Genomic DNA, 72089 nt, shown 5'->3' with positions numbered 1-72089 from the left:
CAATATCAAAGCATTTAAAATATATTTACAATGAAACTTATTACATTCGAACTTACCTCGGATGTATAAACAGCTAAATTGGTCAATTAGTCGAGAACTTTGTTTTTCCCTCGATCTAGATCCGAGTTTCACTTTTCTTGATCTATATGTAATCAAAATTAACTTCCTTAATCATCTCTCTATTCAATTTAGTCCAAAATTCACTTTAAGATACTTTTACACATTTGCCCCTAATATTTCACAACTTTTACAATTTAATCCTTATTTCATAAAAAAATTAATACAATTTAAGACTAACCCATTCTCTAGTACTCATATCAACCCATATTTTTCATTTATTTCACATTTTAACCACAAAGTTTTCATATTTCACAATTTAATCCCTAATTTGCATTTTCACTAAAAATCACTTTATAAAACATGTATAATTCACAACAAACATTCATAATCTATCATCAAACATCAAAACACACATGTATTCATCAATGGTAACATTCTAAATCTTTAACAACTTTGCAAAATAGTCCCTGGGCTAGTTAGACCCAGTTTCAACGATCTCAAAAACATAGAAATTATTAAAAACTGGACAAAAATCATACCTTAATGAGCAAACCATGGCCGAATGGAAAACCTAAATAATGGCTTTCTTCTCTTTAAAATTGGTTTAATATGATGACATTAGGTGAAGATTTTATTTTTTTTTATTTATTTTAACATAATTTCTAAATACCAAAATTAACCTTGGTTATATAACATAAAAATAACTTAATATTTGTCCATACTTGTCCACTTATATTTCAAATGGTATAATTACAACATAAGGACCTCCAATATTTAATTTCATAGCTAATAAACCCTTTGTGCTTATAGAACTCCAAATTTTCACTTTACACGATTTAGTCATTTTTATCAAATTAACTAATCAAACGATAAAATTTCTTAACGAAATTTTCACACAAACATATTATCATGCTGTAGAAATTAAAATAATAATAAAATAATAATTTTGATGTTGAATTTGTGGTCCTGAAACCACTGTTCCAATTTGACTAAAAACGGGTTGTTATAGTAGCTTATCGGTTGGCTTTGCTGTTAGAGTTGGAAAAGGTTCATAATGTATTTCATGTACCGATGTTACGATTGTATCGATTAGATCCTCACATGTGATTTCACCTGTAGATGTTGTGATTCAGCCAGATATGATGTATGGTGAAGAACTGATAAAAATTTTAGCTCGGGAAGTTAAAGAATTGAGAAATAAAAGTATTGCTTTAGTTAAAGTTCTCTAGCAATGATACGGGATTGAAGAACCCACCTGGGAATTAGAAGAAGCTATGAAATTTCAATACACAAACCTATTTTTTGGTAAGATTTTGGAGGACAAAAATTTCTTTAGGGGGAGAATTGTAATAGTCCATTTTCTGTGATATCGGAACAGTGGTTTTGGGACCACAAAATCGACGAGTAAATTATTATTTTATTATTTTTTAATTTTTACAGGATTATATTTAGGTTGTATTAAAATTTCGTTAAAGATTTTTGATGTTTAAGTAGTTAATTAAATAAAAAAGACTAAATCTTAAAAAGGGTAAAAGTTGAGTTTTAATAGCTAAAGGGGCCAAATAGCTATGGAATCTTAAATTAAAGGACTTAAATGGTAATTAGAACAGTGGATGTACATGGCATGGTATTATTGAAATTTTAATGGTTTTAAAAGGTTAATTTAGTCATTTGGTAATTAAAAGGAAAACTGAATAACAAAAGATGAACAAAACATTGTCATCTTCATCTTTTGCTAAATTGAAAACCTAAAAACACTATTAGAGAAAGGGGATATTCGGTCAAGCTAACATTGAGTGCATGGTATGTAATTTTGTCCCATTTTTAATAATTTTTATGTTTTTGAGGTCAGTTTAACTTAATCTAGCTAGCTCGGGGGTTAATTTGTAAAACTATTAAAGGTTGAGGGTTATGCCATGAATGATTCTTGAATGGTTTATGACTTGTTTATGATATTGAAAAAAGTTATGTTTAAATGTTTTTGGTTGTACGGTAATACTCTGTAACCCTAATTCGATGACAGATACGAGTTAAGGGTGTTACAAGTATAAGGCTCCAAGTTTTAGCTCAAGAACATATTAGCCTCAACCTTCTATAAAGCCCATTTGACAAGCCCAATAAAGCACACAACTTAAGGCTTAACATTGGATAGAATTCGGGCATCCTTGGACTTGTAAGATTTTTAAGATTTTGAACCAAGGTTTCAAGAGAAGCAAGAAAATAAATCTTGGTGTAAAATAGAAAGATTTGAAGATTTTGAGTTTAAAAAAGAAATCAAGATTCTAATTCTTGAAAATTTTAGTTTAAGAAAATATTCTTGAAGCAAGACTTGTTTGAATGGTCATCTATGAGCATAGTGGAGTTAAAGGATTAAAGAAAATGAGCTCAAACAATCCATATCAACCTCTATGGAGAGTTGATCCAATTTGAGCCTATTTGAACATTATTGGACTTAGTTTGTTTTTAGAATAGATTATTTTGGCCTAATCTAGTTTTGACCTATTATGAACACTTTTATTTAAGTCTTTTTGCTTTATTTTACGTTGTAAAATTTAGTCCATGCTCACATACTATAGGCTGGACAAATTTGTCTTAGCAAGTTAAGTTTTGTATTTAGTTTTGTTTCGTTATATTAGAACGTGGTAGGCGAGTAACTTAAGCCCAACAAGGAAATATGTAGCACTCTAAACCTGATCCTAAGGAGGATCCAAGAATGGTGTGTCATTGCCTTAAAATCATTTTTTTGGAAACCATATATGGCGTATACCAATTTACTACAGTTTAAGCTAGTATAAAATATAAACTATTTGCCAATCGAAGATAAATAAGATGATACACTTTGAAAACCATAAATACTTTACTGAAACTTCATTGAAATCATAATTTCATAAGCACAAGTTTAAATACAAAATTTGTTCTACGATTGTGAACATTTGCCACCACGCTCATGTCATGCATGATACAAAATACGAGGAGTCTCACGGCAACTATTGTCCTTTAGTGTAGTCTTTAAAGATTCTTTTACTTCGTTAGCAGGCCTGAGAAAGAAAGGTAACTAAGTAAGTTCAAAGAACTTAGTGAGTTACAAAAGAAAACATTGCAATAGTTACATATAATTCAAGTAAGCCTTTCCAACTCAACAAAGTACATAGTTCACCAATTGGCAAATACCAAACACAGATAAGCTATACACCGGAAACTATTCCTTTGGTGCGTACACTATGCTCATGTAACCATACAAACTACTTTCTTCATGTTAGCCATAAATCCTAGTCCATATACAGAGTCATATCAATCTTTCATTCATTTTCCTTTGTCATGATTTGCCAATCTAGTTTGTAATAACACTTGCCCTACCAAAGGCTAGACGACCATTTTCATGTATTGTGATCTGCCATTACAATGCTCATTTCATTGAAGGCAACACCATGAATTAATTTTCATGTATCAGATCATGTTATTCATTTCAGAAGCAATGGGTAGTAGCTTAAACACGAAAGAAGGTTATTGCATCTTAACACAGATAGACCAAACTAGACTGGTAACAACAAGTATTCATCATTCTTGAACAAACATTTCATCTTCATAGAATGTGTATACTTATCTTAAACCAAATATAAACAAAGGTATTATACACACATAGAGTAAGAAGAAACTCACCATAAAATGTAGCAAGTTCAAACAGCAAGACTCTTTCCCTTATCATGAGAACCTTCAGGAGTGTTTTGAGCTATAATATAAATAGTTAAACTTATTAGACTATATGCCAGAAAACTAAACAAACTTGCAAGTAACATCATCACAAACCCAAATCGAGGAAGTTTCCATCCTTAGTCTTAAAACTGATGCTAAAGTGTGTAGTTCAAAGATCACGCAAATAACCATGAAATAACCTAGGGTTCATCTGTATTTACTAGCTGCTAAAACAACGAAGGAGTTGGCTAAATATAGAAGGCTTCTATTTTAAGGTTTACCGAGAGACAAATGCAAAGAAAGTTTGAGAAGAAAATATGAATACAAGAGAAGACATAAAAGTTTGCTCAAGAAGCTAATACCAACTTTATACAGATAGACATGAAACTAATCTTCTCGATTCCTATGACTAAGAATTTTCTCTCTTATCATAAATGCGAGTCTTATCGGCTGCGATAACTTAGTTATACTCTAACTAATTCTCATTTGTCTAACTAAATTGTTCAACTAGGATAACAAAATAATAAATAATAAATGGTTTTATCAAACTAAGGACTTAACATATTCGTCTAATAGTTGGGCGGTGTATACTCTACAGGGGAGTCCGCCAAACCACCAAGCTCACCCAACACATACTTCGCCTCAAAGGTGCACTTATAGATTGGCATACTTAGTCACAACTAATACCTTACCCACTCAGAACTTGCTCTAAACACCATACTTCGATAAAAAATATTCAAACACTAAGACTACGTTGGGTGGGATGTTACAAAATATATTATTTTTTACCACCCGTAGGCTTTTAAAAATCCTAGTTCATTCAGGAAAACTTAATTTTAGCGTATTATTTCTCTTTGTTTCCCCTTATGTATTCACTTAATTCATTCATTCATCAATTAAAGACTCTTAGAGTATTTTCTTTGCAAGATCTCTTTCTTGTAAATTTTAGAAGGAGCTTTCAACTCAGTTTTCTTCAAGAATCATTGTAACAGTCCAATTTTGGGCTTACTTGGAACAGTGGTTTCGGGACCACAAATCTGAGGTTGAGAAATTATTTTTATTATTATTTTGGTGTCATAGCATGATTATTTGAGTGTATGAAAATTTTGGTGAAGTAATTTTAGTGTTTGTGAGCTTAATTGTGAAAAAAGGACTAAATCGCATAAAGTGCAAAAGTCCTGTTTACTAGCCAAAGGTGTCAAACTGCTGGAGAACCTATATTGGGGTATTTAAAGTGAAATTAGGCCAATAGATAAGTGATGACCGGCCAAGAGATAAGGAAAATTCAAATGGTCAAATGTTAGGTGGGTTTTGGTGGCTTAATTGATAAAATAGAAATAAAATAAAGAAAGAATGATATCACTTCATCATAATCTTATTCTTTATCGATTTTTCAACATCAAAAAGGGGGTTTAGAGAGCTCAAAATATCAGCCATTTGTATCTCTTACAAGTAAGTCATTTTGAAGGTTTTTCTTAATGATTTTTGTATTTTTGTACCCCTTGTAACATGAGCTTTCGAAAAAGGGGACTATTTTGTAAAATGGATGAAGGTCTAGGGTTTTTCCATGAAAGCATGTATGTTGTTAGCTGAAATTTTAGGGAAGAAAATGAATATTGGTTGTTAAACAAACAACTTTTGTGAAGAGGTTTTCATGGAAACCCTAGCTAAGGACCATTTTGCATAAGTTATAAATCATGTGGTGAATGTGTGAATTAATGAGAATTATGGGCTGATTCTAGTATAAAATAATTTTCTTAGGCTTAATACTTAAAGAAATCTGATAAAAATCAATTTACGAGCCTAAGGGTAAAATCATAATTTTTGCGAAGTTTAAGGGCAAAACGGTTATTTTACCAAAGTATGAGTCTTGAGTTGAATTGAATGATTTAGTATTAAATAAGCTAAATTTCAACATTTTAGATTAAGAGAAACGTGATTTGGGTTTTGATCGGGGAAAGAACAAAGTTTACGAGGATTAAGCTCGTTCTCATCATTTTGTACCGAGGTAAGTATATATGTAAATAATGCGTCATTGTAGCTTACATTTAAATGTGTTGATAATATATATATTTGAATGTTTTATCGTTTTCATGTATCATAATCTTATTTATTGCCATGACTGTATAAATAATGTGAAATAAGAGTAACTTACATTATGAGCAAGTGCGATGACAACGGGTTAGATTTGAAATCCCGTTGAACCTCAGGAATAGTATAGGATACACAAAATAGGTCATGAGAAACTAGGTGGTCTGAACTCATGAGTTATGTCTGAGTTCATGAGATGAACCTTATATGTAATGTGGGCCCGGGTAATGGCTTCGTGACTAAACCCATGAGTAACTCGTTGAGCGAGCATTTCATGTTAACGCTATATGGGTCCAGGTGCTGACTTTGTGTACAGACCCGGACCTGTGAGTAGCTTAATGAGTAGTCGTTGCATGATAGTGCTATGGGGTCTGGTCACTAACTTGGCAGAAAGGCCTGTGAGTAGCTCAAAATGCGAGCGTTACATAGCATGATGTAGCTCTGGCTACTTATATGGCACTTTAGGTGCGAACTTCCCGTGTATCCATTAGTATTCTATGTGTTCAACGAGTAACTCAAAAAGTGATTTGGTGATAATTCCAATGAGGTATGTCATTAGAGAGAATGAACTTGAGTAATTTTACGGGTGATTACAAGTATGTGTACTAAACTTATGAATAAGGCCTTATTATGTGACGAGATGTAGCAAGTATGCGTAAATGAAGTGAAAAGTAAGATGGAGAGGTCTAAATGATATACATCATTCAAGTTTAATAAATTATCATCTGATGAATGAGTTCCTACTTATACATTATTTTCATATATGTACTTACTAAGCTTTATGCTTACTCCATTCCTTTTCATTTTCTTATAGTGCTGTCAAGCTCGTATCGAGGATCAAGGGACGTCGGAGGCATTGATCACACTATCACTTGAAGCTTTTGGTATAGTTAATTTAAATGTTGTAGTTTTGGCATGTAGAGGGACTTAATCTTTGGTTTAGTGTCTTGTTCGATTAGCCACAAGTGTTGGCTATCATGATGGATCTGATAACATTTTGTATAGGCAATTAATGTTGGCTAATATTAATTATTATTAGATGCATTTGATGCAAATTTCCAATGATTGTGGCTGATTTGGTTATATATGTTATGCTTGTATTGGTTTGGTTGATCTTGTGTAAGTTAGTGCAAGTAAGGGTGGCAATGAGGCTTGGTAAATAGCCTTATTTTTGTCCACACGGGCAGACACACGGGCGTGTTCTAGACCATGTGTGACACATGGTCTGCCCCATGGGCGTGGAGTCCGGCCCTGCACTTCAATTTTACAAGTCAATATGCATGGTAGTAAACACATGGATAGAGACACAGCCGTGTGTCTCAGCCATGTGAAGGGAACGACCTAGCACATGAGTGTGTGCCTTGGCCGTGTGACCCTTAAGAGTTGATGAAATCAGAAACAGAATGTCAAGATTTTTACACACGGACTATGACACGGGCATGTCATGGCCGTGTGAGGGACATGGGCTGTAGACACGGGCGTGTGCTCGGTCGTGTGAAAACCCCTATCGATTTGAATTTGGAATTAAATTCACACGGGTTTAGGGCACGGGTGTGTTCCCTTGTGCTTAGACTATGTGAATCACACGAGCTTTTAGCACGGCCATGTCAAAATGTCCATACAGGCGTGTTGCCCTTTAGCACGAGCATGTGGCCCTGTTTCACGATGAAAATTTTCTAAGTCCTCAAATGTTTCCAAAGTCTTCGGTTTAGTCTCGAACCACCTCAACATATGATTTGGGCCTTATAAGCCCATTTAAGGGATGTTATACTTGAGAACAAAAAGTTTTAAATAGAACGAAATTTTCTTTATGGCCCGGTTTTGGCTGAGTGCTTATGTTAAAGTCTGGTAATACCTTGTATCCTATCCTGGTGTCAGACACGGGTAAGGGGTGTTACAATCATGATGATCGTTCTTCAACCTTCAATTTACTAAGTGACCAGCCTAGGGGTTGATTAGAGCTATTTGTGATGTTTTTTGAAGACTTTTCTTCAAAGGACTCCATAAGACATCGCCTTTCAACACATTCATTTCAATATTTTTCTTATCTTCTAAATTTTTTTCAATCTTGATTTAATTTTTATGAATCTTTTTCTAATGTTTGTGTTAGGGTTTTTTACTTGCTCGTTCCATGTTCTTTTAGAACGAGAATGAAATTTCTACTTAAGTCGTGGGCTGATTCGGCCCCATGGGTGTTTGACTTTTTTTTAACCTATTAAGGAGTGGCATGTTTTAAGAAACAATAGTTGGTTTTTAGCTAGGACTAGTTAGCTCTTTAATTGGTCATATTAATAAATTTAAAGTGACAAAAAATGTTTTTCCTTATCTTTATCCCTTGAGAGAATATTTCAAGTTGTTGGGGAACTTTTTCAGGAAGGCTATTGTAAGATAAATACTGAATATAATTAATGAGATGATTTCAGCTTTTAAATATGAGTTTAAAGCTTATAAAAGCTATATTGGATGATCTCTTGTATCAGCCTATAAATAAGCTGCTTGTGGCGTCACTTATAGAATAGTTTGCGAGTGTCTTTTTCGATAGCTTGATTGTGTTTTCTTGTGGTTATTTTATGACACTCTTTTAGTTATTCTTTTGAAAGGTTTATTGATTGTATTGTAACTTATTTTGGTGATTGATTTGTAACAATTGGGATTAGTATTAGGGTTACAATTACTTCTTTATTTAAGGGTAGATTGAGCTTAAGCTAATCGGTGATCCGCATGATTGTTGAATAAAATTATTCATTGGGTGAGGCTCCACAGATGTAAGACCCTTGTGCCTGAACTACATTAACAAATATTGTGTGTTAATTCTCTCCTTAATTTTCTCCTCATTACTTTCCATTTAAACTTTCTATTCACTTTTATTCTAACGGCAGATAGAAATAAATTATTTCTTCAAGTGCAAATTGAAAGCTTTTTTTAGTTTGTTTGGTCACTAAAATTATAAATTTCAAGATCCTAGCTCTTCTTGGTGAAAATTCAGTCTTGAAATTCAATAAACACTCAAACTCCAAACCAAACCAAATCAAACCAATCTATTTTTTCTTTTCTTTTTTTTTTTCCTTCAACTTGCTTTATTCTAGTTCTAAGTTGTTCATGTTCTTTTCAAATCAAGAAATTAATTTCCAAATTTGGTTCTTGCTTCTTGGGTTCCAAATCGACTTCTTTAAATGAGATTTTAACAATCCTTTAGTCGAATTACTCATTTTCGTAAGATCTCTTTGTTTTTCTTTGTTTGAGTCATTTTCTAATTTGTTTAAGTATTTTATATTAGATATTTTTTCAACATTAAAACTGTAACGCCCCCACGCCCGAGACTGTCGCCGGAGTCGAGTATGAGGTGTTACTAAGCTTAGTTTAACATTTTTAGAACTTTGGATTATTTGTTTCTACATTCACAGCTTTTAAGCTACTTGCGTCACAGTCACAAGAAAAATCATATCTCGAGTTACGAAACTCGAAATTAAGATCCGTAAATTTTCCCTGAATCTAGACTCATATACCTATCTACTAATTTTTTTCAAGAATTTTTGGTTGGACCAGTTAGTACAGTTAATTAGTTAAAGTTACCCCTATTTTAGGACTCGACTGGTCTGACCTCTGTTTACTACGAACCACATTTATCTCTGTACAAAATTCATATGACTATGAGAATTGTTTCTAATAAAACTAGACTCAATAAGTATTCTGAGGATATAAAATACACCACCTAATTATATCTTTAAAATTTATGGTGAATTTATAAAGTAGGAACAGGGGATTCAGAAACTGCTATGACTCTGTTTCACTAAAATTAAAATATCTTCTAACATATAATTCCTTTACTTGTTTTATTTGTTTCACGTGAAACTAGACATAATAAGCTTCAATTTTATATGTAGTACATAACCAAATTCAATTTCTATGATTTTTAGTAAATTTTCAAACTCACATTAGTGTTGCTGCGGTATTCTGTTTATGGTAAATTTCATCCTTTTTATGAGTTTTTTATGCACTAAGTATCTTAATAGTTTTCCTTAACATCAAACATAATCTAAACTAACCATTTTCATAATTTATCATTATCAAGCATTTTCTCAACCATTTCACAACCATACCATAAGATCATTTACACAAAATAGGTATATTGCTATACATGCCATACTTAAATTTACAAGCCATTTACCAAAAGTCTTCTGGATAGTGTGACTGAGCCTTCGACCTATCCCGACTCCTGAGCTGGCTTGTCCAAAACTACAATGAGTAAGAAGGAGGGAGTAAGCATAAATGCTTAGTAAGTTCATATGCAAATAATAAGTAACATAACAAACAGTCATACCAATCAACATTAGCATGTATCACTAAAACACATATCACATTTTTAATCATTTTTCATCATCTTATTACCTTATCGTGGTTGTATCAATACTCAACCCGAGGGTTAAATACATACCTGTCCAAAATATCCATTTCACATCACTTACCAATACGTTTCTTTACATCTCGAATATTCCTCCATTTGAGTAGAACTTTACCCGTTGAACACATCGGAATATAATTCGGATACATGGATAACTTGCACATAAGTGCCATATATGCAATCAAGCAATCATGTAACCCGCCCATAAGCGAACTCGGACTCAACTCAACGAGCTCGGGCGTTCGCATCCATAAGTGAACTCGGACTCAACTCAACGAGCTCGGATGCCTAGTTACATTTCACGAACTCGGACTCAACTCAACGAGTTCGGACATTCGCATCCATAAATGAACTCGAACTCAACTCAACGAGTTCGGATGCTCAACCATCCTAGTGACATGTCACTTGTATCCTAATCTATTCCTAAGGTTCAAACGGGCTTTTTCCCTTGATCTCACATTTGCCGTCTTCCATGGAATATCGGAACCGATACTCGGTAGCAATTCATATTTATCAAGTAGTAAACATAATTTGCATATTACTCAACATTAACCACAAAACATAATATTTCACGATTAAAAATCAGCATATCATATAATTAACATTAATAACTTAAAAATAGCATTTATGCTACATTATTTACACATGAACTTACCTTGGTACCAAAATACAAGGATTTTGCAATTTAGTCCACAATCTTTTCTTTTTCTCGATTGAGGTCGATTCGACGTCTTTCTTGATCTAAAATAACACATTTAGCTTATTTAATACTCACATTATGAAATTAATCCTTAACTCAAATTTTGGCAAAATTACAATTTTACCCCTAAACTTTTGCATATTTACATTTTTGCCCCTAGGCTCGGGATTAAACTTTATTCCTTATTCTTATGTTTTACAACATAATGATCACTTTTCTCTTCTATGGAAACATCAAATTCTCACTCTAACATGTACTTGTGACTATTAGGTATTTTTACCGATTAAGCCCTTTTACTCGTTTTTGCTTAAAATCGAGTAGTACAAGTTGTCTAACATAATTTAAAACTTCATATTCTATCATAAAACATCAAAATACACAAATTTCACCTATGGGTATTTTTCCAAATATAAACCCTAGGTTAAATTATTGCTAACATAAGCTTTATCGAGTTACCGGGATCTCAAAAACGTAAAAATCATTAAAAACGGGGCTTGAATCACTTACTATGGAGCTTGGAAGCTTGAAACAAACCTTAGCTATGGAGAACCCTTGAAATTTCGGCCTAATGAAGAAGATGGACAAAAATTGGCTTTTAATTTTGTTTTTAATTCATTTTAATAACTAAATGACCAAAATACCCTTACTACTAAACTTTCCAAAAATTCCTTCCATGTCCTAAATTTTTCCATGAACTTAAAATTGGTAAAATTGCTATTTAAGACCTCCTAATAAATATTTCAAAGCAATTTCATACTAAAAACTTCTAGAATACAAGTTTTGCAACTTATTCGATTTAGTCCCTACTTTCAATTTAAGCACTTTAGGCATAGAATTTCATCACGAAATTTTCACACAATCATGCAATCATATCATAAACCTCAAGATAATTATAAAATAATTATTTCTATCTTGGATTTATGGTCACGAAACCACTATTCCGATTAGGCCCTGATTCGGGATATTACAACTCTCCCCCCCTTTAAGGATTTTCGTCTTCGAAAATCTTACCTGTAAACAAATGTGGGTATTGATTTCTCATAGTTTCTTCGGATTCCCATGTAGCTTCTTCTACTCCATGCCTTTGCCACAACACCTTCACAAGTGCAACATTTTTATTCCTTAGTTGTTTGACCTCTCGAGCTAAAATCTTAATCGGTTCTTCTTCGTAGGTCATATCTGATTGTAGTTCAATTTCTGTTGGTGAAACTACATGTGAAGGATCCGAACGATACCGACGTAACATAGATACGTGGAACACATCATGAATCTTCTCTAATTCAGGTGGTAATGCTAGCCGATATGCTACCGGTCCAACTTTTTCAATTACTTCATACGGCCCAACAAAACGCGGACTTAATTTGCCCTTCCGTCCAAATCTAAGGACTTTCTTCCACGGAGTCACCTTTAAAAATACTTTATCACCAACTTGAAATTCAATGTCCTTTCGCTTTAGGTCTGGATAAGATTTCTGTCTATCTGAAGCAGCTTTCAAACAATCTCGAATTATCTTCACTTTTTCTTCAGTTTCTTTTATTAGATCAACTCCATAAATCTGATTTTCCTTGAGTTCAGTCCAATACAATGGCGTTCGACACTTACGACCATATAATGCTTCATAAGGTGCCATTTTCAAGCTCGTCTGATAACTATTGTTGTAAGCAAATTCTACCAACGGCAAATATCTTTCCCAACTTCCTTGAAATTCCAATACACAACATCTGAGCATGTCTTCAAGAATCTGAATTACTCTCTCTGATTGTCCATCAGTTTGTGGATGAAAAGTAGTATTGAAATTTAACTTTGTACCTAACGCGTCTTGCAACTTTTGCCAAAACCGCGAGGTAAACCTTGTATCTCTATCTGAAATAATCGACAATGGTATTCTGTGTAATCTAACAATTTCTCTAATATACAGTTCAGCCAACTTGTTAAGAGAATAATCCGTACGTACCGGGATAAAATAAGCCGACTTAGTTAATCTGTCAACTATTACCCAGATGGCATCTTTCTTTCCTGGAGTCAATGGCAATCCTGAAACAAAATCCATAGTAATCCGATCCCATTTCCATTCAGGAACCATAATAGGCTGAAGTAATCCCGAAGGCACTTGGTGTTCAGCTTTCACCTGTTGACAAATTAAGCAATTGGACACAAACTCTGATATATCTCTTTTCATTCCATTCCACCAATACATTTTCTTCAAGTCATTATACATTTTCGTACTACCCGGATGAATCGAGAAATAACCACTATGTGCTTCCTGTAGGATCTTTTGAATCAATTCCTCATTCTTCGGTACACAAATCCGATCTTTAAACATTAAGCACCCATCAGAACCAATTTTGAAATCTGACTCTGTATCTACTTCACACTGTTTTCTCTTGGCTTGCAAATCTTGATCATCTTTCTGAGTTTCAGAAATCTCTTGTAAAAACATTGGTTTTGCTCTTAACTCTGCTAGAATCGAGCTATCATTTGACACGTTCAACTGAGTGTTCATAACTCTCAAAGCAAACAACAACTTTCTACTTAAAGCATCAGCAACCACATTCGCTTTTCCCGGATGATAATCAATAACAAGCTCGTAATCTTTCAACAACTCCAACCACCTTCGTTGTCTCAAATTCAAGTCTTTTTGTGACATCAAGTACTTAAGACTTTTGTGGTCGGTTTATACCCGACATTTTTCACCATACAAATAATGTCGCCAAATTTTCAAAGCAAACACCACCGCAGCCAATTCCAAATCGTGAGTAGGATAATTCCTCTCATGAGGTTTTAACTGCCTCGAAGCATATGCCACCACTTTTCCTTCTTGCATGAGCACACACCCCAAACCATTTAGAGAAGCATCACTATACACCACAAATTCTTTACCTAATTCGGGTTGTACCAACACTGGTGCTTCAGTTAATAACTTTTTCAATTCTTCAAAACTCTGTTGACATTCTTCCGTCCATTCAAATTTAACATCCTTTCGGAGTAGTCTAGTCATAGGAGCAGCAATTATAGAAAATCCATTTACAAACCGCCGATAATACCCAGCTAGCCCCAAGAAACTTCTAACTTCAGTTACATTTTTCGGTGGTTTCCAATCAACAATGGCTGGAATTTTACTAGGATCAACCCGTATACCATCACCTGAAACAATATGACCCAAAAATCCAACTTCCCGGAGCCAAAATTCACTTTTACTAAACTTAGCATACAGCTGCTTATTTCTCAAAGTTTGCATAACTATCCTCAAATGCTCAGCATGCTCTGTCTCATCTTTTGAATAAATTAAAATATCATCTATAAACACCACAACAAATTTGTCCAAGTATGGCCGAAATATGCGATTCATTAAATCCATAAACACAGCAGGAGCATTTGTCAACCCGAATGGCATAACTAAAAATTCATAATGATCGTACCTTGTTCTAAAAGCAGTTTTAGGCACATCCGACTCCTTTACCCGCAGTTGGTAATACCCAGATCTCAAGTCAATCTTTGAAAACCATGTCGCTCCTTTTAGCTGATCAAACAAATCATCAATTCTTGGCAACGGATACTTGTTTTTGATTGTCACCTTGTTTAACTGCCGATAATCAACACACAACCTCATAGAACCATCCTTCTTTTTCACAAATAACACGGGAGCACCCCAAGGTGAAAAACTCGGTCTCACAAAACCTTTATTAGTCAACTCTTGCAACTGCGACTTTAATTCCTTCAACTCTGCTGGTGCCATTCTATACGGAGCAATCAAAATCGGAGCTGTTCCCGGTATCAAATCAATACCAAATTCTACTTCCCTGACTGGAGGCAAACCCGACAATTCTTCTGGAAATACGTCTGCAAATTCACACACAACCGACACTGATTCAACTTTCTTTTCAACTTCTTTTGTATTAATTACATACGCCAAATAAGCTTCATAACCCTTTCTAAGATATCTTTGAGCCGACATTGAAGAAATCACACTAGGCAATGCCTCTGATTTATCTGATTCAACCCGCAGAGTTTCACCATTTTCACACTTTAATTCTATAACCTTTTCTTTGCAATTTATTTTAGCATCATGCAATATCAACCAATCCATACCCAAAATAACATCAAATTCATCAAACGGTAACAACATCAAGTCGGCCGGAAAGTAATGACCCCGAATCATTAAAGGGCATTTCTTGCTTACTTTATCAACTATCACGCATTTGCCTAACGGGTTCGACACTCTAATCATAAATTCTGTGTTCTCAACAGGTATATTCATACTAGACACCAGTTTCATGCATACATATGAATGAGTAGAACCGGGATCAATCAAAGCAATAACATTAACATTATAGAGGGAAAATGTACCGGTAATCACATCAGGTGAGGAAGCATCTTCACGTGCTTTAATAGCATAAGTTCTAGCCAGAGCCCTTCCTTCAGGTCTAACTGGTGCATCCCTGGCTTCATTCTTACTGCTTGCTTCGCTCCCAGCTTTTCTTGGATATCTTCCTCTCGAATCTGCCTCACTTGTTTTTGTATTCTGAAATTTTTCTTTTTCAGCTCTCTTTGGGCAGTCTCTAATAAAATGATCCGGAGAACCACATCGAAAACATTCATTTGCTCTACACGGACCAAAATGATTTCTACCATACCGTTGGCACTCAGGTTTAACAAATCTCGAGTTCTCTACACTGGCTGCCGAAGTAGTCTGGGATTTAGGACCCACATTTTACTTCCTATAATTCCCATATGATTGCCCAGCTGAAGCTTGGGAACGAGGATTCATATTCCTTGACTTTCCAGGTTGCTGTGAAAATGAACCGCTCATCGGTCTTTTCTTCCAATTTCTAGTCTCAGCCTCTACCTTTTTCTTTTCTTTAAGTAATTCTTCGGCCTTACAAGCTCGATCAACCAATACTACCATTTCTTTTAATTCAAGAATTCCAACAAATACCTTGATGTCTTCGTTGAGCCTGTCTTCAAATCTTCGGCACATCTTGGCCTCTGTAGGAACATACTCTCTGGCATACTTACTTAATCGAACAAACTCTCTTTCATATTCTGTAACCGTCATATTACCTTGCTTCAGCTCAAGAAATTCTTTATGCTTCTGATCAATAAATCTTTCACTAATATATTTCTTCCGAAACTCTTCTTGAAAGAATTCCCAGGTTATTTTCTCTTTCGGTACCACCGAAATCAAAGTCTTCCACCAATTATAAGCTGAATCCCTCAACAAAGATATAGCACATTTCAAACATTCTTCAGGTGTACAAGATAATTCGTCAAATACCCGGATTGAATTTTCAAGCCAGAACTCTGCTCTCTCGGCATCATCATCAATATTTGCTTTAAATTCTTCGGCCCCTTGCTTGCGAATTCTATCAACTGGAGTTCTATGAAATTTCATCAGGTCTACACCCTGAGGCATCGGGGGTACAGGTTGAGGAATTGGGGGAGGTGGGGGAGGTTGTACATTTGGGTTCGTACGAACGAACTCAGTGTACCATGCACTCATCATTTGGAGAAAGGCTTCCCGACCCCTTTCTCCTCCTCCCTGACCAACAGTAAGAGGTGGATTTTCAGTCGGTACTGCTCCTTCAGCCGGAGCTGGGGCATTACTCTCTACTTCATCTGCCACAGCTGGATCGGGATCCATTTACTATAAAAGAAATCATTTAAAAAGGTCAGAAGTCGTCACACTATCACAATTTATACATATGGCATGTATAGCAAAATCTGTACATACAACACGTAGTCCGAGAACCGACTAAACCTGCTCTGATACCACTAAATGTAACGCCCCCACGCCCGAGACTGTCGTCGGAGTCGAGTATGAGGTGTTACTAAGCTTAGTTTAACATTTTTAGAACTTTGGATTATTTGTTTCTACATTCACAGCTTTTAAGCTACTTGCATCACAGTCACAAGAAAAATCATATCTCGAGTTACGAAACTCGAAATTAAGATCCGTAAATTTTCTCTGAATCTAAACTCATATACGTATCTACTAATTTTTTTTAAGAATTTTTGGTTGGACCAATTAGTACAGTTAATTAGTTAAAGTTACCCCTATTTCAGGACTCGACTGGTCTGCCCTCTGTTTACTACGAACCACATTTATCTCTGTACAAAATTCATATGACTATGAGAATTGTTTCTAAAACTAGACTCAATAAGGATTCTAAGGATATAAAATACACCACCTAATTATATCTTTAAAATTTATGGTGAATTTCTAAAGTAGGAACAGGGGATTCAGAAACTGCTATGACTCTGTTTCACTAAAATTAAAATATCTTCTAACATATAATTACTTTACTTGTTTTATTTGTTTCACGTGAAACTAGACATAATAAGCTTCAATTTTATATGTAGTACATCACCAAATTCAATTTCTATGATTTTTAGTAAATTTTCAAACTCACGTTAGTGTTGCTGCGGTATTCTGTTTATGGTAAATTTCATCCTTTTTATGAGTTTTTTATGCACTAAGTATCTTAATAGTTTTCCTTAACATCAAACATAATCTAAACTAACCATTTTCATAATTTATCATTATCAAGCATTTTCTCAACCATTTCACAACCATACCATAAGATCATTTACACAAAATAGGTATATTGCTATACATGCCATACTTAAATTTACAAGCCATTTACCAAAAGTCTTCTGGATAGTGTGACTGAGCCTTCGACCTATCCCGACTCCTGAGCTGGCTTGTCCAAAACTACAATGAGTAAGAAGGAGGGAGTAAGCATAAATGCTTAGTAAGTTCATATGCAAATAATAAGTAACATAACAAACAGTCATACCAATCAACATTAGCATGTATCACTAAAACACATATCACATTTTTAATCATTTTTCATCATCTTATTACCTTATCGTGGTTGTATCAATACTCAACCCGAGGGTTAAATACATACCTGTCCAAAATATCCATTTCACATCACTTACCAATACGTTTCTTTACATCTCGAATATTCCTCCATTTGAGTAGAACTTTACCCGTTGAACACATCGGAATATAATTCGGATACATGGATAACTTGCACATAAGTGCCATATATGCAATCAAGCAATCATGTAACCCGCCCATAAGCGAACTCGGACTCAACTCAACGAGCTCGGGCGTTTGCATCCATAAGTGAACTCGGACTCAACTCAACGAGCTCGGATGCCTAGTTACATTTCACGAACTCGGACTCAACTCAACGAGTTCGGACATTCGCATCCATAAATGAACTCAGACTCAACTCAATGAGTTCGGATGCTCAACCATCCTAGTGACATGTCACTTGTATCCTAATATATTCCTAAGGTTCAAACGGGCTTTTTCCTCGATCTCACATTTGCCGTCTTCCATGGAATATCGGAACCGATACTCGGTAGCAATTCATATTTATCAAGTAGTAAACATAATTTGCATATTACTCAACATTAACCACAAAACATAATATTTCACGATTAAAAATCAGCATATCATATAATTAACATTAATAACTTAAAAATAACATTTATGCTACATTATTTACACATGAACTTACCTTGGTACCAAAATACAAGGATTTTGCAATTTAGTCCACAATCTTTTCTTTTCCTCGATTGAGGTCGATTCCACATCTTTCTTGATCTAAAATAACACATTTAGTTTATTTAATACTCAAATTATCAAATTAATCCTTAACTCAAATTTTGGCAAAATTACAATTTTACCCCTAAACTTTTGCATATTTACATTTTTGCCCCTAGGCTTGGGATTAAACTTTATTCCTTATTCTTATGTTTTACAACATGCTGATCACTTTTCTCTTCTATGGCAACATCAAATTCTCACTCTAACATGTACTTGTGACTATTAGGTATTTTTACCGATTAAGCCCTTTTACTTGTTTTTGCTTAAAATCGAGTAGTACAAGTTGTCTAACATAATTTAAAACTTCATATTCTATCATAAAACATCAAAATACACAAATTTCACCTATGGGTATTTTTCCAAATATAAACCCTAGGTTAAATTATTGCTAACATAAGCTTTATCGAGTTACTGGGATCTCAAAAACGTAAAAATTATTAAAAACGGGGCTTGAATCACTTACTATAGAGCTTGGAAGCTTGAAACAAACCTTAGCTATGGAGAACCCTTAAAATTTCGGCCTAATGAAGAAGATGGACAAAAATTGGCTTTTAATTTTGTTTTTAATTCATTTTAATAACTAAATGACCAAAATACCCTTACTACTAAACTTTCCAAAAATTCCTTCCATGTCCTAAATTTGTCCATGAACTTAAAATTGGTAAAATTGCTATTTAAGACCTCCTAATAAATATTTCAAAGCAATTTCATACTAAAAACTTCTAGAATACAAGTTTTGCAACTTATTCGATTTAGTCCCTACTTTCAATTTAAGCACTTTAGGCATAGAATTTCATCACGAAATTTTCACACAATCATGCAATCATATCATAAACCTCAAAATAATTATAAAATAATTATTTCTATCTCAGATTTATGGTCACGAAACCACTATTCCGATTAGGCCGTGATTCGGGATATTACAAAAACTCCTCAATATTAGTATCTTTTCCATCAATAAAGCGTCCCTACTTCAAATATTGAGTTCTTTTCAACAACCTAACCGTTCTTCCTTTAGTTACTTTGATTTCCTTTTTATTTTTTCTTAATTTTTAATTTGTTTTGTGGTTTGTATTCTAGATCTGATCAAGTAGCATTGATACCTTCAAGAAGCATTCCTTTGGCCTTAAGAAGTCCCTAACGACTAGATCTAAAGAATTTTTGTCTAGCCAAGTCATCTTTGCTTGTTTACCAAGTTTTTTATTCAATTTTTTTTTGTTTTTCCTTCTGTTCATTACCTAATGTTAAATTTAAAATTTTCATATTGGTTTTCATCAAGAATGGGATTATGAGCTTGTTATCTTCTTCAAGATCCATTTTTCCATAGCTAACCAAGCTTGGACTATTTTTTCTTGTTATTTTGAAACTCTTTCTTTGTTGATTTAATTGTTTGGACCAATTGTTAATTTTTCCTTGATTGTTTGTTTCCAAATTTAAATTTGCCGTCAAGAAATGACTTTTCTTTCGAATTTCAATCTTCCCCATCACACAACTTGAGTGTTAAAGACCCTTGGCCGTTGCTTCCATCATCTATATTCGGTCTTACTCTAGATCGACTTAGGGTGTTTATAGAATGTGTCTTTTTGCTTAAGGCAAGGGCATATAACATTTAGATCTTCATAGGAGGTGGTTTAAAAGTCCCTATGGAACTAGGGTATCTCACTTCTAATTATTCAGTAATGAACTCTTTATTTTATTATTCCAAATAGATTTAAAAACTTAATAAGCTCTCTATAAATATGTATTACTGGTTGAACATAACATATTGATGAAATTAAAAAATCCTAATTGTCAATACACATTCAATTTAGTAGGGAGAGTTTTTTGTTTTTTTGTTTTTGTTAAGAATTGTTTTCTTAATAGTTTTTTGAATAATGTTTGTATTGGTATTTGGTACAATTTCAACACATTGTACTATCTATGACTTCAAAAATAGTGGAGAAGATAGAAAGATTTAAATAAAAAATTAGAGCGAGAAACTAAAACTGTAGGTTTTTTGAATCAAGAAAAAAAATGTGGTTAACTAATGACATGTAGAATTTTGAATTATCTTTGCAAGACACTTTGAAATGCCAAAAATCATTTTGTAGCCCTAGATACGATCATTTTTGTAACATCCTGATATAGGGCCTAAACGGAATAGTGGTTATGAAACCACGAATCTGAGGTCAAAAAATTTTATTCCAATTAAGTTTTAAGGTTTATTCATTGATTTAATAATTGTGTGAAAATTTCGCGAAGAAATTTTATGTATAAGTGCCTAATTTGATTATTAGGACAAAATTGTAAAATTAGCAAAATGTGTGTTCTAGATAATAAACGGGATTTAATTGAAATGGGTTCTTAAAGTGGAGGTCCTTATTTAGTAATTAGACCATTATATTTAAGTTTGGACAAAAATGGGCAAGAATAGGGCAAATTTGAAAGAAAAGCCTTTAAGAGCATTTTGGTCATTTAGTAATTAAAAGAATTAAAAAGGAAAAATAAAGCCAAAATTGGTACATTTTCTTCATGGAGGCCGAATATAGCATGGGCGAAACCATGGTTAGAGTTTCCAAGCTTTCCAAGCTCAATAGTAAGTCCGTTCTAGCCTTGTTTTTAATGTTCTTTACGTTTTTAGAGTCCCGGTAACTTCATTTAGCTTATTCCAGCAATAATTCATGCTATGGTTCATATTTGGAAAAATACCCATAGGTTTAATGTGTTTATTTTGATGTTTTATGGTAGAATATGAAGCTTGAAATTATGTTAAACAACTTTTGCTAAGCGATTTTAAGTGAAAACGAGTAAAACGACATAATCGGTAAAAATATCTAATGTTCATAAGTACATGATAGAGTGGGAATTTGATGTTTCCATAGAAGGGAAAAATGTTCAGCGTGTCATAAAACATAAGAAAAATGGATAAGTTTTAATTTCCGAGCCTAGGGGCAAAATCATAATTCTGCAAAGGTTTAAGGGAAAAATTGTAATTTTGCCAAAGTTTGAGTTAGGGAATGTTTTGAATAGTACATTAATTAAATAAGTGAAATATGATGTTTTAGATCATATTTGGACCTAGAACGGGAGAAAAATCGAAAATTAGGAAAGTTGGTAAAATGATCGTTTTGGTATCGAGGTAAGTTCATATGTTTAATAAGCATTTAATTATGCATATTTGAATGATAAATTAATATTTTGGCCATAAATACTTTAATATTGAGTTTCAGATATAATGATTAATGTTCGATAATAATTCGATATTAGAAAGAGAACTTGTATAATTTATATGTAAGAGCATATTTTGTATTATGGCTTTGTATGATGACAAGAAAGAGCATAGTTTGATGAGAATAAGTTAAGTTGATGATATGATGAGATTGAGAATGTAAGTATGTAAGTTGAGTAGCATTTTATTATTATGCAATTATTGTTATTGGTATTGTAATTATTGAGTTATGCGACTAACCTTGAGAATTTGAGCAAGTATGTTTCAGCTATGACTTGACAAAGCATTGATATCTCAAATTCCATGGTTGTACCATGGCAATTAAGGAAGAATTGACGGAAAAGTCCATGTTCATATCATGACATTTAAGGAGGAATTAACGATTAAGGATACCATGTAAGACCATGTCAAGACATGGCATTGGTAAGGCAAGGATCCTGTGTAAGACCATGTCAAGACATGGCATCGGCATTGATTAAGGACTCCATGTAAGACCACATCAAGATGTGGCATTGGCACTAAGACAAGGATACCATGTAAGACCATGTTTGGAACATGGTATTTGGTAAGATAAGGATATCATGTAAGACCTTGCCAAGGCATGGCATTGATAAGTTCTATAAGGCAAGGAAATCATGTAAGACCATGTCAATACATGGCATTGATGAGTTACTATAAGGCAAAGGTCCCATGTAAGACCATGCCAAGGTATGGCATTGGTGAGTTCATAAGGCAAGGATACCACGTAAGACCATGTCAAGACATGGCAATGGTAAGTTCAAAAAGGAAAAGGTTCCCGAGTAATCCAAAGAGTAAGTTAAAAGAAATGACAAGGTGAGAACATGAAGAAAGAGTACAGGTATGCATTTAAGGCTTATTTAATATTGAGATTGTAAGTAATTGAGATTATCAAGTATTAAGTAAGTGATGAGTTTTCAATTATGCTTGTGACACTTTATGACATGATTGGCAATATGCCTATATTATGAAAGAGTACTCATGTGTTAAGTGAGATGTTGCAGGTATGTAAGCAAGCTATTAAGTAAAGTGTCTTTTGTATTCTGAGCCTTGGTAAGGTTACCGATGAGTAAGATGGGAAAGTAAGAACTAAACATTATTTAAGCAAATTATGACAGCATAGTAGTAAGCTAAATTGATTGCTAATGCTTATTATCTTACATGTGAACTTACTAAGCTTTATAAGCTTACTTCTTTCACTTTCCCATGTTTCAGAGTACTTAAAAGCAAGCTCGGGTTGGAGGTCGTCGGAGATCACTTCACACTATCGACTATCAAGTTACCAAATGGGTATCTTCGTTTAAAAACATTCTAGTTTATGGCATGTATAGGGACTTAGCCATTTTGTGTGTATATCCTTATGATATGGCTAAAGAATAGTATGTAAATATTTGATAATGATTAGCTATTGAAATGGCTAATGAAGAACATTTTTCGGTGTTATGTTTGCCTAAATGGTAGTTAATACAAAGAAATCATGAAAAAGTGAAATTAGCATTAAAACAGTATTGAACAGCAGAACTGACGTGATCTTGAAAAATCACCAAGAACAGTAGAAATTGAATTAGGTGCTGAATGAGTTATAGAATTAAAGCTTATTGAGTCTATTTTCATATGAAAGAAACAGAGTAAGCAAAAGAAGTGTATATTAAGAGATATTTGAATTTTAATGAGACAAGATTAGAGCGATTTCTGGATCCCTTGTTCTGACTTTATAAATTCACTAAAAATTATACAAAAATAATTAGGAGTTATAGTTTATATTTCTAGATTCCTTAGTGAATCTAATTTCAAGAGAAACAAACGACATGGTTATTTGAGTTCTGTACAGGGAGAAAATTGATTTGTAGTGAGGAGAGGTCAGAGTAGTCAAACAGTGCAACAGGGGAAACTTTAACTAATAAACTGTACTAATTAGCTAGACCAAAAATTCTGGAAAAAAAAAGTAATAAGAAGATATATGAGTCTAGTTTCAGGGAAAATTCACGAATTTAAATTTTGAGTTTTGTGACTCGAGTTATGATTTATTTAGTGACTATGACGCAGGTGGACAGTTTTATAAGGAATAATGAAATAAATTGTTTTGATTTGTGTAAGTATTCGGAAAATTTTTAATATTCCCAGTTTGGTCCCGAACCGTTTCAATTGCATGTTTTAGGGTCTCGAGGGCCCTTTTTAGGGACATATTGAATGAATGTAAATAAATTAATTTTAAAAATAAATTTTATGCCCTAAATTAGTAAGTTAAGTCAGGTAACGCCTTGTGCTCGACTCCGATGACGGTCTCGAGTAAGGGGTGTTACAATTTTACAAAAGCAGAGCAAATATTGGAAAGGCACTTTAACCAAACCACAAATTAATTTCTTCAGCTAGCAAATTTGGGTTATGATATCGCTAGGTACTATATTATTAATAATTTGGCTATGCACACAATCTTATTTTTGCAACCATTTAATCTTTAAAACTTTGAATATGATCTTGATTTGGAAAGCTAAAAATAAGTGAAAAAGAGAAATAAAAAGAGTACTCTACCGTACCTTATATTAAGAAATAGAAATATTTGTTATACTATGAAAGGTGGCCGGAAGGAAGTGTTAGAGAGATCCGGAACCATTGGAAGGCTCTTATTTTATTTCTCCTCAGCTTCGCCACTTTACATCTCCTCTCACCGTTGTTAGAGGTATCCTCCTCTTAACCAAATTTAGCTTATTCGAAAGAGAAAAAAAAAGAAGAACAATCTACGAAACATAAAGAAAAGGAAAGGGAAAGAAAGAAAGAAAAAAAACACCAAGGGAAACCTAAAAAGTTTCTCCGTTTTTAGGAGATTGTTGTCATTGATGTTTGTTGTTTCCTTTTCCTCCTGCTTGGGTTTATGCATGAAAGGAATTGAACCCCACATTCCCACTCTGCCTTTTCGTTGGGTTTTTCTGGCATTGGAACATGCATCATTTTGTTGCAAGAAGTTTCCTGTTTTTTCTTGGTACCCTTGTTTCTTTTGTCCATTCCAAGACAGATTCCCCAGATGGTATGTATATAATATGCCCTATTAAACTTTAATCTTTAAGAAACTTTCTTTTGCTGCAATTCTTGATATGCATGTTATTTAAGAATTCAATCCATGTTTGTTGCTCCCTTTTTTACTCTTATTTAGAGTCTAGAGAATTCAACAAACATATTATATTTGGCAACAGTCATTTGCCTATGTTATGGGGATATTAGATGCTAATGTAAATGCTAATTATACATGTATGTAAATTCTTGAAATTCGAAATAGATCCCTTTGCTTCGTGAGAAAAAAATAAAAATAAAAGGCAAATACACTAATTTCTTCTTATATTATCATATGTTTGATCATTGTTTACATTATCTAGCACCGTGACACAAGCATTATCCTTTTTGGCTTAAGAACTCGGATGTCTAGTGCACTAACATAAACATAATTCCTTCTGCATGGCAATTTTGACGCTCGGTAATTGTATTCTTATAGTTTCTGCCCTTAATGTGATGTTTAAAAGTCTAAATAGTCCAGCCCAATTGAGTGGTTGGAAGGATAGTGGTGGTGATCCATGTGGTGATGGCTGGAAAGGGATCAAATGTTCAGGCTCATCTGTAACTGAAATGTAGGTTATTCCCATACTTCTGTTACTCTTCCCTATCTGTCCGGGGAACCAGTCTTGCATTTTCTATATTCAACAGGACATAATTGGATTAAAATCTTGCAGAAATTTAAGCGACCAAAAACTCAGTGGACAATTGGGGTACCAGTTATCGAGCTTGTCTTCAGTAAAGATCTTGTGAGAACTTGCCTCCAGAAATAAGCAATCTTTAATGTTATATTTTCTTTCTTTAAAAGAAATTACCTATTGGAAAACATAATATGAAGGCTATGCATTTTTTGGTCCTGATACAGTGATTTGAGCAAAAACAATCTCAATGGTGATATTCCATATCAACTACCTCCCAATGCTCAACGCATGTAAGTCAGCTGATCTAAGTTAATCAGCATGAAAGCTTTATTTTTTTTTTCTTCTTTTCTTTGCAAGTCATATTCGGAATATAACTAATGGAGTTCCCCAGTCTGATCTTAATTTTGTGGCCATTGGTTTTCCTGTTTTAAAGTCATGTTGCTTGCAGCTTTTAAAAATGGTGTAAATTATTATTTAGTTTTATTTCTTAAACTTGATTAGTTAAAATATTCCTCTTCTTCATTGTCGGTAATATGTAAAGGTCAAGACTAACACTTTGTCTTTCTAGCTTTACTTAATCAAATGATCTAAGTAAGGTTAATTTGTTTTAAGGCAAACACCATCTGCTAGAGATATATCTTCCGAATGATGGGAAAGTTTCTTTTTGATCACTTTGATCTTCACAGCATATCCAAGTTGCATTTATTTCTTTCTCTATAGTATCTCATATATCTTATGAGCTCAATTTGCAGAGACCTTTCTGAAAACAATTTTAATGGTAACGTGCCTTACTCGATATCTCAGATGACCAACCTTGAAGACATGTAAGTGAAGTAGTTTCTTTCTATTTTCATTACAATTTCATCAGTTGTTACCATGTCTAAATATTTGGTTGGTTGCTGCAGAAATCTTAGCCACAATCAACTCAAGGGTCAGTTGAGCGATATGTTTGGCAAAGTCCAAAAACTTAAATCATTGTAAGTACAGCATAAATCTTAAAATTGTATGTGAACTTGAATACTTAAATTTAATGTCGATTTTAATATATTAACTTTGATTTTGGATAATTGTATATTTGAAACTTTGATTTTGATTTTGATTTTGATTTTGATTTTGATTTTGATTATAATTTTAATTTTAATTTTAATTTTCGCATCCATTAACATTATTACTGACAGTAAGGTGACATCATTCTAAATTTATTTATTATTATTATTATTATATAAATTTTTACAATTGAATCAAGATTGAAGTTTATGCTTACAATTCAACTAAAATCAAAGTTCCACATGTATGGTTGCCCAAAATTAAAAGTTTATGTATGAGATTGAATATTGAAACAAAATTTAACTATATTTTTGAGATTTATCCAAATTATTGGTGAAAAGTTGCAAACGTTAGTGCTTAGTTTCACTAACTTATGAACTGACTTACAGTGATGTATCCAACAATCAACTGTCTGACAAGCTTCCAAATTCATTTGCAAATCTTACAAATTTAAACACTTTGTAAGTGGCAAAATTTTCTCATTCCGTATTTTATTTTTTCTCTTTACTCTTCCAAGTGCTTTACTTTTGACTCTGTTTTCACTTATACAGGCATCTACAGAACAACCAATTCACTGGATCAATAAATGTCCTTACTGACCTTCCCCTCAATGATCTGTACGTGATTAGCGGATAAAACTTGTTGAAAATGATAGTCTTCTGTTCTTTTTTTTTTTTCCTTTTTCTTCCGACATTAATGCTGATGAAAAATTAGGGAGACCTTACACCTCTCTGTCACTTTCGTTTCTTGCAGGAATGTTGAGAATAACGAATTTACTGCATGGATTCCTAATGAGTTGAAGGGGATTGACAATCTAAAGTGGGTATCGTACAATATTTCACTCTTATAATTCTTTTAGTTCCCTGAAAGTTGTTTCCTGACTTGTAATCATCACTTTGGAAGAACCGGAGGAAATTCTTGGTCAACTGGGCCAGCTCCTCCTCCACCCCCTGGTGTACAACACCGTCGCCGTCCCGCTACAGAAGAGAAGAAAAGTGAAGGTCCAAAGAAATCTCTTCAGAATGGATTAATTATAGCTTTTTCCTGTTTAGGTGGACTTGCTCTTCTCCTTCTCCTTCTCCTTATGTTTGCATTTACAAGGAGAAGAAGGTCACCTCCCCCATCCTCGCTTTTCCTCGATGATGATAAGATGAGTGGGCGTAAAGGTTTTACTCCCCTTCATTCACAAGAGTTAGGCGCTGAATCATATGTTGGCATTTTGAAAGAACCCAAAGGTATACATTTGTTTGTGGTTTCTGCATGTAGCAATCACATGTAGAGTTGCCTCCCTAACTGTTTGAATTGTGCTCATTTAGCATAAGCATGAAAGTATCCATGTTTCAAGTGCAGTATATGCTTCTTTCCCTAAATGCATGGTGCCAATCAAAATATACTTTTATGTGAATATATACATTTATACATATACACATATTTTTGGGATTTGCAAAAAAGGCTGGACAAACTTTTCAAGCAGATATTTGTTACTCTCACTCTTAAGAGTTTTGCAGAGAATAGGGGCATGTTTTATATATATCTTGATCGGTAACTTCCTATTTTTTTTTGCCTTTTGGGCATCTTCTGATTGCTTGCTAACTAACTAATAATTGTTTTCCATTGATCAATTTAACTGATTAGTCATCTGTTACAGATTTTAAGTCAATGGATCCAGGTAATGGAGATATTAAGTCTTTGCTAAAATCTCCATCAATGGGCCTTAGACGTTCGGTTTCAGGTCGTGTGTCCTTCAGTGAAAATGAGTTTGCAAACCGTCTGAAAGGAAGAAGAAGCACTTCTGTTCAAGCTATACCTTATTCTTTGGCAGATTTGCAGAAAAGTACTGATAATTTTGCACCAGGTCGACTTCTGGGTGAGGGCACCATTGGTCGCGTTTATAGGGCAAAATATCCAGATGGAAAGGTTAGCATTTTTTTTTTCTGTTCTCCCCTTCTCTTCATTTCTTTTTAAATATATGTCTAAGATGCCATCTCATTTGCTCCTGTATGTATATATCTTGGTCTCAGGTTTTAGCAGTGAAAAAGATAGATTCCTCACATTTTCAAGGCCAGAAGCCTGAGGAATTCTCAAAACTTGTTACAAACATCTCTAAGCTTCACCATCCTAACATTGCTGAACTTGTTGGCTATTGTTCAGAACAAGGGCATAACATGCTAATACATGACTATTTCAGGAATGGCTCACTTCATGAGTTCCTACATTTATCAGATGACTTCAGCAAACCCCTAACTTGGAATACCAGAGTTAGAATAGCTTTAGGTGTAGCCAGGGCTATTGAGTAAGTCACCATACATTCTTTTTTGTTTTCAATAATTCAGCATCTTCTTCTGTTCCCTCTTTTTCAGTATTGGTTAGATCAAACAACAATAGCATCACTCCGAGATTTTAAAATCTACAATGTTTACAAAATTTAGCACATAGTGTTGGTGTGTACTTCAACTAGCAGTTTCAGACTTTAACTCAAATACTTAATCCATATATGCTACGCTCACCACTTTTGAGTTTAAATTGGATCATGAGTTTGCTCAGATAACACCATTTTCTTAACTCATCATGATATTGCATTGTCTTGCCAAAACCTTTCACCTCCTACTGAGTGATGATACAGTATCTTAGAAATGTTGCTGTTCTTTTGCTTAAAAATTTAACCATGTGGTGGAAATTGCTTTGTTCAGGTATCTCCATGACGTTTGTTCTCCATCTATGGTTCATAAGAACATCAAGTCATCCAATATTTTGCTTGATCTTGAACTCAATCCTCATCTATCTGACTACGGCATGGCAAGCTTTCATCTGGTTAGCATATCTTGAAATCTAATAGATTCCTTTTTTATTTGGTTAGAGAATAAATATGTCCTTCACTCAAAATTTTGACAGAGTTGCGCGAATTTCTGATCAATTCAAATATACCCTGAAAACCGGTTTAACTTTTCTAAGTAAGTTTAAAAGTGTTTTGTTAGTCCTGCATGCAAATCTATTATGAAGGTATTGTTAATAAAAGAAGCTTATCATCTCTTATATAAGGAATGTATGGAAGCCATTCTGCATTAGTATTTCAACCGTGAAGATTACCTTAGAAAAATAAAGTTGCATCCTCTTGCCTTCATATTTTCTATGCAAGAAGTGTAAAGTTTTTCGAAACAATTCATTTCAGCGTACAAGCCAGAACCTCGGGATGGGATACAATGCTCCAGAATGTGCACAACCATCAGCATATACACTAAAGAGTGATGTTTACAGTTTCGGGGTGGTAATGTTAGAACTATTGACTGGTCGGATGCCTTTGGATGAGTAAGCCTAAATCACTCAGTCCTCCTATCATTTAGCCAAATGAATTATAGTGTCTTGAGTTAATAGTTGAATTGCTGCTTCTTTATATCAGTCAAAGACCAAGATCAGAACAGTGCTTAGTGAAATGGGCCAGACCTCAGCTTCATGACAATGATGCACTGGCAGGAATGGTTGATCCTGCCTTGAGGGGCCTCTATCCTCCCAAATCACTCCCTCCATTTGCTGATATTGTTGCCCTCTGTATACAGGTGAGCAACAACATTTCAATCATCAAAATATCTCTAATATATTCGGACTGGGGCATCTGATATGGGTAAATGTTTAGCATGGTATGCTTCATTTTATTCCGTGGCACAATATCAAAGTGCCATGTTATCATATATAGTCCAAAATAGCAAAAAATTGCAAGTTTCATAAATAATGTGGACCAAAAAAAAGTCTAGGGATTAAGTTGAGAAAAAATGTCAAGATTAGGGACAAAAAATGCTGCTTTGTCCTTTCAATTTATCATCTTCCTAAACAAGTTCTAACAATCTTTTGTTTTTTTTCCTTCCTGCTTTCTTTGTTCAGTTGGATCCTAATCTTAGATCTTCAGTAGCTGAGGTGGTACAGGCATTGGTACGATTAGTTCAACAATCAACCATAAACATGAGAGAAGATCTTTCAGCTTCTTGCCGGACAAACGACTCTGAATATTAATATGTTTGACTCTTGCCATTATTATTTTTTATTATTCTTTTTGTTTTTGGTTCCATAGATTATTGTCATTCTACTGTATAAATTTCTAGCACATTTAAGTTGAGAAGAGCCTTTTTTTTTTTTTAATTTAAATGTTTCCATGATGTACCTGCTTGTAAAATAACATAGAATCTTTAGGATCTCTATTTTCTTTGATAATAATTTCTTCCATTATCAGAGATAAAGTTTTTGGAAATAAATTAGGGTTGAATATTTTGAAAGTTGAATGGATTTGAATTTTAAAATAGTGTAAATTTTCTAATAAAATTCTTAATATGAATCTAATCATTTCTCTAAATTATTAAGTAAAGCTAGAAAAAGGATTAAAAAAGAGAAAATAGAAATGAAATATGTCAATACATATTATTATTTAATATTTTCTCCGAGTTAGTTGTTACATTATCTAGGGTTTGTTTTTTTTTTAAACAAATATCAATTGATGCCATTTAAACTTCGAGAAGAAATTAGTTAAGGGTGAGTATTCGATCAAGTTGAGTCAAATCGAATAAAAAAAATTTCGAATTAGTCGAGTTGACGAATCCTATTTTTGCAATTAAGCTCGATTTAAATTTTTTTCGTATCGAGTTAAAATTTCAAGTCAAGTTGAGTCGAATTAACGAATCTTATTATTTATACTCATTGTTTCATTTACATGGATTGATTATTTTACTAGTAGACAAAATACAAGCTTTTATATTAATTTTGAATAAAGGAAAACAAGTAAAGTGGGGCAATTCGAGAAGGAAAGTAAGACTAATGGGTAAACATTTATCAAAATAATCTAGTTTTGCAGCTAGATATTTTTGACTTTTAACATTAGAAAAGGTAAACATTTATCAACATAATGCAGTTTTGTCTTTTCTTATTTGGATTTTCGGATAACTCAAATTAGGGGTGAGCGTTCGATCAAATCGAGTGAAACCGTTCGAGTTAAATTAGAAAAATTAATAATGTTAAATTAAAATCTTGTACAATATAACTATTTCTATGTTAAAATACATAAATTTGAAACAATATATATTTGAAAACTTTTTTAAAGCAAAAATAAAAAATAAAAAAATTCTAGTATAATAAACTTGAATCATTAATCACTTATTTATATTCCATAATTATTATTTTATTAATTTTTTGATATATATTTTAGATTTTTTTAAATTTATACTTTTTTTAAAAATAAAAATTTTAAAATTTTTATAAATATTGTGAATTTTAAAAATTATTTTCAAAATTTGAAATTTACTTTTATTTTTTTGTAATTTTTGTTAAGAGATCAATTTGCTTATTCTCAAAATTGAGGGGCCAAAACGATATTTTTACTAATCTGTTATTCAAATTATTTAAGTTATTTGAATTGTAAAAACTCAACTCAACTCAACTTGAAATCCAAAATTTCTTATTCGAGTTGACTTGAATAATTCGAATAACTCGAATAACTTGATTCAATTAACTCAAAATTTAATTTTTTTTCAATTTTTTCAAATTAAATCGAATTTTACTCAATCTTAAAATCAGTTGCAATCTGACCATAGGTGTAGCCCAACCATTGGGTAACTAAATGGCGCCTAGGAGACCTCGAAACAGCTTAACTTCATTAAAAGCACCAACAGTAAACAAAAGTAACAAAACCAAAATAGCTAAACAAAATAAAGGTAACAAAACAAAAACCAGAAAAAGAAATGAAAGCCCCCAGATCTAAAACTTTCCTCTCCAGAGAACTTTCAAGCTTTTCTTAGCACCAGTGAATCGTCGAGGTAACCAGAAAAACTCGTCATATTTTGATTGCAACAAAACTAGAAAACCTCTCATCAGGCCTTCGAGTTCATTGGACAACCCACTATCTTCGAATCGGGACTCAGCCTTTACAAATGGTCGCTTACCCTAACCCCTCTCCTATCATTGTCAACAAGCCTTTCTACCTCCCTCGGGACTTTCTCTACCCAATACATGGGGTAATCGTACTTTCTGCCTTCCATCACCAACCTATGTGTCGTCGCATTAGCCTCCCGAGGTACGAAACTAAACTGGAGGCTCCTAAACTTGGCCTCTCTTCCCTTAATATCTTTTATGAGATTACTGATCCTAAATTTGTCCTCTTTTGCATATTTCAGTTACCGGATGACTATTAAAGCATCCCCCTCAACACACACATCTCGAAAACCTAGCTCTTCTACAAAAGAGACCATATTCAAACATGCTCGCACCTCAGCCATGGTCGGATCTAGAATGTTCTCCCATAGGTAAGTGCACAATGCCATGACCAGTCCTTCCTTATTTCATGCTACTATACCCAAGTATGAGATCTGTAATTGTTGATTAAATGAAACGTCAAAGTTAAGCTTAATAGTGTCACCCTCCGATGGTTCCCAAACATATTGCTTAGGTAAATCTAGTGATTTTGATAACTCACTCAACTGCTCTATTTCTAACACGTACGCATTTATGAAACCCATTACATCTTGAATCTGATCTCTAATCCCCTCATGATAAACTTTGTTACGGTTATACCATAGAGCCCAATAAGAGATGACTAATTTTCTACATACCATTAAACTGCTTTTCATAAAATCCTCTGCTAACCACTGTTTCCAACTATGTTGCATGTTAATTGTCGAGAGAGCCATACCAACCTCTCCAGGACGTGCTTTGAGAAAATACAATCACGAAAAAAAAAAGGCACACCGACTCCTCCTCCACTTTACAAACTAGACAAAGAGAATTCACAACAAGCTTACGTGACTTCAGCACCCTTAACGTTGGCACAAAAACATTAGTTACTTCAAATTCAAATTCGATAAATTGACTTTGCAGAAAAATATATTATTAGGAAAATACAAAATAATAAAAACTCATGCAATTTGTCCAATGTCCATAGTTTAAAAATCCCATGTCACAGTTCAATAGTCTATCATAAAATAAAATCCAAAAAAGAGGTCATAAAGTCCATAAAAGTCCAAAACATAAGAAAAATCCATAATCATAAAAGAAACATTTCCAAGAGCATCACTGACGACCGAATCTGAGTCATAAACATGAGGATTATATGAAAACACATAAGTAATATGGGTGAGCTTTGAAAGGCCTAGTGTGAGATCAACACAAGTGAAACGAACTCGGATATAGATGTCATGAGTTGTATTGTTGCCCGATTGTTTAAATTGGGTAAGATGAACAGTTTGTAAAAATAGTCTTACAAATGGTCGAAGAATAAGCTAAAAGAAAAGGTTTCAAAAGGTTAGGGAAACAATGATAGGTGGTAGGTTAAAGCTTAAAAGTGAACCAACACAATAGATTCGTGCTGACCCGAAACTTAGAAAGCAATTAGGCTGAAAGGATGATGGAAAAATGGTAAGGATCGTTTAATAGTAAACCTCAACCCGTTATCTACAAAGATAGGAACCTCGGTATGGTGAACGCCACACTTGGATACAAGTGATAACTTCTAAAAAAAAAATAGAATTGGCACCACAAGGGTTGCTTGGTAAGCCAACTCAGTCTTTGGAGAACAATGAGAGTTGAACACTCACAAAGTAAGAAGATATCATCAAATTCATCAAAGGTCCTTTTACAAAGACTGATTTCTCCTATTTATAGTGCTAGAATATGCTAGATGAATAGTCACAAGAATTCATATTAATTGCTAATTAAAGACTGAAATAAAGTTCAAGTCTTTTGACATTCTTGAATCAAGTAACTCCACTATTGAATTCTCTGCAATTTAGTTGAATGAATGACCATAAATGCTTGAAAAGTGACTCTTGAATTGTCCCTTGGCTAGCCGAATAGACACTAGCTCCTTAAAGGCATTTTGAATGCTTTGAGTTAATTTTTGAAGTAGCAAAAACGGCTGGTAGATGAAGAGATTGCTGCTAAAATAAAAGGATGATATAATGTTGCTTAAAGCTCCTTAAATGATGTATAAAACCTCATTTGTAACAGCCTCCTTGTTTGTAACCGAAAATGACTTGAAAAGCCACTTTAATGAATGTGTACCTTGAATTGTAACGGTTATGAGCTGATAAGTTACCTGCATTTAAACACATTAAATTGAACTTATTAAACACATTTAAACACTTATTGAACATGCACTCATTAAACACTTAACTTAGATAAATGGCTAAAACCTATGCAACAATTATTCTAGTAACTAGTTAAATTAATAGAAGCATAATTAATTAAACTTAAACCATGCATCCATAAATAATCCTAGTAACTAGATTAATTATGAGCAACACTTATTAAATGAAGTTCAACAAAAACTCTATTAATTAAACTAAAATAAACTAAGATGAGTTGAATAAAGTCCAGCAACTCATTTATTAAAATTAGATGAGTTTATTAAAATTCAAGTTCAACTTGCAATAAATTGCAAGTGACGCCAATTGAGTTGTTCCATGCATGGCTATTGGATTCGGCTTCTTGCTCTCCCCAACCTCGATCCACATAGCTTGCTAACGTTTCTTGAAATTTTTTAGCTCGTGATCGAGTTATAGGTCCTCGTGGCAGCTCAATGGATTCGGTAGTGATTTCTTGAGCTATGATCACATCATTCCCCCTCTTCGAGGCGATTTGTACCCAAATCGTCATCTACATCGAAAAGGGATAAATCAGCAACATTAAAAGTCACACTAACCCTATACTCACCAGGTAGATCCAATTTGTATGCGTTGTCATTAATTCTTTCTAAGACTTGAAAAGGTCCATCTCCGCGTGGCGAAAGCTTGGATCGTCATTGAACGGGAAATCTCTCTTTACACATGTGAATCCAAACCCAATCACTAGGTTCAAATATCACTCGTTTACAACCTTTGTTAAATTGACGAGCATATTGCTCTGTTCTTCGTTCGATATTATCTTTAACTCGCTGATGCAATTGTTTAACAAAATCTGCCTTTTTCTTTCCATCTAAATGCACCAACTTATCACAAGGTAAAGGTAAAAAATCCAATGGAGTTAAGGAATTAAATCCATACATTACCTCAAATGGCGAATACTTAGTATGCAAATGTACCGATCGATTGTATGCAAATTCAATATGGGGTAGACATTCTTCCCAAGTCTTCAAATTCTTTTGTATAATTGCTTGAAGTGGCGTTGATAAAACTCGATTAACAACCTCCATTTGGCTGTCGGTTTGTGGATGACTAGTTGTTGAAAACAGCAACTTAGTTCCAAGTTTTCCCTATAAGGTCCTCCAAAAATGACTTAAAAACTTAGTGTCTCGATTCGAAACGATTGTCCTCAGAACTCCATGTAAACGCACGATCTCCCTAAAAAACAAATTAGCAACATTGAGAGCATCGTCAGTTTTGTTACATGCAACAAAATGTGTCATTTTAGAGAATTTATCAACTACAACGAAAATAAAATCTTTTCCATTCTTTGTTCTAGGAAGGCCTAAAACAAAATCCATCGAAATGTCCACCCATGGTTCTTTCGGAATTGGTAATGGTTTATAAAACCCATGCAGCTGAATTCTTGATTTTGCCTTCTTGCAAGCAATACAACAACTACATACTTTAGCCATATCTTGTTTCATTTTCAGCTAATAGAAATGTTCTTGAAGAATGTATAAAGTTTTAGTTATACCGAAATGTCCCATTAAACCTCCACTATGTGCTTCATGAACCAACACATTTCTTATCGATCCTTGGGGTATGCACAATTTATTTTCTCAAAATAAGAATCTATCTTGCCGATAATACCTATTGTACGCACCTTGCACACACAACTTGTAAATCTCTCCAAAATCAGAATCGTCAGCATATAATTCTTTTAAATAAACAAACCCAAGTAATTTAACATCTAAACAATTTAAAAGAGCATACCTTCAAGAAAGAGCATCCGCAATGATATTTTCCTTACCTTGTTTGTATTTGATGACATATGGGAAGGATTCTAAGAACTTAACCCATTTTGCGTGTCGTTTGTTTAACTTGGTTTGTCCTCTTAAATGCTTCAAAACCTCATGATCTATATGTATAACAAATTCTTTAGGCCAAAGATAATGCTGCAATGTTTCTAATGCACGTATCAACACGTATATTTCCTTGTCATAGATAGGATAGTTGAGCGTAGCTCCGTTCAGTTTCTCGCTGAAATAAGCCACCGATCACCCATCTTGCGTTAAAACTGCACCTATACCTATTCCAGACGCATCATATCTCGAAATTTTGTTAAAATCTGGCAAACATAAAAGCGGAGCGTTAGTTAAACACTCTTTGATTTTAACAAAAGAAGATTCTTGTTCATCAGACCAAAGAAAAGGTGTATTCTTTTTGATAATACCAGTCAATGGGGCAGCAAGTGTGCTAAAGTTTGGCACAAATCTCCTATAGAAACTTGCAAGGCCATGAGAGCTTCGAACTTGGCTGATATTGGTTGGACGTGGCCAATCTCGTATTGCCTTGATCTTCTCTTCATCCACTTCAAGACCACTTCACTTACAACAAAACCTAGAAAAACAACTTTGTTAGTACAAAAGTTATATTTCTTTAGGTTTGCATATAACACTTCTTTTCTTAAAACTTCCAAAACAGATCGTAGATGTTCAATATGATCATATAAAGATTTACTATAAATATAAATATCGTCAAAATAAACTACGCAAAAATGACCAATGAAAGACCTCAAAACGTGGTTTATCAACCTCATGAAAGTACTCAGAGCATTAGTAAGGCCGAATAGCATCACTAGCCCCTCATACAAATCGTATTTGTTTTTTAACGCGATCTTCCACTCATCCCCCTCCCTCATACGAATCTGATGATAGCCACTTTTCAAATTGATCTTAGAAAACAATTTTGCTCCACTAAGTTCGTCTAACATATCATCAAGTCTAGGGATTGGATGATGGTATTTGACGGTAATTTTGTTGATAGCTCGACAATCTATGCACATCCTCCATGATCCATTAAATCAGCAACTTGTCGTTGTAACTCTTTAGTTTCTTCGGGGTTACTTCGGTAAGATGGTCGATTTGGAATTGTAGCTCCGGGAATGAAATCAATTTGATGTTCAATACCTCAAATTGGAGGCAGTCCACTAGGAACTTCTTCCAGGAAAATATCTTCAAATTCCTGTAACAAAGAAACAACAGAAAAAGATAAAGAGTTATCATGTTCGTTAGTATCGAATAATACTCCTTGTACATAAGTACAAACACGGGCTGGCGTATCAATAGGGACTTTCGAATTTCTTTTTCCCTCGCAAATACGCTCATTTTTCCACTCTCATTTTCTTTTTGACTCTCTTCTTTCTCTTGTATTTTTACCTCATCTCTCTCACTTTTTCCTTTCTTTTTTTTAAATTTTGTCTTTTTCTTTTTCACTTTTTTTTCTTGTACTTTTTCTTTCAACTTCAATTGATCTTGATACACTTGTTTTGGGGTCAACGAGGCTAAAGTAACATTTTTTCCTTGATGCTTGAATGTGTACCGATTTGTGTAACCATCATGAATCACACACTTATCAAACTGCCATGGACGCCCCAAAAGTAGATGTCCCGCATGCATGGGAACTACATCACACACCACTTCATCTTGATACTTCCCGATGGAAAATGCTACCATAGCTTGCTTTGTGACTTTAAGCTCTCCTCCATCATTTAACCATTGCAACTTGTATGGAGTTTGATGTTTGGTTGTGGCCAAACCGAGCTTTTCCACCAGCATGTTGCTAGTTACATTAGTACAGCTTCCATCGTCAATAATTAAACTACATACCTTGCCATGAACGTGGCATCGGGTGTGAAAAATGTTCTCCCTTTGTTGATCGGATTCAACACTTTGAACGCTAAGGCTTCGCTTCACCACAAGGATTTCTCCTTCAACTGGTAGTTCTACTTCATCTTTTTCATCATCGGATGGTATTTCGGACTTATTTTCATTCTCCTCCTCGGACTCAATTTCACCATCGGCCTTTACCACCATGATATGTCGATTTGGACATTGGCTTGCTATGTGCCCTCGACCTTGACACTCGAAACATTTAATGTCTCTTGTGCGATTTAGCACTTGCTCATTTTTGTTTCGACTCGACCCACTGATGGGCTGATTGGATTTAGTTGCTACAACTGGCTCTTTCTTTGAATAGGGGGTTTGTTCACTCATTGGCTCCATTTATTAGAAAGATGGGCATAGATTCGACTAACTCCTTTTCGTTTGAGTTGTTTTTCAACTTTAATCACCATATGGACCATGTCCATCACTTCAACATAGTGTTGTAATTCAACTATGTCGACGATGTAATCCCGCAAGGAACCTCGCCATGGTCACTTCTCGATCCTCCTCGATATCGGCTCGGATCATCCCTATCTCTATTTCTTTATAATAATCTTCAACGCTTCTATAACCTTGAGTAAGGTTTTGGAGTCGTTGATATAGATCTCGATGGTAGTACGAATGGATGAATTTTTTTTCGCATGACTGATTTCATTTTAGCCCAAGTAGAAATAGGTCTTTCACCATTTCTCCTTTTACTTGTTATAAGTTGGTCCCACCACACAATTGCATATTCAGAAAACTCTATAGCTGCAAGCTTTACCTTTTACTTTCTGAATAGTTGTGGGAGTAAAAAAACAAGCTCGATCTTCTTTTCCCACTCCAAATAAGCTTCAAGATCATTCTTGATGTGAGCACACCCGGGGCATCCTCGAATGCAAATCTTGAATCAATCGAACTTCCAAAAGGCCCCATGACTCGAGCTCGAACCAAGCAAATTCAAGATGCTTTATCCATATTGGTGTTGTGCATTTGGGATGACAACAAGGTTCATGACGTTGGAGGAGCTAAGGACAATGCCTTGAAGACTCCGTGCACCCTTTTACAATCCGATCTCAGCTCTTCTCTAGCTCCCCATGCGCCATTTAGCTCCCATTAGCTCACTTGAGCTCAATTCAGCTCGTTTGAGTTTGAATTTAGCTCGTTTCAGCTCATTCCTACTTCATTCCAATAAACTAAGTTTTAATTTAGTTTTTAATTAAGTTTGCTACAGTTCATGCCGAAACCCCTAGCTCAACTTAGCTCACTAAGTGTTTTGACTATTTTGAGTTAGCCGAATTTAATTTGATAGTTAACTTATAATTATTATGTTTGAATTTAGTTAGTGTTATTAAGTTGTTTAGTTATTAATTTAAATTATAATTATATGAATAGTTATATTTTATTTAATTATATTAATTGTTTATGTAGGTTAGCCGAATGTGGAAGATTCATTCATGACAAGGTGCATGAACGGGAAAGTACATTGAATGGGAAGATACATGCATGGATCGGTTCAATGTTTGGAAGCCATACATTCATGTACATGGAGGGTTAATTAATATTGAGAGATGCATCTCCCATGGACAACACACATGCATGTATGAGGGACATTTAATGCAAGTGCATGTACGGCTAGGTTCAAGCCTCCTTCCAAGTTCCATGTACAACCGATGCATGTGGGAGGACCTTTGGAGTTTCCTAAGCACCTATTCGGCCAAGAGACACCTCTTGGAAGTTTCATGCACACCTTGGCTGAACCTAGACAACCCGTTGAGCTACCAAAGATGTACATTCATCAAGTGATTAAAGCTCATGCATGAAGCTGTCCAAACACATCCCCATCAGCCGAATCAAGACTAGTTAATTAATGTTTTCATTCTAGAACATTCTAGCTAGTTCATGACCGAATTTGCTTAGTTTTTAAGCTAGCTAGTTTGTCCATTCGGTTACTACAAGATAGCTTATAAATAGTTTGCTCATTTCATTGTAAAAGGACTTTTTGCCAAATTTGTTAATGAACATTGTTCTTTTGAGGTTGCTTCCTCTCATATCTCGTACAAGTTTCGAAGACTTATCTAGTTTGTGCTAGTGGCGTCTACCGATCTTGTTTGAACTTTTCACCAGCTTTGGTGTGGCGGTCACCTATCCATCTATCCATATTTTTCACCTTAACCATATAGGAATTGGGGTGACACTTTTTAGTGTTGAATCATTCCTGACGTTGAGTTCGTTTTCCATTTCCATTTCAAATTTCTTTCTTGTTAACCAAACCGAGCCTTCTATCCTTCATCCATCTTTGCTACCCATAGTCGAACCTATTATTAAACTTACCCTTCTTCGAAACCTTCCGCTTATCCTATTCTATTCTTTTACTTCTATTACTAAAATTCGAGGCACGAACGACTCTCTCGACTACGATCGGGCAACTAAGTGAATTCGACTTAACCACCCGGGCCGGATCACATCAATTCTTACCTTGGAATGGTGGAATTTTCATCTTGATATTTTTAAGATTGTCATCTGGATGGTCACGATCTCTAGGACCCTGATGTCATTGGCAACCTCATTGTCGTACACTTCGAACAGATGAATTATCACTTTCTTGCTCACTCTCTTCATTACGCCCTCATCTTGCCCCTTCCAGAGTTGCCTCGCGTTGTTCACATGTCTCAACTCAAAATAATCGATCTTCGATTAGTTCGAGTTTACGATTGAATAACCGCTCCATCTTTCGCATAAGTGCTTGTAGTGTCAAATCAAGAACCCCTCCACCCACAACATTGCAAACGGGTCGTAATCCTTCTCCGGCCATTTAATTTCTTTCGGGACTTCTAGACATGGAATTTTTTTTATCACATAACAAACCTCACACTTCTCTCACAAAGAAAAATTCTCACAATTTTGGCTTTTGTTCTCTCGGATAGTCTCACCACGCTCTAGCCTTTTTTCGCTTAAGTTCGCCTCTCAAAGTTCTCGACAGACTACTTAGATGAATCAACTCCCGTTTGTGAGTCGGTTTGCAAAAATAATGTTCGATTATGGGTAGGTAATGATGTTAGCTCAAAGAGTAGGCTAGAAACAAAAAGAAAAAAAAGGGTGACAGTGTGGTGGTTTGGTTTTAGAAAGAAATAATGAATTTGTTGGGCAAAAAGTACTTTTGAAACATAATTTTTCACTTCTTGCTTATTTTTTTTTAAGAAAATGTTTATTTCAACTTTTGCACTTTTAGGAATGTATACTTCTCTTTTTTTTTATTTTTTTTTGAAATTTTTTTCTAAAATACAATCTCAAGAATATCGAAAATGATGATTCTCACCTCAATTTAACTAGCTCTGATACCAAATGATACGAACTCTGATATAGATGTCACGTGTCGTATTGTTCCTCGATCGTTTAAATTGGGTAAGATGAAGAGTTTGTAAAAATAGGCTTACAAATGGTTGAAGAATAAGCTAAAAGAAAATGTTTCAAAAGGTTAGGGAAACAATGATAGGTGGTAGGCTAAAGCTTAAGAATGAACCAACACAATAGATTTGTGCTAATCCGAGACTTAGAAAACAATTAGGCTGAAAAGGTGATGGAAAAATGGTAAGGATCGTTTAATAGTAAACCTCAACCCGCTATCTACAAAGATAGGAACCTCGGTATGGTGACTGCCACACCTGGATACAAGTGATAAGTTCTAAAAAAAAACGGAATTGACGCCACAAGGGTTGCTTGATAAGCCAACTCAGTCTTTGGAGAAAAATGGGAGTTGAACACTTACAAAGTAAGAAGATATCATCAAATTCATCAAAGGTCCTTTTACAAAGATATCATCAAATTCATCAAAGGTCCTTTTACAAAGACTTATTTCTACTACTTATAGTGCTAGAATATGCTAGATGAATAGTCACAAGAATTCATATTAATGTGCTAATTAAAGATTGAAATAAAGTTCAAGTCTTTTGACATTCTTGAATCAAGTAACTCCATTCCTGAATTCTCTTCAATTCAGTTGAATGAATGACCGTAAATGCTTGAAAGATGACTTTTGAATTGTCCCTCGGATAGCCGAATAGACACCAGCTCCTTAAAGGCATTTTGAGTGCTTTGAGTTAATTTTTGAAGTAGCAAAAATGGCTGGTAGATGAAGAGGTTGCTGCTGAAATAAAAGGATGATATAATGCTCCTTAAAGCTCCTTAAATGATGTATAAAACCTCATTTGTAGTAGCCTCATTGTTTGTAACTGATACTTCAAAAGCCACTTTATTAATGTGTAACAGCCTTGAATTGTAACGGTTATGAGCTGAAAAGTTACCTGCATTTAAACACATTAAATTGAACTTATTAAACACATTTAAAAACTTATTGAACATGCACTCATTAAACACTTAATTAGATAAATGGCTAAAACCTATGCAACAATTATTCCATTAACTAGTTAAATTAATAGAAGCATAATTAATTAAACTTAAACCATGCATCCACAAATAATCCTAGTAACTAGATTAATTATGAGCAACACTTATTAAATGAAGTTCAACAAAAACTCTATTAATTAAACTAAAATAAACTAAGATGAGTTGAATAAAGTCCAACAACCCATTTATTAAAATTAGATGAGTTTATTAAATTCAAGTTCAACTTGCAATAAATTGCAAGTGATGCCAATTGAGCTGTTCCATACATGGCTATTGGATTCGGCTTCTTGCTCTCCCCAACCTCGATCCACATAGCTTGCTAACGCTTCTTGAAATTTCTTAGCTCGTGATTGAGTTATAGGTCCTCATGGCAGCTCAATGGATTCGGTAGTGATTTCTCGAACTATGATCGCATCAACAAGTATATTCACATACATACCAAAATATATCAATCACAACATATCAAGCATCAAAATATTTATAAATTACAACACTGATATTTATGCATGGACATATCGATGCATATTTTAAAACGATACACATTTTATAAAATTTCCTACCCATCTCTGATACACACCACTATCGAGTTCCTTAGAACTTGTCCATCTGAATCATTATTTGTGCACAAGCTACCACTGATTTGCAGATAAACTGCTTCTTATAACGCTTTGTGGACAAGCCACCACTGGTATGCAGATATACTGCCACTTATAACACTTTATGGACTAGCCACCATTGATATGTAGATATATTGCCACTTACTTCCACCTTTCACAAAATCCCACCCCATGTATGTGACAAGGCAATTTCACTTTTAAACACATGTGAGTCACTTTTAACACTGAGGCATGTGGACATGCTCACATAATCACATTTCACTAATCATCACTTTAACATGTTTAATCATGTTTGGCACATTAGATCATAAGTCTCAATATTCACATACTCATATATATATCATACTTGAATCACCAAATATATCATATAAGCCATGCAACACATGTCATGAGAACGAAATCTACACATACATCATTATTTATAACAATAATCACATCCTATCACATATCTCAGGCATTTTACAAAATGTATTTTGGATAGATACTTGGGTCCTTTGTAATGAATCTTTCAACTCCTCTCTGAATACTTAGTGTACTCATAATTAATTATGTTTAAGTTATTAATATAACAAAAAATAATTATATAACACACAATAAGTAGAATCGATCCCACACCTTTCATCGAAGATCCTAAAAGCCACAATCTTTAGTATCGATTTCGCTTTGATCTAACTCAAAAGATGTATCTAACACATGAATAATGCTTATCAATTAGGATCCGTTTGACAATAATTTATCAGTAATAGATCGGTTACTAATAACCTCACTAACACTTACCCCACAGTTTTGGACTCTCGAAAAGATGATGTCCAATGCAAAATTAGGGATATCCCCTATGATTATCATTTGCTCCTTCAAATATTGTAAGGAACAATATTACAACAAAAATAAATAATAATAAATAATTATCCCTATGGCCACTATACTATTCGGCCAAAAGATGAAATCACTAAGACGACGAGTCTATGATCAAATAACCTACACTTACAAACTTGATTAAATCAAGATGGACGATGAATCAGAAAAGAAACAAGATCAGCGAGTTGAGCGATCTAAAAGAATCATTAGAGCAAAGTGAGTATAAGTTTAATTAATATATGGAACAACAAAATAGAAAAGGAAGAAAATGGAAGAAATTCAACCACCAGTGGCGGTGGCGACGGTAGCGGACTGGTGACGAGGGAGCAGTGGTTCGACGATGGTTGAAGAAAAGGAACTATACGAGTTTTGGTGCAACAAGGTTGGAGAAGAAAATAAAAAGGGAAGGGAGAAATGGAGGAGAAAAAAGACCCGCGGTGGTGATCACAGTGGGGATAGGAGGAGAAAAAGATTAGGGGAGGAGGTGCGGTGCACACGAGGCATGGTGAACGGTGGTGAAGGGTTCGATCATGGTAGAGGAAAGGAGAAAAAGTTAAAAGAGAATGTGTAACACCCCTTACCCGTATCCGATGCCGGGACAGGGTTCAAGGCATTACCAGACTTAAAAGTATAGAATTTCGTAAAATCGGGTCATAAAATTTCATTTAAATTAAAAACATTCAATCACATGCATAATGTCCCTTACGCGAGCTACCAAGGCTCTAAACATGCATTAAAGGCTGTTTGGGACTAAACCGAGAACCTTGGAAAATTTTGGGAAAAATTAGGAAAATTTTCATGAAATAGGGTCACACGCCCGTATGGACACAGGGACACGCCCGTTTGTCTCTAACACGCCCGTGTCCTTAGGCCGTGTAACTCTCTATTTATGATGTTAGCAAAACAAATTGAACCACACGGCCAGGCCACACGCCCCTGTGCTAGGCTGTTTACTCCACATGGTTGAGACACATGACCGTGTCTCTACCTGTGTGGCTAGCACTTAGGCTATTTTCCAAGCCTTTTTGTTATCGTTAATACCTCACATACTTAAATACATTATAGACACATATAATGTAGCATCAAGTAAATGATTAAACGTCCTCCATTAATACTCAATTGTACTATTCATATGTCATCTTACATGTGTTTTGCTTACTCATTTTATACCAAGTCTAAACACACCAATTCATAATCAATTGAACATTTCATTTTGATCATCACTTATACACTTATACCATGCTTGCCTAAGTGAGTCCACACCAATTTCATGTTCAAGTATTATTGAATTATTGCCATATCACAATTTTATTCTCTGATTATAACCAATTCGTTTGGTCATAAAACATTCATCAAGCGTACATACCGTAATACTAACCATTCATATCAAACAAATATAATCAAATGATCACATCACAAGTCATCAATACATAACTTGGATAAATAGGTTTACAAGCCATGACCATCATAAGCCACATCTCATGGCTATATAATGTACTAATATAAGCCAACATCTTGGCCAAATCATAAGGACACATAGCAATAACTAAGTCTCTATACATGTCACTCACTTGAAGACGTTTAAATTCACCAATACCCCGAAAGTGATAGCTTGATAGTGTGATGTTGCCTCCGACGATATCCAACCCCGAGCTAACCTGTTAACACTAAAGAAATGGAAAGGAGGGAGTAAGCTTTATAGCTTATTAAGTCCATATGAAAATAATAAGCAATTTTATCAACATGTTCTCATGGTAACACAATTGAAATTGCACACAATTCCACTATTTGCTCAAATTCTAGTCAAGCTGTCTACTCGAGTCATAGTCACTAAATTATTAATATCATGAGCTAGGAACTCCAAATTAAGATCTGTTAATTTTCACTGAAACTAGACTCATATATATTCTTACATAAAATGATCAGAATTTTTGGTCTAGCCAATAAGTACTATTTATTCTTTAAAGTTATTCTTTTTCTACTATTTGACAACTTCGACCTTTCCTCACTAAAATTTATTTATCTCTTAGCACGGGGTTCATATTATGTTCTCGTCTATTTATTTAGAAAGTAGACTCATTGAGAATTCAGTCATATAAATTCTAACCCATAATCATTTTTGTAAAATTTTTAGTGATTTTCCAAAGTTAAGACAAGGGAGCCCGAAATCACTCTGACTCTGTCTCACAAAAATTCAAATATCTCATAATACAAAATTCTTTTGCATACATCCTTTCCTCTATGTGAAACTAGCCTCAATAATCTTCAATCTCATCTCTCATTCAGTTTATAATTCAATTTCCACAATTTTTGGTGGATTTTCAAAGTCAGACTACTGCTGCTGTCCAAAACTGTTTTAGTGCAATATGATGATAACTATCATAAGTTCATTTTCAACTAATCATGAACTTACCATTTCATCGATTCCATGCTCAATTACACAAAGACATAATAACATAGCCATAAATATTATTTATCATTCAAGCCATTTTGCACACTTATCATATGTTCATATAAATACATATACATAAACTTTCTCACCATAAGTCATTCTTCATCAAGGCATTGCTCATGAGTTAAGCATACATACCTGTACATATCCATAGCATATCAAATAAATTTAACTTCATTGCCATGCCCATCTTGGGATTTTCATCGCATCATTCATTATAATACCCGTTGAACACTCAGAATACTATGGGATACACAGAAACTTGCACATAAGTGCCACGTAAACATTCGTAGCCGGAGCTACCTCATATCATGTAATGCATACGGAAGAGCTATTCATAGGCTTGCTAATATAAGCTATCGGTCAAGGTGTAACTACATGGGTTGCTCAAAAAAGCTGACAGGTATCCGACCACTCAAGGATTACCTAGCCACCGGTAGGACACACAAGACCATTCTCCGAAACTTAATCACATGTATTGCATCCATCATGAACGTGGACCACTCAACGAGCTCAGATGCTTACATCCATAATGAACTCGGACCCTTCAATGAGCTCGGATGCCACATATATCACGAACTTGGACCACTCAACAAGTTCGAATTTCTCATATATATATCACGAACTCAGACCGCTCAACGAGCCTGGATGTCACGAACCCGGACCACTCAACGAGTTTAGAGTTCTTATTCCTAGTGACATGTCACTTGTATCCTAAACTATTCCTAACATTCAAATGGGGTTTTTCTCATTGCACATAGCATCTCCATCGTACTTGCTCATAACGTCACGGTTAACGACCATAATATCATTCATGCTTACAAATTCACCATTCTCATATTCATGAAATAAAAATGGCATTGCTCATAATAACATTTAGGCAATTGTCACAAAATACAATTATCATATCAACTATATAAATATTCACCACATAATGTTAACACATCAATTTAAGTTCAAGCATAAACAATGATATCGTTGCGTTATTATTGACATATGGACTTACCTCGAATGCGAGCACGGCTATTTATTCCGATTTAGTCCATAATCTCATTCATTCCCAATATATGCCCGAATCTCATTTTCCTTGATCTATAATATCACATTTTGCTTACTAATTAGTCACATTATTCATATGGGTCCAAAAATCATACTTTTACAAATTTTCATTTTGACACCTAAACTTTCACATATTTACACTTCTGCCCCAATGCTCATAAAATGATTTTAATTCAATTTATTTGTACTTTAAGCCTAGCCGAATCATTTTCATAACTATAGAAGTCCCCAACTTCCCCTAAAACACACTTTTATGCAAATTTTATAACTTTTACGATTTAGTCCTTTTTAAGCATTTTCACCAAAAATCACTTAGCAAAAGTCGTTTATTTAACACCCAACATTCAGTTTCTACCATTAGACATCAAAATATATGCATGATATACATGGGTAAATTTTTAAACATCAACCCTAGCTCAAATAAATGGTAGAAATAGATAGATCTTGTTACGAGGATTTTAAAAATGTAAAAATCATTAAAAACGGGGCTAGAACAGATTTACAATCGAGCTTGGAAGCTTGGAAAACCCTAGCTATGTCTTCTTCATGCAAGTTTCGGCCATGGGGTAGAAGATGGACAAAAATTGGCTTTTGATTTTGTTTTTAATTCATTTTAATTACTAAATGACCAAAATGCCCCTAACTTAAAAATATTCTATTTCACCTATTTCATATCCATTTTTGTCCAAAAATTAACCAGTAGTCTAATTACCATTTAAGGACTTCCAATTTAAAATTTCATAGCAATTAGACACCTCTAGCTTCTAGAATTCAATTTTTACACTTTTTACAATTTAGTACTTTTGACCAAATTGAGTGCCCAAACGTCAAAATTTTCGAACAAAATTTTCACAAAATCATCCTGTGAAATTTTAGACCATAAAAATGTAATAGAAACAAATTTTACTATGTCAGATTTATGGTCTCAAAACCACTATTCCGATTAGGCCTTAATTCGGGATGTTATAACTCTCCCCCTTTAGGGATTTTCATCCCTACAAATCTTACTAGAAGAGTGGTTCAGCTTTCACATAAACTCTACTATTTTATAATCATTGCTAAAGAACTTTTACTCAGGATATGCTTAATACTTAGCTCTTTAATTTCTAATACTAAAGTCATAAGTAATTCTTCGCTATACGACACATCGACTGAATCTTGATCTCTATTGGGGAATTCATGTACTCAAAGGTCTGATCCATACTTTCATAGCATATACATACATAACATACTTGAATCCTTCCAGATTTAAATGGCATAGCTAGCCCGATTATCATGGCCTTATACTCTCTACAATTTCATACAGTCGAACGATTTGCTAATTCAACCTCTAGCCTTCATTAAAATTCAGAACCTCATTTAGTTTTCTCAATAATTCACGATATAAATCCCGGATCTCAGTCTGATTAACAAAGACTAGCATTTTAAGAAATTTGACAATCTCAGAGATACATAATTCCAGTAATCTGATTAGCGAGAATTCAATACATACCAAAACAATTTGCAAATTCGCTAAACATATGACAACAAATCACATAACATTTCTTAGCTGCATAGACTTAAAATAAAACTTCAGTTTTCAGTCTTGAACTCAGCTAAGACTGATCCGTCAATAGACAAGATCGACCGTATAACCATCATTCTCAAGGAAATTGAGGATTTTCAACCCCAATACTAGTAACTGTATTTTTGCTGTTCTCAAAGATCAAACAGTAACTAACTCATCATCTTTCAATGGTTCAAATCATCTATGCTATCTCAGATTCAGATCTTTCTATAACATTGGATACTTTAACCTATCTCATTACCGTATAGTCTTAAAACACATCATATTTCGCTTAATGACACATCACTAAAAATCAAGAATTTCTTGCCCGATGCAGGCTAAACCAAATCTAATACTTCAGTTAACAATGTCCTCGACTATTCAAAACCTTGCTAACATGTAATAGATCATGCAACTTTCACAAGGCGATAAATTTTATCATTCAAAGTAGCTTTAAATCATATCAAGGTCTTCTAATTTGTGTACACTTTTCATTCAGACTAACCGACTTTTACCTGTAAAGACATGAAATTTTATTCCCAGACATAAATATCTCATTTAATCTTTCAAACAATAACCAATACCGATTGAACAACCATGTCGGTCTTAATCATCAATAGATGACATTTCCAGAAATCCTCTTTTCCAGTCGACAAAACTGCTCAACATGCAATCATTTAAGATTCACTTATCATGCCTATCAAAGACCTTTATCATTTCTTTAGCTCAAAATAACAAGAATATCCCAATTAAGGGAATTAAATTTAATCAACTTACTCAGGTGAAGAAATCCACCAAACAAATTGAAACTTGTAGTTTCGCCACTTATGCTTTTGTCGATGTCAAAACCTTACACAAAATTTAAAGAAATCCAAATACTAGAATCATCATGTTACTACTATCAACCCAGAGGCATAATCATAATTGACATAGTCATCATAGGCTAAAGTATACACTTTAGATACGAGTCATGATTAATAATTTTCGTAATAAAGATGACAAGAAGACCAAAATAAAGAAATCTAAGACAAAAAAATCCAAGATGAAGAAATCCAAGATAAAAAAAATCCAATATACGATACCATACCAATAGATCGAAAGTAGAACTCTTAAGAAAATATGAAAGATCTCGATAATTTCTCAGAAAAAGAAGTCCAGAAGAATACATCATTCAAACCCATGGAATTAAATGCTACAAGAATAATGTACCTTCCCATATATATATCGAATAGAATATCAATTAGAAGAAATAAAATCATAGCATCATGTGCATTTTCTCATAAAATCCCAACAGACGGAATGTAACAGAATACCAGAGAGAAATAGAGGAATACAGACCATAGAACAGTCAGACTGATAATACCTTTATCTAACACCATGATTAGAAAGCATTCCCATACAATAACAAGTTTATCCTAAAATAGATAATCACACGAATACTTCTGAGAACAAATGAACATATAGATTACCCCAGAAGAGACAATCGTAATTTGCTCAACTGTAATCTGTCACATTTTGATATCTTACATTTCAAATATTATTCCTTCAATTATTTCCGCCAACACAAATATCGTATTATGTTTTTCACTAAAGAAGATCAGTTTTGAAGAAATTTCAATTAACACATTATCTCACATCGTGCCTGAATAAGTTGATTCACTGGAATTAACTTTTTCACTAATTGTGATATTGCGAACATCAAATAATCTTTAGATCAATCTGCTACCTTTCTATCTCTATCTTTACTTGCTAACTTATTCTCAATCTTTGATCATATCCGTAAACATTCTACCGCTGAACTCTTTAGTCTTATACTTTTGAACTTAATCATCATAGATTTCATAAAGTCCTTCACAAAACACCACTCTGGTAAGGGCTGGGGTCGTAAGGTCCCTAATTCTTCTCTCATACACATATACATATAATGCAACTTTCATCATTGTAGTCATATTATCACCATCTAAACTTTGATCTTGCATATCCTTATGTACATATCATTATAATCATATAAATCAATCCAAGCAATTTAACATGTTTACTCAAGCTGTACGAGCTTACCAATCATAATTATTCAGAAAAGTATACATGGACATTCATTCCAACTGGATCTTTTGTGAGTTACCCAAATACATGCATTTACTCAAGCAAATCGGTCCTATACATCATATAACTATCAATTAAACATAGATAAACTTATCACAACCTATTCATTTATGAATTTCTACTTATCGTATTCACTTAATCAAATAAGTCAAGCATATAACATCATATGAACTTCAAATAAACATGGATACTCTTCGCAACATGGATTTTCATCTCACATGTTATCACATACATATCATGAACTTTTATTCACACTTTTTCGAGTTTAGGCTCATCATAACTGTAATTTACTCAAATACCTTGGCACCACATTGAACATAGTCAGTGTAGCTCAGTTGGAGAGTACCTCTGTCTAAACAAGATGGTTCTCATTCGCATCGGGAGACATCACACTATCACAGATTGGTGGCATGTATAGCTAGACTCTCATGTATGCTAGGTTAGTCTGAGAATCGACTAAATCATAGCTCTAATACCACTAAATGTTACACCTCTTACCCGTATCCAACGTCGGGATAGGGTTTGATGCGCTACAGGACTTAAAAGTACACAATTTCGTAAAATCGGGCCATAAAATTTCATTTAAATTAAAAACATTCAATCAAATGCATAATGTCCCTTACGCGAGCTACCGAAGCTCTAAACATGCATTAAATGCAGTTTGGGACAAAACAAAGAACCGTGGAAAGTTTTGGGAAAACTTAGAAAAATTTTCATGAAACAGGGTCACACACCCGTGTGGACACAGGGACACGTGTGATATCCCGAATTAGGGCCTAATCAGAATAGTAGTTTCAAGACCACAAATCTGAGATAGAAATAATTATTTTATAATTATTTTTAGGTCTATGATATGATTGCATGATTGTGTGAAAATTTCGTGAAGAAATTCTATGCATAAAGTGCTTAAATTGAAATTAGGGACTAAATTGAATAAGTTGCAAAAGTTGCATTCTAGAAGCTTTTAGTATGAAATTTCTTTGCAATACTAATTAGGAGGTCTTAAATAGCAATTTAACCTGGACAAAAATGGGCTTGTACATGAAAAATTACAAAGAAAGGCATTAAGGGCATTTTTGTCATTTGGTAAATATAGTCATTAAAAAGGGAAAAAATAACACAAAAATGGACTCATCTTCTCCATAAGGGCTGTCGAATTTTTCTTGCCACCATAGCTAGGGTTTTCAACATTTTTAAGCCTTGATTGTAAGTGATTTTCATGCCCGTTTTTAATGCTCTTTTTGATTTTCAAATCTAGAAAGCATGTTCTATCATTTTCTAGCAATATTTTGGGCTAGGATGCATGTATGAAAATTTACCCATGTGTGATATAATTGTATTTTGATGAATAATGAAGGAATATGATGGTTTGATGTGTGTTTAACAATTTTTACTTAGTAGTTTTATGTGAAAACACCTAAAAAGGGACTTAATTGTAAAAAAGGGTAAAATTGATGGTAAAAATTTGATTTTTCGTGTGAAATATGGGCTGTTATGGACACTAGGAAATTCGGCTATGCCTAGATGTCATGGGTAATGCATGTAACTCATTGTACAAACTTAAGGACTCAATTGTAAATAATTGAAAAGTTAGGGGTAAAATGGGAATTTTATCCAAGCTCGTATTAGGGGCTATTTTGATGAATGTGTATATTGAATAAATTAATTTGGTATTTTAGATCAAGAGAAACAAGATTCGAGTCGTGATCGAGGGAAAAATAAAGTTTACGAGGAATAGGCTCGATTTCTAACATTTTGTACCGAGGCAAGTTCATGTGTAAATGTTGTAACATAATTGTCATTTTAAGTAATTTAATGTTATTTATATGATACGATGATTATTATCATGAAATATTATGCTTTGTGGTTCTTATTGAGTAATATGCAAATTATGTGAGCTACTTAATAAATATGAAATGCTACCGAGTATCGGTTCTGACATTCTGTGGAAGACAACAAAGATGTGTGATCGAGGAAAATCCCGTTTGAACCTTGGGAATACATTAGAATACAAGTGACATGTCACTAGGATATTTGAGTTCCGAACTCGTTGAGTTGAGTCCGAGTTCACTTATGGATGCGAACGCCCGAGCTTGTTGAGTTGAGTTCGAGTTCTCTTATGGGCAGGTTACATGGTATCTTGGCTACATAATTTCCACAGGCTATTGAGTTTGTCTAGCTGCGGGTATGGCACTTGTGTGCATGCAGTTCGTGTATTCGAATTATATTACGATGTGTTCAATGGGTGAATCTTAAGTGAATGAGGAGAATACCTAAAACGAAGGTGACATGTTGATAAGTGTGGTGAATGAGAAAATTTGATAGGTATGTGTTTAAATCCTCGGGTTGAGAACTTGGTATGATGAAATCGTGGTAAGATAGTAAATGCAAGTGTAACATGAATGTCTTGGTGATATTTATGCAAATGATCTTTTATGTTGGATTGCATGATTATGTTACTTGCTATTTGCATGTGAACTTAGTAAGCATTTATGCTTACTCCCTCCTTTCCATTCTTTGTAGTTTTGACGAGCTAGTTCAGAAATCGGGAATGGTCGAAGGCTCGCTCACACTATCCGTGGACCATTTTGGCATAGTGGCTTGTATATTTTGAGTATGGCATGTATAGCATTATAATTATTTTGTTTATATAATCTTATGATATGGCTATTGAGTGGTAAGGAAATGCTTGGTAATGATTAGCCATTTGAATGACTAATCAAAAGAATCATATTTGGTGTTATGTATGCTTAATGTGCTATCTAATCCATGAAAATTCATAAAAAGGTGAAATTTGCTATAAAACAGTATCATACAGCAGCAAAGATGTGAGTTTGAAAATTCACTAAAAATAGTAGAGACATAATTGAATGGTGAGTAAAATATGAAGTTGAATCTTATTACGTCTATTTTCATATGAAAGAAACAAAACAGGTAAATAAGTTGTATTTCATGAGATATTTGGGTTTTGGTGGAATAGGGTTAGAGCAATTTCTGAATCCCTTGTTCTGATTTTAAAAATTAACTAAAAATTATAAAAAAAATAATTAGGAGTCATACTTTATATGTATAGATTCCATATTGAGTCTACTTTTAAGAGAAACAAATGTCCTAGTCATCTGAATTCTGTATAGAGAGAAAAGTGATTCGTAGTGAATAGAGGTCAGAGCAGTCAAACACTGAAACAGGGGAAACTTTAACTAGTAAACTGTACTAATTGGCCCAACCAAAAATTCTGGAAAACAATTAGTAAATATATATGTGAGTCTATTTTCAGGGAAAATTTACCGATTTGAATTTTAAGTTTTGTAAATTGAGATATGAATTTTTTAGCGACTGTGACACAGATGGGCAGTTTATTACGGAAGGTAAAATAAATTGTTTGAAATTGTTTAAGTGATAAATTAAGTCTGTTAACACCTCGTGCTCGACTCCAGCGAAAGTCTCGGGTAAGGGGGTGTTACAAAAAGCCCGTGTGTCTCCAACACACCCGTGTCCTCAGATCGTGTAACTCTCTGTTTATGATGTCAGCAAAACAAATTGAACCACATGGCCAGGCCATACGCCCCTGTGCTAGGCCGTGTCCTCCACATGGTTGAGACACATGGCCGTGTCTCTGCCCGTGTGGCTAGTACTTAGGCTCTTTTCCAAGCCTTTTTGTTACCATTAATACCTCAGATACTTAAATACATTATAGACACATATAATGTAGCATCAAGTAAATGATTAAACATCCTCCATTAAGGCTTAATTGTACTATTCATATGTCATCATACATGTGTTTTGCTTACTCATTTTATACCAAGTCTAAACAGACCAATTCATAATCAATTGAACATGTCATTTTGATCATCACTTATACACTTATACATGCTTGCCTAAGTCATTCCACATCAATTTCATGTTCAAGCATTATTGACTTATTGCCATATCGCACTTTTATTCTCTGATTATAACCACTTCATTTGGTCACAAAACATTCATCAAGCATACATACCGTAATACTAACCATTCATATAAAAAAAATATAATCACATGTCCACATCACAAGGCATCAATACATAACTTGGATAAATAGGCTTACAAGCCATGACCATCATAAGCCACATCTCATGGCTATATACAATGTACTAATATAAGCCAACATCTTTGCCAAATCATAAGAACACATATAAATAAGTAAGTCTCTATACATGCCACTCACTTGAAGACGTTTAAGATTCACCAATTCCCCGAAAGTGATAGCTTGATAGTGTGATGCTGGCTCCGATGATCTCAAACCCCAAGCTAACCTGTCAACACTAAAGAAATGGAAAGGAGGGAGTAAGCTTTATAGCCTAGCAAGTCCATATGAAAATAATAAGCAATTTTATTAACATGTTCTCATGGTAACACAATTGAAATTGCTCACAATTCTACTATTTGCTCAAATCCCAGTCAAGCTGTCTACTCGAGTCATAGTCACTAAATTTTTAATATCTTGAGATACAGAATTCCAAATTAAGATCCGTTAATTTTTCCTGAAACTAGAATCGTATATATTCTTACCATAAAATTTTTAGAATTTTTGGTTAGCCAATAAGTACAGTTTATTCTTTAAAGTTATCCCTGTCTGCTGTTTGACAGCTTTGATCTTTCCTCACTAAAATTTATTTATCTATTAATACGGGGTTCATATTATGTTCCTGTATATTTCTTTTGAAAATAGACTCATTTATAATTTAGTCATAAAAATTATAACTCATAATCATTATTGTACAATTTTTAGTGATTTTCCAAAGTTAAGATAGGGGAGCCCGAAATAACTCTGACTCTGTCTCACAAAAATTCAAATATCTCATAATACAAAATTCTTTTGCATACACCGTTTCCTCTATGTGAAAATAGACTCAATAATATTTAATCTCATATCTCAATCAGTTACTAATTCAATTTTCAAAACTTTTGGTGGATTTTCAAAGTCGGACTACTGCTGCTGTCCCAAACTGTTTTAGTGCAATATGATGATAACTATCATAAGTTCATTTTCAACTAATCATGAACTTACCATTCCATGGATCCCATGTTCAATTGCACAAAGACATGATAACATAGCCATAAAGATTATTCATCATTCAAGCCATTTTGCACACTCATCATATGTTCATATAAATACATATACATAAACTTTCTCACCATAAGTCATCCTTCATCAAGGCATTGCTCATGAGTTTAGCGTACATACCTGTACATATCCGTAGCATATCAAATAACTTTACCTTCATTTCCATGCCTATCCTGAAATTTTCATCACATCATTCATTATAATACCCATTGAACACTCAGAATACTATGGGATACATAGAAACTTGCACATAAGTGCCACATAAACATTTGTAGTCGAAGCTACGTCATATCATGTAACGCTCACAGAGGAGCTATTCACGGACTTGCTCATATAAGCTATCGGTCAAGGTGTAACTACATAGCTACTCACAAAAGCTGACAGGTATCCGATTGCTTAAGGATTACCTAGCCACTGGTAGGACACACAAGACCATTGCCCGAAACTTATTCACATGCATCGCATCCATCATGAACTCGGACCACTCAATGAGTTCGGATGCTCTCATCCATACTGAGCTCAGACCTCTCAACGAGCTCGGATGCCACATATATCACGAAATTGGACCACCCAACAAGTTTGGATTTCTTATATATATATATATCACGAACTCGGACTGCTCAACGAGCTCGGATGTCATATATGTCACGAACCCGGACCACTCAACGAGTTCGGACTTCTTAATTCCTAGTGACATGTCACTTGTATCCTAAACTATTCCTAAGGTTTAAACGGGGTTTTTCTCATTACACATAGCATCTCCATCGTACTTGCTCGTAACACCGTGGATAACGACCATGATATCCTTCATGCTTACAAATTCACCATTCTCATATTCATGAAATAAACATGGCATTGCTCATAATAACATTTAGGCATTTGTCGCAAAATACAATCATCATATCAACTATATAAATATTCACCACATAATGTTAACACATCAATTTAAGTTTAAGCATAAACAATGATATCATTGCCTTATTATTGACATACGAACTTAACTCGAATGCGAGCATGGCTATTTATTCTGATTTACTCCATAGTCTCATTCATTCCCAATCTATGCCCAAATCTCATTTTCCTTGATCTATAATATCACATTTAGCTTACTAATTAGTCACATTATTTATATGGGTCCAAAAATCATACTTTTACAAATTTTCATTTTGACCCCTGAACTTTCACATATTTATACTTTTGCCCCAATACTCGTAAAATTATTTTCATTCAATTTATTTTTACTTTAAGCCTAACCAAATCATTTTCATAACTATAGCAGTCCCCAATTTCCACTAAAACACACTTTTATGACAAATTTTATAACTTTTATAGTTATGTCCTTGTAAGCATTTTCATCGAAAATCACTTAGCAAAAGTCATTTATTTAACACCCGACATTTATTTTCTACCATTCGACATCAAAATACATGCATGAAATACATGGGTAAATTTTTAAACATCAACCCTAGCTCAAATAAATGGTAGAAATAGATAGATCTTGTTACAAGGATTTCAGAAATGTAAAAATCATTAAAAACGGGGCGAGAATGGACTTACAATCGAGCTTGGAAGCTTGGAAAACCCTAGTTATGTCTTCTCCATGCAAGTTTCAGCCATGGGGTAGAGGATGGAAAAAAATTGGATTTTAATTTTGTTTTTAATTCATTTTAATTACTAAATGACCAAAATGCCCCTAACTTAAAAATATTCTATTTCACCTATTTCATGTCCATTTTGGCCAACAATTTAACCAATGATCTAATTACCATTTAAGGACTTCCAAGGTAAAATTTCATAGCAATTAGACACCTCTAGCTTCTAGAACTCAAGTTTTGCATTTTTTACAATTTAGTCTTTTTGACCAAATTGAGTTCCCAAATGTCAAAATTTTCAAACGAAATTTTTACGAAATCATCATGTGAAATTGTGGACCATAAAAATATAAATAAAATGAATTTTACTGTGTCAAATTTTTGGTTTCGAAACCACTGTTCTGACTAGGCCCTAATTCGGTATGTTACAGAAAGGGTGGTGGTTTTTGCAAATGGAGAGAAAATAGATGAGAAAAGAAGAGGAAAAAGAATGAAATTGGAGAAAGAGGGAGGACGGGACGTCAAGGAGAGGTGGTGAATGAGAACACAGTTTGGTCAAATGGACTAGGTTTAGTGAACCTCTACTAATGGTAAGGGTAAGAAGTTTTGGCAAGGGAGGGAGACATGTAGTGAAAAGGGGGTCATGCTCCCTCTACTTAAGGTAAGTTTGACTCTTAATGGAAGAAAGGAATACTTCTAAATATGGTGACTATAACGTAGATGAAAACTCCTTAAGCACATGGGAAAAATTGTAAAAAAAATTAATTAAAAAGGTGTGAACAATAGGACCTAAACCTTAGACCACTAGGATAGCTAAGGAGTATTAAACCACTAGACCACTTCATTCCTTGTTTTCAAACTTTCACTAATAATAATAATAATAATAATAATAATAATAATAATAATAATAATATGGGATGTGACAATATTCCTCTGTAATAAGCCACTTGTAGCCACTTCTAGCTATATATTCCCCCATTTTATCCCCCTCTAAATCACTTCATCCCTTTATACATGGTTCACTAGTGGGATCAAAAGAATTTTTTTACAATTGATCATCACCAAACAAATCCTTGATATCATCATGCTTCTAGGTAAACGCGTCCCCATTAATTAAATCTAAAACGGTACTGTATCTAATAACAATATTTTGAAAATGAAGTCTACCATTTCCAAGACCTAGTAACCACACATGTAACACCCTAACCCTTATCCGTCGCCAGGATAGGGTTATGAGGCATTACTGGATAATACACTTTATTCATATACATTTATACATTCATAATAAAAAATCCATACAAGTTATGCACAATGTCCCTTATAAGGCTCTACGAGACCTTAAAACATGCTTAGAAGTGGTTCAAGACTAAACCGATAACATTTACGAACTTAGGCGAACTTAGAAAATTTTCCAACATTTAAGGGTCACAAACCCGTGTGAATAGGAGGCCAAACACGCCTGTGTCATAGGCCGTGTGAAAACAGGGCATACATACTGACTTGTACCACACGACCGAAGACACGCCAGTGTACCATGGCCGTGGGAAAACTAGGGAGGTTACTGACTTGTATCACACGACCAGTCACATGCCCGTGTGTGTGTAACACCCTTTACCCATGTTTGACATTGGAACAGGGTACGAGGCATTACCAGACTTAATCGTTCACAACATGCAAAAATCGGGCTACAAAATTTCTTTGAATTCAAAACTTTTCACACACATGCATAATGTCCCATACATAGGCCTACGAAGCCCTAAACAAGCATTGAAAGTAGTTAGGGACTAAACCAAGAACCTTAGGAAGTTTTGGGAAAACCTAGAAAATTTCTTTCCATGAAACAGGGTTACACGCCCGTGTGGACATAGGGACACGCTCGTGTGCCTTTGACACACCCGTGTCCTCAGGCCGTGCAACTCTCTGTTTATGACGTCAGCATGCAAATCAAACTACATGGCGAGGTTAAAACCACAATTCATGGCATCATTTTAGTGATTAAACACTCTTTATTAAGAAATATTCATAACATAAACATGGCCACTTACAAGTAATGCATCTACTCATGCAATACCAACTCTAGCTTCCTTAATTCACATTCATAAGACTTGTTATTTTGATGATCACTTTTACCATTACACTATGGTTACCAACTTATCCATCAAGCACTCATGTCCAACCATTATCACGTTGTTTTTATAACATGCAATTACTGTATGGCTATGACCACCTCAATTGGTCATAGAGCATACATCCAACACACATGTCATATTACAAACCATGCACGGTAAACAAACATAATCACATCATAAACATTAGACATGACATGAATAGCTAGATTTATAAGCCATAATCAATATGAGCCGCATCTCATGGCCATATACATATAACTCAATATAAGCCAATATATTCGGCCAAAGCATAATAATACATGTCAGTAAACTAGATCCCTATACATGCCACTTAGTTGAAATTTCTAATATATGCTTCATTATCCCAATGGTAGTGACTTGATAGTGTGCGCTACCTCTGACGATCTCCAACCCCGAGCTAACCTGACAAAACTAAAAGAAATGGAAAAGAATGAGTAAGCTTCACGCTTAGTAAGTCCATATGAAAATAATAAGCAACTTATCAACATGCTTCCACCAATTCTTGCAACATGCTTTCAAAGTAATACTATCATCATTGGGCTTTTTACCTATGTTCAAGTTAAGCTATTTTCTCGAGTCACAGTCACTAAATTAGTTATATTTAGAGTTATGGAACTCCAAATTAAGCTTTGTTAATTTTCCCAAAAACTAGACTCACATATATTCTTACATAAAATTTCAAAATTTTTGGTTTATCCAATTAGTATAGTTTATTCCTTAAAGTTATCCCTTTTTCGCTGTCTGACAGTTCCGACCCCTCTTCACTAAAAATTAATTATCTCATAATACGGGACTCGGATGATTTTTCTTGGTATTTCTATTGAAAATATAATTCTAAGAATATAAATTATAACTCATAACTATTTTTTTTTAAATTTTCAATGATTTTATCAATTCATAAAAGGGGATTTCGAAATCGTTCTAGCTCTATCTCACAATAATTTAAATATTTCATAATATGAAACTCTTTTGCTTACACCGTTTCTTCTATGTGAAACTAGACTCATCAAGATTTAATTTCATGTTTTATTAATCCTCTAACTCAATTTCCACAATTTTTGGTGGATTTTAAAAGTCATACAACTGCTGCTATCCAACACTGTTTTGGTGCAATATAATGATAACTATCATAAGTTCATTTTCGACTAATCATGGACTCACCATTTCATGAATTCCATGTTCAAATGCCCAATATAAGTTAACATGATATTGCAACAAAATTTATAATCATAATTCATACATCTTAACTCACCGATGTCTTAACATTTCAAAGTCTCATAACCATAAGTTTGGTGTATATACCTGTACTCATCGTAATATATCATATAACCATACCTCTTTAACATGCCCTCCTTGGGACTTCCATCACATCTATTGCATTACCCGTTGAACCCTCAGAATACTATTGGATATGTGAAAAACTTGCACATAAGTGCCACATATACATACGTAGCCAAAGCTACCTCATAACATGTAACGCTCACAATGGAGCTACTCACAAGTCTGCTCATAAAAGCTATCGGCCAATGTGTAGCTACACAAGTTGCTCACATAAGCTGTCAGGTATCTGACCAACTCAAGGGTTACCTAGCCACCGGCAGGACACACAACACCATTTTCTAGAACCCAATCACATGTATTGCATCCATTATGAACTCGAACCAATTCAACGAGCTCAGATGCCTCATATATATCACGAACTTGGACTAACTCAACAAGTTCAGATTTCTTAATTCCTAGTGACATGTCACATGTACCCTAGACTATTCCTAAGGTTTAGACGAGATTTTTCGATACTCTATCTCTATCGAACTTACTCGAAGTGTCGATCTCACTATCCATAGTATCAATTGCCCTTTCATAGCATAATATGTGACAGCCCAAAGTTGACCCTAGTCGGGAAGTAGTTTCGGGACCGCTAAACCGAGTCACCGAAATGTTTGAATGTGATACTTATTGTCTAGAATATGTAATTATGAATGTGTGAAAATTTCAAACTTCAATTTGGTTGATTTCATGTGAATTTAGTCAATAGGACTTATGTGAGAAAATTCTAAAATGTGATAGGTCAATGTGTGAGGACCTATTAGTGCATGTGGACAAAGGGGGGACTTGCATGTCAAATTCCCCCCCTAATGAGTAGTGGCCGGCCATGACAAGGAATGATGGGCAAAACATGTCATGAAACATGTTTTGTTAATGGAAGAATAAAATAAGGAGTATGGGTAATAAAGAAATGAAACAAAAGAAAAAAAAAATGTGTGGTTGCCCCCCCCATTGCCGTGAGCTAAAGAGAAGAAAAGAGAAAAAAATTTGTGTTCATCCTTTCTCACCTTCATTTAGCCTAAATTAGAAATAAAAACAAAGAAAAAAATTTCTCATCTTTTGGTTCATCCTTGGCCAAAAATTTTAAGGAGGAAAGAAGAAGAAAGGTGAAGAGATTCGGCCATGCATGTAGCTAGGCTAAGGTATGTTTGATGATGTTCCATGAGATGCATGCATGTTTTAGTTGTTAGCTTGAGTTCTACCTAGCCCATGGTCTAAATCTTGCTATGTGATGGAAATGGCACTTGACCATGGATGCATCATTCTTGGTTGATGTTTGATGTTGTGGTGATGAGGCATGAGGATGAGTTAAGATTCGGCCTAGGTGGAGGTTGTGTTAATGCCATTGCATGCAAAATATGAAGCTTGTTAATGATGCATGTGATGATGGCTTGATGATTCTTGAACCTCCTTTTTAGCATTTTTGTGTGAGCACATATGTGCATTGGTTGCTAAATGGAGAAGAATCGGCTAGCAAGATGTGTGCTAAGGTCGAATGTAACTTTGCATGTTAATGAGCAATGCATGTGTTAAATTGATGAAAAGGGGGAGGATGCTTTACTAGTGTGTATATGTGTGTATTAAGTGTTGAAATCGACCCCAAAAATAGACATGCATATTCGGCCAAGGGGAAAGAAATTTAGCTAATATGTTGTGTTGATGCATGATTTTTGCATGTTTGAGACTTTAATGTCTAATGTATAAATATGGGCTAAGTGCCTTGTGTTCATCTTTTTGATGCCTAAATGATGAAATCAATTTATTTGTTTGATTAAGCTCAAGAGCAAAGGGGAAATAAATCCGATAAAGGGAAGGAAAAAGTGGTTGAATAGCTAGCGGAATCGTTCGACAACACCCGAGGTAAGTTCTTGAGTAAGAGAGCTTAAATTACGATGTGATTAAATCATGCTCTATGTGAGGCTATTGAGCCGAATGTGCAAGGATGATATGTGCCTTGTGTTTGAGTTCCGCAAATGAAAATGAAATATGAATGTGCATGATTAATTGAATGCTGTCCGGGCTAAGTCCCGAAGGCTTTGTGCTAAGTGAATATATCCGGGCTAAGATCCGAAGGCCTTTGTGCGAGATACTAAATCCGGGTTAAGTCCCGAAGGCATTCGTGCGAGTTATTAAATCCGGGTTAAGTCCCGAAGGCATTGGTGCGAGTTGTTAAATCTGGGTTATGTCCCGAAGGCATTGTGTGAGTTACTAAAACCGGGCTATGTCCCGAAGGCATTTGAACGAGGAGCTATATCCGGTTAAATCCCGAAGGTACGTGATTTGGTAATGAATGAGCTTGCTGTAAAATTCCAGCGAATACTCGAAAAACATCCCAATATGGGGATATGTTACGTATGTGTTGAATTTAATCGAGCCCTTACAAATAAATGTTCGCTCAGTTGATAAACGAGCTACCGGCCTTCGGCCAAGTTAGTTTATTGTGTATGTACATAAGGGTTGTTAATGTTGTGAAGCAAGTTTGATATCGGTAAATTGCGTATTATGAAATATTCCGTTTAGCTAAATGTGTGCTATTCTTTGTGTATGCTGGAATTCCTTGCTCAAAACTTACTAAGCATAAATTGCTTACTCGTTACATTGCTCCTCTGTTTTATAGATTTTTGGTTCTCCAGCTATCGGACTCGGGATCTTGAAGTCGAAGTCGCCCACACTATCAAAGGCTCTTTTGGGTACTATTTTGGTTGAATTTTGATATGGCATGTATAGGACTACCCATTGTTGTCTTTCGAGTACTTTATGAAATGTATAAGTGTACAGCCATGCAAAAATGGCTTGTAGAAGTGGAGTATGGCATTAGACCATTCGTGTTTATGAATGTATAAATGGTTTCATGATGTAACTATAGTTGGAATGGAAGTGTTGAGCAAATGATCAGCCATTGGAATGGCTAAGTATGATCATATGTGGGCATATGTATGACAAGGCCCTAGTTGGTCCATGAAACCCCGAAAATAGGTAAGGTTTACTTTGAAAACAGAGGCTGACAGCAGCAGTGGTGTGGATTGGAAAAATCACAAGAATTCGTAGGAGTGGAATTAAATAGTGAATAAATTATGTAATCGAACCTTGATGAATCTACTTTCATATGAAAGTAACAAAACAATCATATGAACAGTACAGTAAGAGATATTCAGGTTCTTGTGGGACAGGGCCAGAACAGTTTCTGGATTCCCTGTTCCGACTTTGGAAATTCACTATAAATTGACCAGAGATAATTAGGTGTCATACCATATATTTATGGATTCCTCTCTGAGTCTAGTTTCCATAGAAACAAACGGTATCAGTATTGAAGCTCTGTGCAGAGAGATATCCAAGTCGTAATGAGCAAAGGTCAGTGTAGTCGACCCCTGTAACATGGGAGACTTTGACTAATAAACTGTACTAATTGGCCCGACCAAAAATTCTAGAAAAAAATACATAGATGGGGACATGAGTCTAGTTTCAGGGAAAAATCACAAAACTGATTTTCGAGTTGTGAAACTCAAGATATGATTTTTGAAGCGACTAGTACTCAGACTGGGCAGTGTCTAGAAAAATTTTTCAAAGTTTGTTAACATCTCGTGTCCGACTCCGGTGTCGGTCTCGGGTTCGGGGTGTTACATTTTATTGGTATCAGAGCTACGGTTTAGTCGATTCTAGGACTACCGTAATGTGATGGGTCTAGCTATACATGTCATTTTATGTGATTACTTGATAGTGTGGTGATTTCTGACAATTGTAAATGTGTTTAGTTATAGTAATGGATCCCGATCGTGACCGAGAGGTAGCTGATGATCTTGAGAGTGTAGCGCCTGCTCCCGCACAAGGGACAGTGCCGGCGGACTCTCAACCTAATGCTAGTAATCCGAATGATGAAGCTAGACAAGCATTCTATAGCGTGATGAATGATTGGTTTAACCAATACATTCGAACTAATATGGCTGTTCCACAACCTCCATTCCCGACAAATACTACCCCCGCACCTACAATACCACCGGTAACAGACCAAATAAGGTCAAATAAGCCCCCAGTTGACAGAATCCGAAAACATGGGGCTACTGAATTTAAGGCTATGGATAGCGATGATGCCGAGCAAGCTGAATTTTGGCTAGACAACACTATCCGGGTACTCGATGAGCTATCTTGTACACCCGATGAATGCCTAAAGTGTGCTATCTCCTTGCTACGTGATTCTGCCTACTATTGGTGGAGTACTCTGACTTCTATTGTGCCCCGAGAGCAAGTAACTTGGGAGTTTTTCCAAACTGAGTTTCGGAAAAAGTATATCAGTCAGAGATTTGTTGATCAAAAACGGAAGGAATTTCTTGAGCTTAAGCAAGGCTCCATGTCGGTTACTGATTACGAGCGAAAATTTGTTAGACTTACCAAATACGCTCGGGAATGTGTTTCGTCCGAAGCTATTATGTGTAAACGCTTCGAGGATGGGCTGAATGAAGATATAAAAATGTTCATTGGCGTTCTTGAAATACGAGAGTTCGTGGTACTTGTTGAACGAGCTTGTAAAGCCGAAGAGCTTAGAAAAGAAAAGCAAAGAGTTGATGAGGGAACTGGAGAGTTTCGTAAAAGATCCTCGGGAAGGTCTCTTCAACAGACATCGAAGAGATTTCGAGACGATGAGGGCCAGTTTAGAGGCACTTTGGGCCTTTTTAGACGAGATCGTGATCGACCCCCTGTGGGTACACGAGGCACTTCGGTCGCCAGTGTTGGGAATGAACGTCGAGATAGAACGAAGTGTCGATATTGCGGTAAATGGCATTCGGGGAGTTGTAGATTCCCTGACCGCTCCTGTTACAAGTGCGGATCAGTTGACCACTTCATTAAAGATTGCCCGAGGTTGTTTGAACAGAATGAAAATCAGAGTGGGAAACCGGGTGCTACCACTGCTCGAGGTAGACCATTTGGAATTACGGGCAATGCTAGTGGTGGTCAGAGAGGATCTAGAGATGATATAACCAGATCCGAAGCTCGTGCGCCTGCTAGAGCTTATGCTATACGTGCCCGCGAGGATGCTTCTTCGCCTGATGTTATTACCGGTACATTCACTCTCTTTGATACTAATGTAATTGCTTTGATTGACCCCGGTTCTACTCATTCTTACATATGTGAAACCTTAGCATCCAGTAAGACTTTACCTATTGAGTCTACTGAGTTCGTAATTCGGGTGTCAAATCCCTTGGGTCATTATGTGCTTGTCGACAAAGTGTGTAAGAAATGTCCCCTGGAAATTCGAGGTTCCTGTTTTCCGGCGGACTTGATGCTTTTGCCGTTTGATGAATTTGATGTTATCCTTGGGTTGGATTGGTTGACCGCGCATGATGCGATTGTGAATTGCAAGAGCAAGACTATTGATTTGAGGTGCGCAAATAACGAAGTAGTCCGAATTGAGTCTGCGGACTTGGAGGGGATGCCAGCTGTAATATCAGCAATGTTGGCACAGAAATATGTAAGAAAAGGGTGCGAAGCATACCTTGCGTATGTACTTGGTGACAAAGAATTAGAAAAGAAACCCGAATCTGTGCCGGTGGTTTGTGAATACCCGGATGTTTTTCCGGAAGAATTACCGGGTTTACCACCTGTTCGGGAGGTAGAGTTTGGTATTGAGCTTGTACCAGAGACTACACCGATTTCGATAGCTCCGTATCGTATGGCACCAACCGAGTTAAAGGAGTTGAAAGCTCAGTTGCAAGAACTGACGGATAGAGGTTTCGCTCGACCAAGTTTCTCACCTTGGGGTGCACCAGTATTGTTCGTGAAAAAGAAGGACGGAACCATGAGGTTGTGTATTGACTATCGTCAACTGAATAAAGTGACGATAAAGAATAAATATTCGTTGCCGCGCATCGATGATTTGTTCGACCAACTGAAGGGAGCCACAGTGTTCTCAAAAATAGATTTGAGATCGGGCTATTATCAGTTGCGAATTCGAGAATTGGACATACCAAAAACTGCCTTCAGAACGAGGTATGGTCACTATGAATTCTTAGTGATGCCGTTTGGGCTCACTAATGCCCCTGCGGTATTTATGGATTTGATGAATCGGATCTTCAGACCATATTTGGATCGGTTCGTAGTTGTGTTCATTGATGACATTTTGGTCTATTCAAGAGATGAGACCGAACATGCTGAGCATCTGAGGCTAGTGCTGCAAATTTTGCGGGAGAAGCAGTTATATGCTAAGTTCAGTAAGTGTGAGTTCTGGTTAAGAGAGGTTAGCTTCTTGGGTCATGTGGTATCCGCGTCGGGTATTCGAGTTGACCCGAACAAAATTTCAGCCATACTTGACTGGAAACCTCCGAGAAATATTACTGAGGTTCGGAGCTTTTTGGTGCTCGCCGGTTATTACCGACGATTTGTCAAAGGTTTCTCGATAATAGCCACACCAATGACGAAGCTACTTCAAAAGGACGTTAAGTTCGAATGGACGGAGAAGTGTCAGAAAAGTTTTGATCAACTGAAAACTCACTTGACTGAAGCTCCAATTTTAGTGCAACCCGAATCGGGTAAAGAGTTTGTCATTTATAGTGACGCATCCCTACTTGGGTTGGGTTGCGTATTGATGCAAGACGGTCGAGTTGTGGCCTATGCGTCGAGACAATTGAAGTCGCACGAGAGAAATTATCCGACCCATGATCTCGAATTAGCCGCCATCGTATTTGCTTTGAAAATATGGCGACATCATTTGTTTGGTGAGAAGTGCCATGTATTTTCGGATCACAAAAGTCTCAAATATTTGATGACTCAACGAGACTTGAATCTGCGACAAAGACGTTGGCTTGAGTTGTTGAAAGATTACGAGCTTGTCATTGATTACCACCCGGGAAGGGCTAACGTGGTTGCGGACGCCTTAAGCCGGAAGTCATTGTTTGCTTTACGAGCGATGAATGTGCATTTGTCTGTTCTACCAGACAATGTGTTGGTAGCTGAATTAAAAGCTAAACCATTATTGACTCACCAAATTCGTGAAGCCCAGAAAGTCGATGATGAATTGGTTGCAAAATGGGCTAAGTGTGTTCCGAACGAGGAATCGGAGTTTCAAATTGATGATGATGATTGTTTGAGGTTTAGAAATCATTTGTGTGTTCCAAGAATTCGGAACTCATTTCGATGATTCTGAACGAAGCCCATTGTAGCCAAATGTCAATTCACCCGGGGAGTACGAAAATGTACAACGATTTGAAACGTCGATTTTGGTGGCATGGTATGAAACGAGACATCTCCGACTTTGTTTCGAGATGTTTAATTTGTCAACAAGTGAAAGAGGAACATCAAGTGCCTTCAAGATTACTTCAGCCGATCATGATACCCGAGTGGAAATGGGATAGAGTCACAATGGACTCTGTGTCCGGACTGCCATTGTCAACTAGTAAGAAGGATGCGATTTGGGTTGTTGTCGATAGACTGACTAAGTCGGCTCACTTTATCCCCGTGTGTATGGATTTTTCATTGGATAGACTAGCTGAATTGTACGTTTCTCAAATTGTGAGATTACACGGGGTACCTGTTTCTATCGTGTCGGATAGAGATCCGAGATTCACCTCACGATTTTGGAAGAAATTGCAAGAAGCTCTGGGTACCAAGCTGCATTTTAGCACAGCTTTTCACCCCTAAACCGATGGTCAATCCAAGCGAATAATTCAGATACTTGAGGATATGTTGAGATGTTGCATCCTCGAGTTCAGTAGTTCATGGGAACGGTATTTACCTTTGGTTGAATTCGCTTACAACAATAGTTTTCAATCAAGTATTAAGATGGCACCTTACGAGGCTTTGTACGGTCGTAAATGCCGTACACCATTGTTTTGGACCGAGCTCAGTGAAAGTAAAATTTTCGGAGTTGATTTGATTAAAGATACTGAACGGAAAGTAAGGGTAATCCGTGAAAGTCTGAAGGTAGCCACAGATCGTCAGAAGTCGTACGCGGATTTGAAACGAAAAGACATCGAGTATCAAGTGGGAGACAAAGTGTTCCTTAAGGTTTCACCTTGGAAAAAGATACTCAGGTTTGGCCGTAAGGGCAAGTTGAGCCCGAGATTCATTGGGCTGTACGAAATCTCCGAACGAGTTGGTCCGGTTGCGTATAGATTGATTTTGCCCCCGGAGCTTGAAAAGATTCATGACGTCTTTCATGTTTCGATGCTTCGACGCTATCGATCTGATCCATCGCACATAATTAGCCCATCAGAGGTTGAAATTCAAGTCGACATGAGCTATGAAGAAGAACCGATGCGTATCCTAGCTCGTGAAGTGAAGGAGTTGCGAAACAAAAGAGTTCCGCTAGTAAAGGTGTTATGGCTCAAACACGGGATCGAGGAAGCTACTTGGGAGACCGAGAGCTCGATGAAAGAACGATACCCAAACCTATTTACCGGTAAGATTTTCGGGGACGAAAATTTCTTAAGTGGGGGAGAGTTGTGACAGCCCAAAGTTGACCCTAGTCGGGAAGTAGTTTCGGGACCGCTAAACCGAGTCACCAAAATGTTTGAATGTGATACTTATTGTCTAGAATATGTAATTATGAATGTGTGAAAATTTCAAACTTCAATTTGGTTGATTTCATGTGAATTTAGTCAATAGGACTTATGTGAGAAAATTCTAAAATGTGATAGGTCAATGTGTGAGGACCTATTAGTGCATGTGGACAAAGGGGGGACTTGCATGTCAAATTCCCCCCCCCTAATGAGTAGTGGCCGGCCATGACAAGGAATGATGGGCAAAACATGTCATGAAACATGTTTTGTTAATGGAAGAATAAAATAAGGAGTATGGGTAATAAAGAAATGAAACAAAAGAAAAAAAAAATGTGTGGTTGCCCCCCCCATTGCCGTGAGCTAAAGAGAAGAAAAGAGAAAAAAATTTGTGTTCATCCTTTCTCACCTTCATTTAGCCTAAATTAGAAATAAAAACAAAGAAAAAAATTTCTCATCTTTTGGTTCATCCTTGGCCAAAAATTTTAAGGAGGAAAGAAGAAGAAAGGTGAAGAGATTCGGCCATGCATGTAGCTAGGCTAAGGTATGTTTGATGATGTTCCATGAGATGCATGCATGTTTTAGTTGTTAGCTTGAGTTCTACCTAGCCCATGGTCTAAATCTTGCTATGTGATGGAAATGGCACTTGACCATGGATGCATCATTCTTGGTTGATGTTTGATGTTGTGGTGATGAGGCATGAGGATGAGTTAAGATTCGGCCTAGGTGGAGGTTGTGTTAATGCCATTGCATGCAAAATATGAAGCTTGTTAATGATGCATGTGATGATGGCTTGATGATTCTTGAACCTCCTTTTTAGCATTTTTGTGTGAGCACATATGTGCATTGGTTGCTAAATGGAGAAGAATCGGCTAGCAAGATGTGTGCTAAGGCCGAATGTAACTTTGCATGTTAATGAGCAATGCATGTGTTAAATTGATGAAAAGGGGGAGGATGCTTTACTAGTGTGTATATGTGTGTATTAAGTGTTGAAATCGACCCCAAAAATAGACATGCATATTCGGCCAAGGGGAAAGAAATTTAGCTAATATGTTGTGTTGATGCATGATTTTTGCATGTTTGAGACTTTAATGTCTAATGTATAAATATGGGCTAAGTGCCTTGTGTTCATCTTTTTGATGCCTAAATGATGAAATCAATTTATTTGTTTGATTAAGCTCAAGAGCAAAGGGGAAATAAATCCGATAAAGGGAAGGAAAAAGTGGTTGAATAGCTAGCGGAATCGTTCGACAACACCCGAGGTAAGTTCTTGAGTAAGAGAGCTTAAATTACGATATGATTAAATCATGCTCTATGTGAGGCTATTGAGCCGAATGTGCAAGGATGATATGTGCCTTGTGTTTGAGTTCCGCAAATGAAAATGAAATATGAATGTGCATGATTAATTGAATGCTGTCCGGGCTAAGTCCCGAAGGCTTTGTGCTAAGTGAATATATCCGGGCTAAGATCCGAAGGCCTTTGTGCGAGATACTAAATCCGGGTTAAGTCCCGAAGGCATTCATGCGAGTTATTAAATCCGGGTTAAGTCCCGAAGGCATTCGTGCGAGTTGTTAAATCCGGGTTATGTCCCGAAGGCATTGTGTGAGTTACTAAAACCGGGCTATGTCCCGAAGGCATTTGAACGAGGAGCTATATCCGGTTAAATCCCGAAGGTACGTGATTTGGTAATGAATGAGCTTGCTGTAAAATTCCAGCGAATACTCGAAAAACATCCCAATATGGGGATATGTTACGTATGTGTTGAATTTAATCGAGCCCTTACAAATAAATGTTCGCTCAGTTGATAAACGAGCTACCGGCCTTCGGCCAAGTTAGTTTATTGTGTATGTACATAAGGGTTGTTAATGTTGTGAAGCAAGTTTGATATCGGTAAATTGCGTATTATGAAATATTCCGTTTAGCTAAATGTGTGCTATTCTTTGTGTATGCTGGAATTCCTTGCTCAAAACTTACTAAGCATAAATTGCTTACTCGTTACATTGCTCCTCTGTTTTATAGATTTTTGGTTCTCCAGCTATCGGACTCGGGATCTTGAAGTCGAA

General features: G+C 35.2%; 2 protein-coding genes across 4 annotated transcripts; both read left to right on the top strand.

Moving 5' to 3' along the window:
• The first annotated feature begins 24338 nt into the window (after positions 1-24338).
• LOC107963193 (protein STRUBBELIG-RECEPTOR FAMILY 5) lies at positions 24339-30783 on the top strand. Of its 2 annotated transcripts, none has more exons than XM_041115628.1 (16): positions 24339-24473; positions 25281-25413; positions 25516-25587; positions 25704-25769; positions 26232-26303; positions 26385-26456; positions 26916-26987; positions 27078-27143; positions 27280-27345; positions 27430-27761; positions 28175-28443; positions 28548-28819; positions 29217-29337; positions 29696-29832; positions 29924-30080; positions 30403-30783. In XM_041115628.1, exons 2-16 carry the CDS (start codon positions 25298-25300, stop codon positions 30529-30531), a joined length of 2019 nt encoding a protein of 672 aa, XP_040971562.1. In that variant the 5' UTR covers positions 24339-24473; positions 25281-25297; the 3' UTR covers positions 30532-30783. The 2 variants fall into 2 exon arrangements, with proteins under 2 accessions (XP_040971562.1, XP_016755254.1); XM_016899765.2 differs by having other exon boundaries at positions 24384-24818.
• Positions 30784-32187: 1404 nt separating this feature from the next.
• LOC107962316 (uncharacterized) lies at positions 32188-54168 on the top strand. Of its 2 annotated transcripts, none has more exons than XM_016898656.2 (3): positions 32188-32578; positions 32679-32807; positions 39758-41524. In XM_016898656.2, the coding sequence occupies exons 1-3, from the start codon at positions 32436-32438 to the stop codon at positions 39882-39884; spliced, it is 399 nt and encodes a 132-aa protein (XP_016754145.1). In that variant the 5' UTR covers positions 32188-32435; the 3' UTR covers positions 39885-41524. The 2 variants fall into 2 exon arrangements, with proteins under 2 accessions (XP_016754145.1, XP_040971656.1); XM_041115722.1 differs by lacking the exon at positions 39758-41524 and adding an exon at positions 53892-54168 and having other exon boundaries at positions 32192-32578.
• Positions 54169-72089: the final 17921 nt, after the last annotated feature.

This window comes from Gossypium hirsutum, chromosome A06, assembly GCF_007990345.1.
Source record: "Gossypium hirsutum isolate 1008001.06 chromosome A06, Gossypium_hirsutum_v2.1, whole genome shotgun sequence".
Classification (NCBI taxonomy): Eukaryota; Viridiplantae; Streptophyta; class Magnoliopsida; order Malvales; family Malvaceae; genus Gossypium; species Gossypium hirsutum.
This window is presented reverse-complemented; position numbering and strand designations above follow the sequence as displayed.

Excerpts from the sequence above, each read along its gene's own strand:
- LOC107963193 (XM_016899765.2), top strand. The coding sequence starts at position 24,734 with ATGCATCATTTTGTTGCAAGAAGTTTCCTGTTTTTTCTTGGTACCCTT. Across the intron at positions 25,414-25,515 it reads GGCTCATCTGTAACTGAAAT|AAATTTAAGCGACCAAAAAC; the intron begins GTAGGTTATTCC and ends AAAATCTTGCAG. Across the intron at positions 27,144-27,279 it reads GACCTTCCCCTCAATGATCT|GAATGTTGAGAATAACGAAT; the intron begins GTACGTGATTAG and ends CGTTTCTTGCAG.
- LOC107962316 (XM_016898656.2), top strand. The coding sequence starts at position 32,436 with ATGGTCGCTTACCCTAACCCCTCTCCTATCATTGTCAACAAGCCTTTC. Across the intron at positions 32,579-32,678 it reads CGTCGCATTAGCCTCCCGAG|TTACCGGATGACTATTAAAG; the intron begins GTACGAAACTAA and ends TGCATATTTCAG. Across the intron at positions 32,808-39,757 it reads TCTAGAATGTTCTCCCATAG|GTTAGCCGAATGTGGAAGAT; the intron begins GTAAGTGCACAA and ends TTGTTTATGTAG.